Source organism: Pseudophryne corroboree, chromosome 11 (genome assembly GCF_028390025.1).
Source record: "Pseudophryne corroboree isolate aPseCor3 chromosome 11, aPseCor3.hap2, whole genome shotgun sequence".
NCBI lineage: Eukaryota > Metazoa > Chordata > Amphibia > Anura > Myobatrachidae > Pseudophryne > Pseudophryne corroboree.
In genome coordinates, this window is record NC_086454.1 from 251,441,948 (window position 1) to 251,514,036 (window position 72,089).

The following is a 72,089-nucleotide window of genomic DNA, read 5'->3' on the forward strand; positions in this document are numbered from 1 at the left end:
CAGTGCGGTAGTTCACGGCTGTGGCTACCTCTGTGTCGGCACTCGGCAGGCAGTCCGTCCAACCATAATTGTATTATATACCACCTAACCGTGGTTTTTTTTTCATTCTTTATACCGTCGTCATACTAGTTGTTACGAGTATACTACTATCTCTTTATCAACCAGTGTACAGTGCGGTAGTTCACGGCTGTGGCTACCTCTGTGTCGGCACTCGGCAGGCAGTCCGTCCAACCATAATTGTATTATATACCACCTAACCGTGGTTTTTTTTTCATTCTTTATACCGTCGTCATACTAGTTGTTACGAGTATACTACTATCTCTTTATCAACCAGTGTACAGTGCGGTAGTTCACGGCTGTGGCTACCTCTGTGTCGGCACTCGGCAGCCCGTCCATAATTGTATATACCAGTGACCTAACCGTGGTTTTTTTTTCTTTCTTTATACATACATACTAGTTACGAGTATACTATCTCTTTATCAACCAGTCTATATATTAGCAGCAGACACAGTACAGTGCGGTAGTTCACGGCTGTGGCTACCTCTGTGTCGGCACTCGGCAGCCCGTCCATAATTGTATATACCACCTAACCGTGGTTTTTTTTTCTTTCTTTATACATACATACTAGTTACGAGTATACTATCTCTTTATCAACCAGTCTATATATTAGCAGCAGACACAGTACAGTGCGGTAGTTCACGGCTGTGGCTACCTCTGTGTCGGCACTCCGCAGCCCGTCCATAATTGTATATACCAGTGACCTAACCGTGGTTTTTTTTTCTTTCTTTATACATACATACTAGTTACGAGTATACTATCTCTTTATCAACCAGTCTATATATTAGCAGCAGACACAGTACAGTGCGGTAGTTCACGGCTGTGGCTACCTCTGTGTCGGCACTCGGCAGCCCGTCCATAATTGTATATACCAGTGACCTAACCGTGGTTTTTTTTTCTTTCTTTATACATACATACTAGTTACGAGTATACTATCTCTTTATCAACCAGTCTATATATTAGCAGCAGACACAGTACAGTGCGGTAGTTCACGGCTGTGGCTACCTCTGTGTCGGCACTCGGCAGCCCGTCCATAATTGTATATACCAGTGACCTAACCGTGGTTTTTTTTTCTTTCTTTATACATACATACTAGTTACGAGTATACTATCTCTTTATCAACCAGTCTATATATTAGCAGCAGACACAGTACAGTGCGGTAGTTCACGGCTGTGGCTACCTCTGTGTCGGCACTCGGCAGCCCGTCCATAATTGTATACTAGTATCCAATCCATCCATCTGCATTGTTTACCTGAGGTGCCTTTTAGTTGTGCCTATTAAAATATGGAGAACAAAAATGTTGAGGTTCCAAAATTAGGGAAAGATCAAGATCCACTTCCACCTCGTGCTGAAGCTGCTGCCACTAGTCATGGCCGAGACGATGAAATGCCAGCAACGTCGTCTGCCAAGGCCGATGCCCAATGGCATAGTACAGAGCATGTCAAAACCAAAACACCAAATATCAGTAAAAAAAGGACTCCAAAACCTAAAATAAAATTGTCGGAGGAGAAGCGTAAACTTGCCAATATGCCATTTACCACACGGAGTGGCAAGGAACGGCTGAGGCCCTGGCCTATGTTCATGGCTAGTGGTTCAGCTTCACATGAGGATAGAAGCACTCAGCCTCTCGCTAGAAAACTGAAAAGACTCAAGCTGGCAAAAGCACCGCAAAGAACTGTGCGTTCTTTGAAATCCCAAATCCACAAGGAGAGTCCAATTGTGTCGGTTGCGATGCCTGACCTTCCCAACACTGGACGTGAAGAGCATGCGCCTTCCACCATTTGCACGCCCCCTGCAAGTGCTGGAAGGAGCACCCGCAGTCCAGTTCCTGATAGTCAGATTGAAGATGTCAGTGTTGAAGTACACCAGGATGAGGAGGATATGGGTGTTGCTGGCGCTGGGGAGGAAATTGACCAGGAGGATTCTGATGGTGAGGTGGTTTGTTTAAGTCAGGCACCCGGGGAGACACCTGTTGTCCGTGGGAGGAATATGGCCGTTGACATGCCAGGTGAAAATACCCAAAAAATCAGCTCTTCGGTGTGGAGGTATTTCACCAGAAATGCGGACAACAGGTGTCAAGCCGTGTGTTCCCTTTGTCAAGCTGTAATAAGTAGGGGTAAGGACGTTAACCACCTCGGAACATCCTCCCTTATACGTCACCTGCAGCGCATTCATAATAAGTCAGTGACAAGTTCAAAAACTTTGGGTGACAGCGGAAGCAGTCCACTGACCAGTAAATCCCTTCCTCTTGTAACCAAGCTCACGCAAACCACCCCACCAACTCCCTCAGTGTCAATTTCCTCCTTCCCCAGGAATGCCAATAGTCCTGCAGGCCATGTCACTGGCAAGTCTGACGAGTCCTCTCCTGCCTGGGATTCCTCCGATGCATCCTTGCGTGTAACGCCTACTGCTGCTGGCGCTGCTGTTGTTGCCGCTGGGAGTCGATGGTCATCCCAGAGGGGAAGTCGTAAGCCCACTTGTACTACTTCCAGTAAGCAATTGACTGTTCAACAGTCCTTTGCGAGGAAGATGAAATATCACAGCAGTCATCCTACTGCAAAGCGGATAACTGAGTCCTTGACAACTATGTTGGTGTTAGACGTGCGTCCGGTATCCGCCGTTAGTTCACAGGGAACTAGACAATTTATTGAGGCAGTGTGCCCCCGTTACCAAATACCATCTAGGTTCCACTTCTCTAGGCAGGCGATACCGAGAATGTACACGGACGTCAGAAAAAGACTCACCAGTCTCCTAAAAAATGCAGTTGTACCCAATGTCCACTTAACCACGGACATGTGGACAAGTGGAGCAGGGCAGGGTCAGGACTATATGACTGTGACAGCCCACTGGGTAGATGTATGGACTCCCGCCGCAAGAACAGCAGCGGCGGCACCAGTAGCAGCATCTCGCAAACGCCAACTCTTTCCTAGGCAGGCTACGCTTTGTATCACCGCTTTCCAGAATACGCACACAGCTGAAAACCTCTTACGGCAACTGAGGAAGATCATCGCGGAATGGCTTACCCCAATTGGACTCTCCTGTGGATTTGTGGCATCGGACAACGCCAGCAATATTGTGTGTGCATTAAATATGGGCAAATTCCAGCACGTCCCATGTTTTGCACATACCTTGAATTTGGTGGTGCAGAATTTTTTAAAAAACGACAGGGGCGTGCAAGAGATGCTGTCGGTGGCCAGATAAATTGCGGGACACTTTCGGCGTACAGGCACCACGTACAGAAGACTGGAGCACCACCAAAAACTACTGAACCTGCCCTGCCATCATCTGAAGCAAGAAGTGGTAACGAGGTGGAATTCAACCCTCTATATGCTTCAGAGGTTGGAGGAGCAGCAAAAGGCCATTCAAGCCTATACAATTGAGCACGATATAGGAGATGGAATGCACCTGTCTCAAGTGCAGTGGAGAATGATTTCAACGTTGTGCAAGGTTCTGATGCCCTTTGAACTTGCCACACGTGAAGTCAGTTCAGACACTGCCAGCCTGAGTCAGGTCATTCCCCTCATCAGGCTTTTGCAGAAGAAGCTGGAGGCATTGAAGAAGGAGCTAAAAGGGAGCGATTCCGCTAGGCATGTGGGACTTGTGGATGCAGCCCTTAATTCGCTTAACAAGGATTCACGGGTGGTCAATCTGTTGAAATCAGAGCACTACATTTTGGCCACCGTGCTCGATCCTAGATTTAAAGCCTACCTTGGATCTCTCTTTCCGGCAGACACAGGTCTGCTGGGGTTGAAAGACCTGCTGGTGACAAAATTGTCAAGTCAAGCGGAACGCGACCTGTCAACATCTCCTCCTTCACATTCTCCCGCAACTGGGGGTGCGAGGAAAAGGCTCAGAATTCCGAGCCCACCCGCTGGCGGTGATGCAGGGCAGTCTGGAGCGACTGCTGATGCTGACATCTGGTCCGGACTGAAGGACCTGACAACGATTACGGACATGTCGTCTACTGTCACTGCATATGATTCTCTCAACATTGATAGAATGGTGGAGGATTATATGAGTGACCGCATCCAAGTAGGCACGTCACACAGTCCGTACTTATACTGGCAGGAAAAAGAGGCAATTTGGAGGCCCTTGCACAAACTGGCTTTATTCTACCTAAGTTGCCCTCCCACAAGTGTGTACTCCGAAAGAGTGTTTAGTGCCGCCGCTCACCTTGTCAGCAATCGGCGTACGAGGTTACATCCAGAAAATGTGGAGAAGATGATGTTCATTAAAATGAATTATAATCAATTCCTCCGCGGAGACATTGACCAGCAGCAATTGCCTCCACAAAGTACACAGGGAGCTGAGATGGTGGATTCCAGTGGGGACGAATTGATAATCTGTGAGGAGGGGGATGTACACGGTGATATATCGGAGGGTGAAGATGAGGTGGACATCTTGCCTCTGTAGAGCCAGTTTGTGCAAGGAGAGATTAATTGCTTCTTTTTTGGGGGGGGTCCAAACCAACCCGTCATATCAGTCACAGTCGTGTGGCAGACCCTGTCACTGAAATGATGGGTTGGTTAAAGTGTGCATGTCCTGTTTTGTTTATACAACATAAGGGTGGGTGGGAGGGCCCAAGGATAATTCCATCTTGCACCTCTTTTTTCTTTTCTTTTTCTTTGCATCATGTGCTGATTGGGGAGGGTTTTTTGGAAGGGACATCCTGCGTGACACTGCAGTGCCACTCCTAAATGGGCCCGGTGTTTGTGTCGGCCACTAGGGTCGCTAATCTTACTCACACAGTCAGCTACCTCATTGCGCCTCTTTTTTTCTTTGCGTCATGTGCTGTTTGGGGAGGGTTTTTTGGAAGGGACATCCTGCGTGACACTGCAGTGCCACTCCTAGATGGGCCCGGTGTTTGTGTCGGCCACTAGGGTCGCTAATCTTACTCACACAGCTACCTCATTGCGCCTCTTTTTTTCTTTGCGTCATGTGCTGTTTGGGGAGGGTTTTTTGGAAGGGCCATCCTGCGTGACACTGCAGTGCCACTCCTAGATGGGCCCGGTGTTTGTGTCGGCCACTAGGGTCGCTAATCTTACTCACACAGTCAGCTACCTCATTGCGCCTCTTTTTTTCTTTGCGTCATGTGCTGTTTGGGGAGGGTTTTTTGGAAGGGCCATCCTGCGTGACACTGCAGTGCCACTCCTAGATGGGCCCGGTGTTTGTGTCGGCCACTAGGGTCGCTAATCTTACTCACACAGCTACCTCATTGCGCCTCTTTTTTTCTTTGCGTCATGTGCTGTTTGGGGAGGGTTTTTTGGAAGGGACATCCTGCGTGACACTGCAGTGCCACTCCTAGATGGGCCCGGTGTTTGTGTCGGCCACTAGGGTCGCTTATCTTACTCACACAGCGACCTCGGTGCAAATTTTAGGACTAAAAATAATATTGTGAGGTGTGAGGTATTCAGAATAGACTGAAAATGAGTGTAAATTATGGTTTTTGAGGTTAATAATACTTTGGGATCAAAATGACCCCCAAATTCTATGATTTAAGCTGTTTTTTAGTGTTTTTGGAAAAAAACACCCGAATCCAAAACACACCCGAATCCGACAAAAATAATTCGGTGAGGTTTTGCCAAAACGCGTTCGAACCCAAAACACGGCCGCGGAACCGAACCCAAAACCAAAACACAAAACCCGAAAAATTTCAGGCGCTCATCTCTATTGGCAATGGCAGCCCCATTCATTTCACTGAGGAAGGCTGATGAGAACATGCCCTGTGTATCTCCTGCTACCCTAACTCCACAAGAAGATTATGAAGGATTATTCCATTTTAACGATTTGGAGAATGAGGAGCTGCGATGTGAATACTGGTACGTACCCTGTGATTCAACAGTGACATTGGTAGCAGAGACTGTTAACATAATATCAGAGCAGGAACCAGAAAAGGATGTGTTGCACCACCGTAATACCTGTGAAAGTGTGGACTGTAACTATGTGCTGAGGGATGTGCCTGCCATAAGCCAGATCCAAGCAACTACAGATCAAGTGGAGGTTGGGAGATGCCGCTTGTTACCTTGTCCCCTTTACCTGGGTGAAGGCACAGTGCAACCCGCTCCCCTTCCATCTGCAGAGCAAGAGAAAGTTGTGGAGATAATTGTGGAAGCTTCAGTTGTTAAAACCCTGACTGGTAACCCACCAGCTACCAAGCGCACAGGACTGGCGGGGGAGGAGGTTATCCAGGAGGAGGAGTGCGCAGAAGGCGTTGCAGGTGAGATACTGGCTTTTGAGGGGGGAGCGCAGGCACAGGACCAGCCTGTGCTGGTGACTCCCCTGCAGCCACCAGCTGAATTGTTTCTGATGAAGGGTCCATCATCAGCACTGGGTATTGAGACCACGTGCTGTACGGAGATTTGCCCGCCCCCTAGTTGGGGTTTGAGGAAGGAAGGACTGGACAGAGTTGCGGAAGTGCTGGGGGCAGAACCCCAACATTGGCCTGCCTTTAGGCAGCTGTTCCTTGTGCAAGGGGGGGAGGTGGAAGGTACTCCCTGCCCCGTTGTGCCAGAGGCACAGGTATTAGTACACCCAATAGGTGGGCCGGGTGTAAAAGTTTGCAATGTTGCGGAGTGGGGATACCCAACATCTGAATTGCTAAATCCCCTGCTGGTAAAAATGAATGTGTCATATTGTAATATTGTCCTTGCTGGTTGTTTAACACTACTGCCTCTTACCACATGGGTCTGGTGTGACATCACCCTGTGGGACTCAGGTGGTACACACATGCATGATGTTCTCTCCCCTGCACCCACCGCTCCTGGGTGGTAATGCTTCCTCAACACTTAAGAACAGAAATAAAAAGTAGAGGAAGGAATGTAAAGATATAGGGGGCTAATACTGTATTTGTGGTGTTTCAATCTGTACAGCGTTTAATGTACTTTTATTCCTTCTGTTCCCATGTCTCTCTGGCTTGTGTCACTATTACCCCATGTGTGTGTTCATCCATTACCTTATATATTCTGTACTATAATCTTACCCAGGTAAATACAGGTGTGCTGTGACCTGGCACCTGGCACCTAGTGCTGTCATGTTATGTTCTTGTAGGAGAATGCCAGTCTGGTATGAGGTTACTACAGGTTATCATTGCTAGGCCTATTGAGTCCATCTATGATCCTTATATGGTCACACAGGAAATACATTTGAGGACCAGGTAATGTCTCTTTGAAGCTTCTCCTCCACAGGGGACAATTTCCCTGTCATTATTCCTTCTGTTTACTGTCCCCTGTTCCATCCTGGTCTCTCACAGACAACTCGGAGCCTGACCCAGCATGTGGTCAGCAGGAGAAGGCCAGCTGTGGGAGTGAGTAGGGAAATACCTGAGGTGGGATACCACCAATCAGGAACCTGCGTCTCCTCCCCAGGTGAGCGCGGCATGATGGGCATTTGGAAGGTTTTAAAAGAGGTTGCGCAGGTCAGCTCCTCATGTTAGTCGCAGGACTCTGGCTAAGGGGTGATTCTCTGCCAGGGTACCTTGTGGAACGCATCAACAGTGCTGTGTGGAGTTATATGTACTTACTACTGCATGGACTAATCTGCTATCACTGCTGTGTGGACTCAGTGATAGTTCTGCTGTATGGACTTGTTTATCTGGAACTTCTGCACGGAATTGCTGTGGACCTAAATCCTCTACTGGGACTTACTATCTGGACTGCTACCTGTATACTGTTTCTGGGCTATATTTACTTCTGCTTCCTGTGAATTATCTACTACTGTGTGCGGTGAGAAATAAACCATCACTTTGGTTTCATCGGCTCTGTGTCTGAGTGATTAGAAGAACCCCGTATCTTCACAGATACCCTGGCTGAGGAGGACCTTGTGTTTGCTCATTCGGTGCTGCAGAGTCATCCGCACTCTCCCGCCCGTTTGGGAGCTTTGGTTTAATCCCCATGGTCCTTACGGAGTCCCCAGCATCCACTAGGACTTTAGAGATAATAAGATTTTACTCACCGGTAAATCTATTTCTCGTAGTCCGTAGTGGATGCTGGGCGCCCGTCCCAAGTGCGGACTTCTTCTGCAATACTTGTATGTTATGGTTGCATCAGGTTTGTCTGATGCTCTGTTGTTGTTCATACTGTTGACTGGGTATGTTATCACAAGTTATACGTGTGATTGGTGTGGCTGGTATGAGTCTTACCCTGGATTCCAAAATCCTTTCCTTGTAATGTCAGCTCTTCCGGGCACAGTTTCCTTAACTGAGGTCTGGAGGAGGGGCATAGAGGGAGGAGCCAGTGCACACCAGTAGTACTAAATCTTTCTTAGAGTGCCCAATCTCCTGCGGAGCCCGTCTATTCCGCATGGTCCTTACGGAGTCCCCAGCATCCACTACGGACTACGAAAAATAGATTTACCGGTGAGTAAAATCTTATTTTCTCTAGCTATACATTTTCCTATCTATGTATTTCTCTATCTCAAAGCCTATGCATTACTCTAGCTCTACATTTCTCTAACTCTCTACCTACACATTTTTCTTTATTTCTGTACATTTCTATCTAAATCTATTTGTCTATCGATCTATCTGTACATTTTGCTATCTATACATTCCCCTATCTCTCTAACTATACATTTCTCTATCTCTCTGCCTATACATTACTCTATCTCTACATTTCTCTTGCCCTACCTATATATTTTTCTTTATATCTGTACATTTCTATCTAAACACATTTGTCTCTCTTTCTATCTAAACATTTCTCTATTTTCCTATCTATGCATTTCTCTATCTCTCTGCCTATACATCACCTTAGCTCTATATTTCTGTAACTCTCTACCTATACATTTTTCTATCTATACATTTCTGTGTCTCTCTGCCTTTACATTACTCTATCTCTACATTTCTCTAACTTTAACTATACATTTTTCTATCTATACATTCTCTATTCATTTTCCAACCTATACATTTATCTAGACATTTCTCTAACTATGCATTTCTCTTTCATCCACTAGGGGACACTGGAGTCATATACAGTAGGGGTGTGAAGCTTGCAACCGGAGGTGTGGCACAATCTAAAAATTAGCATTGTCTGCCCAGCCGGCTCCTCCCCCTTCACATCCCTCATCCCTCAGTTTGAAAAATTGTGCCAAGGAGGTAACAGGCACAGAAGGAGCTCCTGCTCCATTTCAATATGATGCTGAGTTAACCTAATGTAAAGGGGGACAAAGTCTTAAGAATAGAGAGACAATGATCCCTATTAAAGGGGATCTGCATCTCTCCTCAGAAAATCCGGAGCACAGAGTCAGCAGTGAGTACTGGTTGTAAAAGGGCCCTAGTTATAGTTAAACCTTAGATACAGGGCATACAGTAAACTGGCGCTGTGACACACTCCCTGTCCAGCTTTACAAGGGATCAGTGTTTAAATACCGCTTCATGTCCGCCCCTCCTGCCACTACAAACGGAGGGCTGAGGGAGACACACTGCGGCTGTCAACGGCACCGTATAACGCCGCCGCTTAAACACAGGGGGGAACAGCGGGCTCTTACAAAAGCGCGTCCCCTCCCACCTCCCGCTGAAATCTCTAGCGGCTAGCAGCCGCAGCTTCCTCTGCACCGCCGGGACTGGGGCTGTATCCCCCACACGCCTCCCGCCGCCGGCGCTAGTACGAGGGCGCGGGGGGCTGGTAAAGCTGACGGGGGAAAAGAGCAGCAGCGGCTTCTTATATGCTGCTGCCTTATAACTTAATCCCTGGTAGGCTAGCAGCAAGCTCCTCCACCGCTCCCCTTGTATAGACCTCCCGCTGCCAGCGCAGCACTGGGGGACAGCAAAGGGGGGAATGTATAGTAAGTCTCCTCTTGGCAGTAACAACGGGCTGGGACAGCCGTAAAGGGGGGCATAGTGACCACTTTAGTGATTAGGAATATATATATATTAAATATATAGTGGTGGCCATTTTAAAACTGTTAAAGGCACCTAAAAGTTTCTATTAGAAGGTATACGCCCCCTTTAGAATAGTCAGGCTTCCAGACCAGTCATAGCAGAGGAACGAGTTGTTTTATGATAGAACACTGCTCCCTCTACTGGATATTTTATATATTAGGACTCTGCTGCAATGGATTTTCAATGTACTCTAACAAAGAGTTGGATATATATATATTTTCAAGGGACTTCTAAACAAAAGATCCCAATGAAATAAAGGGAACGACTGGATCGCAAACCCGACCCCAGAACTGAAATACAGTTGGGTGTGCGAGGGTGACAACGGCTGGTGATCTTTTTATTATTATTATTATTATTATTATTATTATTTTTATTATTGTTATTATTATTATTATTACTTAATTTTTTTAGATATACGGATGGGTCCACATTTATCTTGACTTTTAATAGGATTAACTGAGACTGGCTAGTCGGACTTAATTCCCTGCGGTAATGACATAATCCCCTGCTGTATTGTTCGAGAACAATAGCCGAAGGGTTTTATGCTAATAAATCATGTTGGGCCTATGCGCAACTAGTCGAGATAACCGGGGACCCATCTGTAGTATGTAAAGTAAAACAAAACGGGAAAAAAAAATCCAGCTAGTTGAATCCGGTGTACCTTTAATATCCATCACCCGTTACGGTCTTTCTGTTCCTATTATAAAGGTGGAAAGCACTGAGGAGCGCTCTCTGGGGTGCGACTTCAAATGTTAAAAGCACTTACCAAGAGCTTATTATGTGTGCACAACAGCGCTAGTTTGGGTGACTCCCGGGTATGCGTTTCCTGTTTATTTAAAGGCGCTCAACATGGGAGCAAGGTTCCGCCACGGTCAAGCTCTGACAAAGCTTTCAAAAACAATGTCAAAATCCCGCAAACAGCAGTCAAAGGGGCTGAGGGATTATCAAAGACCATGGAGGTATTCTGATTTAACTTAATCCCTCCTGCGCAAGCATTATGCAATGTGAGCAAGGCCTTTCGGAGAACCCTCCCCATCTTACACGAAGGAGGATGAGGGTCTTATTATAGATGAAAGGGCGAGATAATTGAGTCTGCCTTAGATCAGGAGCTTAGATTCCCTTATAAAAGCGGTTATGTAGATCCTACGCTTCCTGACGCAAGGAGTTCAGGAACCAGAGAGTTTTCGATTTTTTTCGTATCCCTCTCCTCATTGACAAATGTCACCTATGCCTAAAGTGACCGCCTTAAGGGATATGTCATGTCGCAGGGTGTACACTGCATTAAAATCACATTTTATAACCGCACATTTGTCGCATGGGCTGGGCGTAAGAAAGTAGCCTAGAGGAAATTTCTCAGTTAGCGGAGCATATTCGAAAATCAGCGACTTATATGTGCCAGACTTCAAGGGTCGGTAGTAGAATAGCGTCCCGCATCTCGATTTCGGCCATTTCCAGTAGAGGAATTTTATGGCTCAGAGAATGGCTAGTGGTCTACGATTCCCGGAGTAGAAGCTATTCCATTTTGGGGGTTAGATGTTATTTTATGAGTTCGACAAGTGGATTTTGCAGGCAACTACAGTGAAATCTACCGTTCTACCTATTTCTTACTCAAGCACCACTTCACACGTTAGAGGAGGTTGCTCGGGACCAGTGTTTAAGTTCATTCGATCGCTGTCGTACCTAGCCAGAAGACAGTTGACACCAGAAAAGCATGACGGTCTCCCTGCTCACCTGGGGTCCATCTTGGGGACATCTGGGCCAAGACATCACCAGACGTCTGGGTCAGCAAGATATTTTCCAGGGTTACAGGATAGAGTTAGAGGAGTGTACGCTCAGGCTGTTTATTAGCAGTGTGAGGGCTTAAGGTGCCCGGTGCGAGCAGGAGCGTTACAGAAGGCAAATTCAAAGACTCCTACATACAAAGGCTTAAATCGCCAGTCCCTGACCCTCAATGAGGAACGGGATTTTATTCAAAACTCTTGGTAATGCAAAATACCTTCATATTTCAATTTGGACTCCTCACCACGCTTACTTAAGAATTACGCCAGTGTGGGATTACTACCGAATCAGGGCCCTGCCATTTGGTCTACCATCAGCCCCAAGAATCTTTATAAAGATCATAACAATAGTGGTAACAGGATTGAGACAGTTGAGGGTCACGATCATACCTTCTCAAGATGATCTACTGATATAGACCTCATCTCAGAAACAGCTGATAAAAGATGCTCAGCATCTCATCAAAGTAATCCTACCTCATGCTAACTCAACGAATTCAATTCCTCTGTCTCATCTTGGACACTATACAATTGAGAGTATTCCTACCAGAGCACTAGATCCAGGACCCACAAAGGTTAGTGGCTCAGGTACTAAGGATACAGACGGTTTCTCTACACCTCTGTGTGCTACTCCTCGAGAAGAGGGTGGCGTCATTCACAGCTCTTCGGTACGGCAGACTTCATTCCCGACCATTCCAGATGAAACTCATTGCTCAGGGAGCAGATTCGCACTGGCTTCTACATCGAAGAATCCAACTTCCACCACACATAAGAACCTACTGATTTGGTGGTCGTTGCAAAAGAATCTCGCAGCATGCAAGAGATTCGGCATTTGGGATTGGAGGATCCTGACAACGGACGCCAGTCTCAGAGGTTGGGATGCCGTGCTAGTGGTACAAAGTCCTAACGGTTTGCAGATTCAGGATGGCATAAATCCAGTCAGTTATTGCCGCCTTAGAACATGAAGGGCAGCCTGCCCAAATACATTCTCGAACTGAGAGCAGTTTACAATGCGCTTCTCTTAGCCGCAGACCTAGTCATGGGTCAACACTTAAAGATACAGTCGGACAATGTCACGACGACTGTTTGCATAAACCATCAAGGGGGAACAAAGGGCAGGATGGCATTAATGGAAGCCACAAAGATCTTGTTGTGGGCAGAAAGCCGAAACATCATCCTCTTGGCAGTGTTCATTCCAGGTGTGGAAAACTGGGAAGCAGATAATCTCAGCTGCCAGGACATGCATCCGGGAAAGTGGTGCCTACATCCACAGATTTTCGACAGGGTGGTGAGGAGATGGGGTCTACCTCTAGTCGATCTAATGGCGTCTCGGCGAAACCATCAGCTGCCCAGATCTGTGTCCAGGACAAGATATCCAGCAGCAGACGGAGTGGACGCAGTAACACTTCCTTGGTGTTACAGGAGGGTTTTTTATTTCTCCACCTTTCCCACTCATACCCAGGGTTCTGTAACGGTTCAACCGAGAATGAGTACGGGAATTCTAATTGCACCAGATTCGCCCCACAAGAGTTGGTACTCAGTCCTGCGAGGGTTACTGGTGGAAGATCGTTGGAGATTACCTCAAAGGGAGGACCTGCTATCTCAGGAACTGTTCCAACACCAGACCTACATAGGCTGCATTTAACGGCGTGGCTATTGTAACCTGGATCTTAACACACAGAGGGATACCAAGAACGACCGTTCCTACGATAATTACCGCTAGGAAGCCGGTCACAGCCATGCACTACTACAGAATTTGGAAGATTTACATGGACTGGTGTCAAGAACGTGGGTGGAATTCGACGAACTTCCACTTATCCAGACTTCTGCTATTCCTTCAGACCGGTCTAGATATAGGACTAAGGCTGGGCTCTCTGAACGTTCAAATTTCGTCTCTCTCCATCCTATGTCAACAAGCGGTTAGCATTCTTGCCAGAGGTTCAAGCCTTTTTACAGGGGGTTCTGAGGATGCAACCCCCTTTTCGCCCTACAAATGCGCCATGGGACTGTAATTTGGGTTGGAATTTTTTAGATCTCCAACGTTTGAGTCGTTAGCACAAACAGAGCTGAACTATATCTTTTGGAAGGTCATGTTATTGCTTGCCTTGGTTTCGGCCAGGCGGGTTTCTAAGTTGGGAGCCCTATCGTGTAAGAGTCCTTTGAATGTCGCATGGGGTTAGAGCAGAACTCCGTACAAGAACAGGTTTCCTTCCTAAGGTGGTTTCGGGGTGTCACGTAAACCAGCCAATTGTGGTCCCATCTTTTCAGAGTCTCACAGATGGGGAAGTGTCTTTGGATGTTGTCCATGCTTTACGGGTATACGTACAAGTTACGTCGGCCTTCAAAATGTTGGCCAGAATCTACGCTGCTTTTGCCTAGATGGATTCAACTTGCCATTTGGCTAGCTTATGGTTCCTGTGGCAAACAGGTCCCGCCGTCCCCCTTGCAGAGCCAGAAGACAGAAGAGAAGGAGATGAAATCGGCGGCAGAAGACTCCGGTCTTCATTAAGGTAGCGCACAGCACTGCAGCTGTGCGCCATTGCTCCCACTGCACACCACACACTCCGGTCACTGTAGGGTGCAGGGTGCTGGGGGGGGGGGCGGCGCCCTGGGCAGCAATAAGATTACCTTTTGGCACAGTATGCACATAATACAGTCTGGAAAACTGTATATGTGCAAAAAACCCCGCCATTGGGATATACAAAACGCGGGAGAAGCCCGCCGCTGAGGGGGCGGGGCCTTCTTCCTCAGCACACCAGCGCGATTTTCTCTTCACAGCTACGCTGGAAGGACGCTCCCCAGGCTCTCCCCTGCAGTATCCTGTACACGAAGGGTAAAAAAGAGAGGGGGGGCACATAAATTTAGGCGCAAATAAGATAATAAGCAGCTATTGGGGAAAATCACTCAGTATAGTGTAAATCCCTGTGTTATATAGCGCTGTGGTGTGTGCTGGCATACTCTCTCTCTGTCTCCCCAATGGACTTTGTGGGGTCCTGTCCTCAGTCAGAGCATTCCCTGTGTGTGTGCGGTGTGTCGGTACGGCTGTGTCGACATGTTTGATGAGGAAGGTTACGTGGAGGCGGAGCAAGGGCAGATAAGTGTGGTGTCGCCCCCGACACCAGATTTGATGGATATGTGGAAGGTCTTAACAGACAATGTCAACTCCTTACATAAAAGGGTCGATGACGCAGCAGCCTTTGGACAGCCGGGATCTCAGCCCACACCTGGGATCTCAGAGGCCATCAGGGGCTCATAAACGCCCGCTAGCTCAGATGGTAGACACAGATGTCGACACGGAGTCTGACTCCAGTGTAGATGAGGATGAGACAAATGCACAGTCTACAAAAGCCAAGAAGGGTATTATGTTTAGGGAGAAAAAGCAGCCAGTGACTTTTCCCCCATCTGATGAATTAAATGAATTGTGTGAGGAAGCGTGGAGTTCCCCCGATAAGAAACTAGTGATTTCTAAGAGGTTACTGATGGCGTACCCTTTCCCGCCAACGGACAGGTAACGTTGGGAAACATCCCATAGGGTGGACAAGGCGCTCACACGCTTATCAAAAAAGGTGGCACTGCCGTCTCAGGATACGGCCGCCTTAAAGGAGCCTGCGGAGCCTTAAAGGAGCCTGCGGATAGAAAGCAGGAAGCTATCCTGAAGTCTGTGTATACACACTCAGGTACTATACTGAGACCTGCTATTGCTTCAGCATTGATGTGTAGTGCTGCAGCCGCATGGTCTGATTCCCTGTCAGACAACATTGATTCCCTCGACAGGGATACTATTTTGCTAACCATAGAACATATAAAAGACGTCGTCTTATATATGCGGGATGCACAGAGGGACATTTGCCTGCTGGCATCTAGAATTAATGCAATGTCCATTTCTGCCAGGAGAGTATTATGGACTCGGCAGTGGACAGGTGATGCTGATTCTAAAAGACACATGGAGGTTTTGCCTTATAAGGGTGAGGAATTGTTTGGGGACGGTCTCTCGGACCTCGTATCCACGGCAACAGCCGGGAAGTCAATTTTTTTACCTCAGGTTCCCTCACAGCCTAAGAAAGCACTGTATTATCATGTACAGTCCTTTCGGCCTCAGAAAGGCAAGCGGATCAGAGGCGCATCCTTTCTGCCCAGAGGCAGGGGTAGAGGAAAGAAGCTGCACCAGGCAGCCAGTTCCCAGGAACAAAAATCCTCCCCCGCTTCCTCTAAGTCCACCGCATGACGCTGGGGCTCCACAGGCGGAGCCGGGTGCGGTGGCGGCGCGTCTCCGAAACTTCAGCAACCAGTGGGTTCGCTCACAAGTGGATCTCTGGGCGTTACAAATTGTATCTCAGGGATACAAGCTGGAGTTCGAGGCGACTCCCCCTCGCCGTTACCTCAAATCAGCCTTGCCAGCTGCTCCCAGGGAAAGGGAGGTAGTACTGGCGGCAATTCACAAGCTGTACCTCCAACAGGTGATAATCAAGGTTCCCCTCCTTCAACAGGGACGGGGTTACTATTCCACAATGTTTGTGGTACCGAAACCAGACGGTTCGGTGAGACCCATTCTGAATTTAAAATCCTTGAACACTTATATAAGGAAGTTCAAGTTCAAAATGGAATCGCTCAGGACGGTTATTGCAAGCCTGGAAGAGGGGGATTTTATGGTGTCGCTGGACATCAAGGATGCTTACTTGCATGTCCCCGTTTACCCACCTCACCAGAAGTACCTCAGGTTTGTGGTACAGGATTGTGAGCAATTTTCTCTGCTGAAGGAGGAGATAGCAAAACTGCATGCTGAGATTTGTAGGATGTCTGTGTCTTTGAAGCCTCCACTGCCTCAGAGAGCCACCAGAAGACATTCTGCCTGGACTACTGTGGGCTCTCAAGGGCAGAGATTTCCAGAGGGACACAGACACCTCCCGCAAGCGGTGACACTGCAAAACTCGTATGCTACTCTTGCAGGGCTGGAAGATACAACTAATAGAGGCACTACAGAACAGGAGGATATGGGGACATCTACCAACTATAGGAACAGGAAATGGAACAGGTAAATTGAATCTCCAAAAAGGACTGCACTTCTCTTGGGAGATTCCATTATTAGAGGAATACATCTGGGAAATGCAAATGAAGTAGAGAAACAAGTAAGGTGCTTACCTGGAGCCACAGCTCCAAGGGATAAAGAGCGCATGCTAAGAATTGTGAAGGCAGCAAGAAAAGATGGGGAGGTGGATGTCATTGTCCACCTAGGGACAAATGACCTGGCAAATGCTGAACTCATGGCTGTAAAAGATGAATTTAGGAAGTTAGGGACTGCTCTGAAGCAGGTGGCAACCACTGTATCTTTTTCAGAAGTATTGCCAGTACACAGAGGGGAAGACAGAACTCATTGCATCAGAAACTTCAATGTTTGGCTAAGGACATGGTGCAATGAGGAGAGATTTGGATTTATAGGCCATAGTCACACCATCTGGCAAGATAGGAGCTTATACAAAAGTGACGGCCTGCACCCATCTTCAAGGGGAACGAGAATACTAACTGAACAGTTTGGATGCTTCATCAAGAACTATTTAAACTAACAAAGGGGGGCAGTGAACCAAATAGGAATAAAGAAATCTGCTCCCCCAACACAGAGGTATTGTTTCTGCAGGCAAAGGGAATAGGAAGCATATCCACAGCAACAGAAGATAATTCAGATCAAAACCAAATAAAAATAGGCAGAGAGAAGAACATAGCTAGGAACAGAAAAAGCAAAAACAAAACTCTAAAAGCTATGTGTGCAAATGCTAGGAGTTTAGGAAATAAAATCCCAGAACTAACTGCAATAATGACAAGGGATGATCTAGACATTGTGGCAATTACAGAGTCATGGTACAATGAAAATCATGACTGGGACATAGCTATACCGGGATATACTTTATTTAGGAAGGACAGAATTGGAAAAATCGGAGGAGGGGTAGCAATGTATGTAAAAAATGCCATAAATACTACATTAATACAAAGTATTGAAGAAAAAACTGAGGCCCTTTGGGTGACCATAGAAACAGGGGAAAAGTTGATTATTCGTATTGGCGTGATATACAGGCCACCAGGTCAGGAAGAGGAACTTGACAAGAACCTATTGCAGGACATAACTAAAATGGCATTAAAAGGAGAGGTAATAATCATGGGAGACTTTAATCTTCCTGATGTAAACTGGGAGGTGTCTGTTGCTAGTTCCACTAGAAGTAGGAACATTTTAAATTCCCTTCAGGGAGCATCCCTCCACCAATTGGTGAGGGAGCCCACTCGGAAAGACGCAATATTAGACTTAATACTTACAAATGGAGACAGATTATCGGACTTAAAAGTGGGTGAAAACCTGGGATCCAGTGATCATCAAGCAGTATGGTTCAGCATTAAGACAGAGACTGACTTGTCCCATACAAAAACAAAGGTGTTGGATTTTAGGAAGGCTGATTTTGTAGGGATGGGAAAATGTGTAAGTGATTCTTTGGCAGAGTGGAGGAACTTGGAAACAGTGCAGGAGAGGTGGGAAACATTCAAATGTGCAATATTGAAGGCAACAGACCTTTGTATCAAAACTGTTAGGAAAAACACAAGGAAAAGGAAGCCAGTGTGGTTTGCAAAAGAAGTAGCAAATATTGTGAGAGCAAAAAAGATGGCTTTTAGGAAATATAAGCAGACACAAAATAATGAAGACAAAAAGATATATCTTGTTAGACAGAAGGAGACAAAGAAGGTAATCAGATATGCAAAGGCACAAGCTGAGGAGAAAATGGCCCAGTCAGTGGGTAAAGGAGGCAAAACTTTTTTTAGGTATATAAGCGAAAAGAGAAAAACAAAAGGCGGAATTATAAAACTAAAGACGGACACTGGGAGTCTTGTTGAAGGAGACAATTTAATAGCAGATCATCTTAATGATTATTTTTGCTCAGTATTTACTACTGAAAGAGAGGGGAAGGGGCCACAGTTAAGTTGCAGGGATATTCAGGAAAATGAAACAAGTACATTTACAGAGGAGAAGGTCCTAACAGAACTCTCAAAGCTGAAAGTGGACAAATCTATGGGGCCAGATGGGATACATCCAAGGATACTAAAAGAACTTAAAGAGGTGCTGGTAGCACCATTGACAGAATTATTCAACCAGTCATTAGCTACAGGAGAAATTCCAGGGGACTGGAAAAGAGCAAACGTAGTCCCACTGCACAAAAGTGGAAGCAAGGAAGAGGCAAACAACTACAGACCAGTGAGTCTTACATCAGTAGTAGGGAAATTGATGGAAACACTCTTAAAAGAAAGAGTTGTAGATTATCTCAAATCCGGCAATTTACTGGATCCCAAACAGCATGGATTCACTGGGGGGAGATCATGTCAAACAAATCTTATTGACTTTTTTTTATTGTGTGACTAAAGTGATGGATAAAGGTGGAGCCATGGATATAGCTTATCTAGACTTTAGTAAGGCTTTTGACACAGTTCCACATCGCAGACTGCTAAATAAACTTGAAAGTTTGGGATTGGATATTAGGATTATTGAATGGATAAGATCTTGTTTGAAGGATAGAAAACAGAGAGTTGTGGTAAATGGAGTGCATTCACAGGAGGGAAATGTTACCAGTGGAGTACCCCAGGGATCTGTACTTGGACCAGTGCTTTTTAATATCTTTATTGGTGACATTGCAAATGGCATTAAAGGGAAAGTATGCCTTTTTGCAGATGACACAAAGGTATGCAACAGGGTAGACACACCAGGTGGGGTAAAACAAATGATTGAGGATCTAGGTAGACTAGAGGAATGGTCAAGAGTCTGGCAATTACAGTTTAATGCCAAAAAATGCAAAATCATGCACTTGGGTCTCAAAAATCCTAAAGCTAAATACAGTATTAATGGCACTATACTGGAAACTACTGAGGAGGAAAGGGATCTAGGAGTCACTATTTCAGATGACTTAAAAGCAGGTAAGCAATGTAACAAGGCAATGAGGAAGGCTAGTCAGATGCTTGGCTGCATTGGGAGAGGAATCAGCAGCAGAAAGAAAGAAGTAATAATGCCACTGTATAGGTCATTGGTGCGGCCTCATCTAGAATACTGTATTCAGTTCTGGAGGCCATATCTTCAAAAGGATATTAATACATTAGAAACTGTACAAAGGAGGGCAACTAAAATGGTGCATGGCCTACATCACAAAACATACCCAGAAAGACTAAGAAATCTCAATATGTATAGTTTGGAGCAGAGAAGGGAAAGGGGGGACATGATAGAAACTTTCAAATATATGAAGGGTTTTAACAAAGTCCAGGAGGGAAACATTCTCCAAATGAAGAGAAGCAATAGGACACGAGGACATGCACTGAGACTGGAGGGGGGGAGGTTCAGGGGAAATTTGCGGAAAAATTATTTCACAGAAAGGGTAGTGGACAAGTGGAATAGCCTCCCATCAGAGGTGGTAGAGGCTAAGACAGTAGAGCAATTTAAACATGCATGGGATAGACATAAGGATATCCTTACAAAGAAATAAGGATCAAATAAGGTTAGTGATAAAAAATAATATAAAAAAAAAAAAAGGGGCAGACTAGATGGGCCAAGTGGTTCTTATCTGCCGACAAATTCTATGTCATTACCAATTCCAGATGTTGCCGTTTGGTCTGTCCACGGCACCGAGAGTATTTACCAAGGTAATGGCCGAAATGATGATGCTCCTTCGAAAAAAGGGAGTTATAATTATCCCGTAATTGGACGATCTCCTTATAAAGGCGAGGTCCAGATAGCAGTTGTTAGTCAGCGTAGCACTCTCTCAGGAAGTGTTGCAACAGCACGGCTGGATTCTGAATATCCCAAAGTCGCAGCTGATTCCTGCGACGCGTCTGCTCTTCCTGGGCATGATTCTGGACACAGAACAGAAGAAGGTGTTTCTCCCGGTGGAGAAGGCCCAGGAATTGTCATCTCTGGTCAGGGACCTCCTGAAACCAAAACAGGTGTCGGTGCATCACTGCATGCGAGTCCTGGGAAAGATGGTGGCTTCTTATGAAGCAATTCCCTTCGGCAGGTTCCATGCAAGGGTCTTTCAGTGGGATCTGTTAGACAAATGGTCCGGATCGCATCTTCAGATGCATCGGTTGATCACCCTGTCCCCAAGGGCCAGGGTGTCTCTGCTGTGGTGGCTGCAGAGTGCTCATCTTCTCGAGGGCCACAGATTCGGCATACAGGACTGGGTCCTGGTGACCACGGACGCAAGCCTCCGAGGATGGGGGGCAGTCCCACAGGGAAGGAACTTCCAAGGACAGTGGTCAAGTCAGGAGACTTCACTACACATAAATATACTGGAACTAAGGGCCATTTACAACGCCCTGAGTCTAGCAGAGCCCCTGCTTCAAAACCAACCAGTGCTGATTCAATCAGACAACATCACGGCGGTCGCGCATGTAAACCGCCAGGGCGGCACAAGAAGCAGGATGGCGATGGCAGAAGCCACAAGGATTCTCCGATGGGCGGAAAATCACGTGCTAGCACTGTCAGCAGTGTTCATTCTGGGAGTGGACAACTGGGAAGCAGACTTCCTCAGCAGGTACGACCTCCACCCGGGAGAGTGGGGACTTCATCCAGAAGTCTTCACGCAGATTGTAAACCATTGGGAACGGCCACGGGTGGACATGATGGCGTCCCGCCTCAACAAAAAGCTAAAAAAATATTGTGCCAGGTCAAGGGACCCTCAGGCGATAGCTGTGGATGCACTAGTGACACCGTGGGTGTACCAGTCGGTTTATGTGTTCCCTCCTCTTCCTCTCATACCCAAGGTACTGAGGATAGTAAGAAAGAGAGGAGTAAGAACTATACTCATCGTTCCGGATTGGCCAAGAAGAACTTGATACCCAGAACTACAAGAAATGATCTCAGAGGACCCATGGCCTCTGCCTCTCAGACAGGACCTGTTACAGCAGGGGCCCTGTCTGTTCCAAGACTTACCGCGGCTGCGTTTGACGGCATGGCGGTTGAACGCCGGATCCTAACGGAAAAGGGCATTCCGGATGAAGTGATTCCTACGCTGATAAAGGCTAGGAAAGACGTGACAGCACAACATTATCACCGTATATGGCGAAAATATGTTGCTTGGTGTGAGGCCAGGAAGGCCCCTACAGAGGAATTCCAGCTGGGTCGATTCCTGCACTTCCTACTGTCAGGAGTGACTATGGGCCTAAAATTAGGATCCATAAAGGTCCAGATTTCGGCCCTATCTATTTTCTTTAAAAAAGAACTGGCTTCACTGCCTGAAGTTCAGACGTTTGTTAAGGGAGTGCTGCATATTCAGCCCCCTTTTGTGCCTCCAGTGGCACCTTGGGATCTTAACGTTGTGTTGGATTTCCTGAAATCCCACTGGTTTGAGCCACTTAAGACCGTGGAGCTAAAATATCTCACGTGGAAAGTGGTCATGCTATTGGCCTTAGCTTCGGCTAGGCGTGTGTCAGAATTGGCGGCTTTGTCATGTAAAAGCCCTTATCTGATCTTCCATATGGACAGGGCAGAATTGAGGACTCGTCCCCAATTTCTCCCTAAGGTGGTATCAGCGTTTCATTTGAACCAACCTATTGTGGTGCCTGTGGCTACTCGGGACTTGGAGGACTCCAAGTTACTAGATGTAGTCAGGGCTTTGAAAATCTATGTAGCCAGGACGGCTGGAGTCGGGAAAACTGACTCGCTGTTTATCCTGCATGCACCCAACAAGCTTGGGTGTTCCTGCTTCAAAGCAAACTATTGCGCTCTGGATCTGTAATACGATTCAGCAAGCTCATTCTGCGGCAGGATTGCCGCATCCTAAATCAGTAAAAGCCCATTCCACAAGGAAGGTGGGCTCTTCTTGGGTGGCTGCCCGAGGGGTCTCGGCTTTACAGCTTTGCCGAGCTGCTACTTGGTCGGGTTCAAACACATTTGCTAAGTTCTACAAGTTTGATACCCTGGCTGAGGAGGACCTTGCCTTTGCTCATTCGGTGCTGCAGAGTCATCCGCACTCTCCCGCCCGTTTGGGAGCTTTGGTATAATCCCCATGGTCCTTACGGAGTTCCCAGCATCCACTAGGACGTCAGAGAAAATAAGAATTTACTCACCGGTAATTCTATTTCTCGTAGTCCGTAGTGGATGCTGGGCGCCCGTCCCAAGTGCGCACTCTCTGCAATACATGTATATAGTTATTGCTTAACTAAAGGGTTATTGTTCTGAGCCATCTGTTACTGAGGCTCAGTTGTTGTTCATACTGTTAACTGGGTATGGTTATCACGAGTTGTACGGTGTGATTGGTGTGGCTGGTATGAGTCTTACCCTGGATTCCAAATCCTTTCCTTGTTGTGTCAGCTCTTCCAGGCACAGTTTCCTTAACTGAGGTCTGGAGGAGGGGCATAGAGGGAGGAGCCAGTGCACACCAGATAGCACCTAATCTTTCTTTTAGAGTGCCCAGTCTCCTGCGGAGCCCGTCTCTTCCCCATGGTCCTTACGGAGTTCCCAGCATCCACTACGGACTACGAGAAATAGAATTACCGGTGGGTAAATTCTTATTTTTCCTACCTATACATTTATCTAGACATTTCGCTAACTATACATTTTCCTATATATGCATTTCTTTATCACTCTGCCTATACATTTCTCTAGCTCTACTTTTCTGTACTCTCTACCTATACATGTTTTTATCTATACATTTCCCTTTCTATCTGTTTATCTATCTAATTATCTATCTATGTATTCATTTTTCTACCTATACATTTATATATACATTTCTCTATCTATACATATTCCTTTATATGCATTTCTCTATATCTCCTCCGTATACGTTTCTCTTTCTCTTCATTTCTCTAACTCACTACCTATACATATTTCTGTCTATACATTTCTCTATCTGCCTGTACAGTACTCTATCTCTACATTTCTCTAACTCTATACATTTTTCTGGCTAGACATTCTCTATCTATTTATCCATTTTCCTACCTACAGTATACATTGGTCTAGACAAGTCACTAACTATACATTTTCCTAACTATGCAATCTCGATCTGTCTATACATTACTCTAGCTCTACATTTCTCTAACTCTTTACATATATATTTCCTGATCTAAGAACCTATCTTTCTATTTATACATTTTTCTACCTAAACATTTATCTATACATGTATCTATCTCTACATTTCTCTAACTCTCTAACTATACATTTTTCTATTTATGCATTTCTCTATCTCTCTGCCTATACATTACTTTAGCTCTACATTTCTCTAACTCTAACTATACATGTTTGCATCTATACATTCTCTGTCTATTAATTTTCCTACCTATACAGTACATTTATCTAGACATTTCATTAACTATACATTTTCCTATCTATGCATTTCTCTATCTCTCTGCCTATACATTATTCTATCTCTACATTTCTCTAGCTCTCTACCTATACATTTTCCTATCTATCTATCTATCTATCTATCTATCTATCTATCTATCTATCTATCTATCTTCTTTCTGTCTGTCTATCTATTCATTTTTCCACCTATGCATTTATCTATACATTTCTCTAGCTATACATTTTCCTATCTATGTATTTTTCTATCTCAAAGCCTATACATTACTCTAGCTCTACATTTCTCTAACTCTCTGCCTACACATTTTTCTTTATTTCTTTACATATCTATCTAAATCCATTTGTCTATCGATCTATCTGTACATTTCGCTATCTATGCATTCCCCTGTATCTCTAACTATACATTTCTCTATCTCTCTGCCTATACATTACTCTATCTTTACATTTCTCTTGCCCTACCTATACATTTTTCTTTATATCTGTACATTTCTATCTAAACACATTTGTCTATCTTTCTATCTATACATTTCTCTATCTATTTTCCAATCTATGCATTTCTCTATCTCTCTGCCTATACATCACTTTAGCTCTATATTTCTGTAACTCTCTATTTATACAGTTTTCTATCTATACATTTCTGTATCTCTCTGCCTTTACATTACTCTATCTCTACATTTCTCTAACTTTAACTATACATTTTTCTATCTATACAGTCTTTATTCATTTTCTAACATAAACATTTATCTAGACATTTCTCTAACTATGCATTTCCCTTTCTATATATTTCTCTATCTCTTTGCCTGTACATTACTCTAGCTCTACATTTCTCTAACTCTCTACATACACTTTTCTCTATCTATACATTTTTCCTATCTATGCATTTCTTTATCTCTCTGCCTATACATTTCTCTAGCTCTATATTTCTGTAACTCTCTACCTATACATGTTTCTATCCATACAATTCCCTATTTGTTTATCTAATTATCTATGTATTCATTTTTATACCTAAACATTTATATATACATTTCTCTATCTATACATATTCCTTTATATGCATTTCTCTATCTCTCCTCCGTATACGTTTCTCTTTCTCTACATTTCTCTAACTCTCTACCTATACATATATCTGTCTATAAATTTCTCTATCTGCCTGTACATTACTCTATCTCTACATTTCTCTAACTTTAACTATACATTTTTCTATCTATACATTCTCTATTCATTTTCCAACCTATACATTTATCTAGACATTTTTCTAACTATGCATTTCCCTTTCTATATATTTCTCTATCTCTTTGTCTGTACATTACTCTAGCTCTACATTTCTCTAACTCTCTACATACACTTTTCTCTATCTATACATTTACCTATCTATGCATTTCTCATTGGTTGCTTATATTAATTGTTGAAAGCAATACCACCCATGCATGTGTATTATCTCTCTTTTTTGCATGTTTGACATCTGGATATCATGGGAAAATTGAGAGATTGAATATCCAAAAGGACACCATATTATGTGACGTATATCAAAAGTATTTATTTGTTATCGCCTTTGATCTATCCTCTCATCTGTTTTTCATTTCTCTAACTATGCATTTCCCTTTCTATATATTTCTCTATCTCTTTGTCTGTACATTACTCTAGCTCTACATTTCTCTAACTCTCTACATACACTTTTCTTTATCTATACATTTACCTATCTATGCATTTCTCTATCTGTCTACCTATACACTACTCCAGCTCTACATTTCTCTAACTCTCTACCTTTACATTTTTCTATCTATACATACTCTATCTATTCCTTTTCATATCTATACATTTATCTAGACATTTCTCTAACTATACATTTTCCTATCTATGCATTTCCTTATCTATCTGCTTATACATTTCTCTAGCTCTATATTTATGTAACTCTCTTCCTATACATGTTTCTATCTATACAATTCCCTGTTTTTCTATCTAATTATCTATGTATTCATTTTTCTACCTATACATTTATGTATACATTTCTCTATCTATACATTTTCCTATCTCTCTAGCTATACATTTCTCTATCTCTCTGCCTATACATTACTCCTATCTCTACATTTCTCTTACTCTCTAACTATACATTTTTCTTTCTATCTGTACATTATCTTTCTAAACACATTTGTCTATCTTTCTAGCAATAAATATCTCTATATATATAGTTTCCTATCAATGCATTTCTCTATCTCTCTGCCTATTTAATAATTTAGCTCTACATTTCTCTAATTTTCTACCTATACATTTTCCTATCTATACATTCTCTATCTTTCTATTCCTTTTCATACCTATACATTTATCTAGACATTTCTCTAACTATGCATTTCCCTTTCTATATATTTCTCTATCTCTTTGTCTGTACATTACTCTAGCTCTACATTTCTCTAACTCTCTACATACACTTTTCTCTATCTATACATTTACCTATCTATGCATTTCTCTATCTGTCTACCTATACACTACTCCAGCTCTACATTTCTCTAACTCTCTACCTTTACATTTTTTTTATCTATACATACTCTATCTATTCCTTTTCCTATCTATACATTTATCTAGACATTTCTCTAACTATACATTTTCCTATCTATGCATTTCCTTATCTCTCTGCTTATACATTTCTCTAGCTCTATATTTCTATAACTCTCTACCTATACATGTTTCTATCTATACAATTCCCTATCTGTTTATCTATCTAATTATCTATGTATTCATTTTTCTACCTATACATTTATATATACATTTCTCTATCTATACATATTCCTTTATATGCATTTCTCTATCTCTCCTCCGTATACGTTTCTCTTTCTCTACATTTCTCTAACTCTCTACCTATACATATATCTGTCTATAAATTTCTCTATCTGCCTGTACACTACTCCAGCTCTACATTTCTCTAACTCTCTACCTTTAAATTTTTCTATCTATGCATACTCTATCTATTCCTTTTCCTATCTATACATGTATCTAGACATTTCTCTAACTATACATTTTCCTATCTATGCACTTCTTTATCTCTCTGCCTGTACATTTCTCTAGCTCTACATTTCTCTAACTCTACCTATACATTTTTCTATCTATACATTTTCCTGTCTATTTATCTAGCTATCTATTAGTTTATTTATCTATTCATTTTTCTACCTATACATTTATATAAACATTTGTTTATCTATACATTTTCCTTTATATGCATTTCTCTATCTCTCTGCCTATAAATGTCTCTAGCTCTACATTTCTCTAACTCTCTACCTATACATTTCTCTATCTCTCTGCCTATCCATTACTTTAGCTCTTCATTTCTCTAACTCTTTACATATATATTTTTCTATCTATACATACTCTATCTATTCATTTTCCTACCTATACATTCATCTAGACATTTCGCTAACTATACATTTTCCTATATATGCATTTCTTTATCACTCTGCCTATACATTTCTCTAGCTCTACATTTCTGAACTCTCTATCTATACATGTTTCTTTCTATACATTTCCCTTTCTATCTGTTTATCTATCTAATTATCTATCTATGTATTCATTTTTCTACCTATACATTTATATATACATTTCTCTATCTATACATATTCCTTTATATGCATTTCTCTATCTCTCCTCTGTATATGTTTCTCTTTCTCTACATTTCTCTAGCTCTCTACCTATACATTTTTCTGTCTATACATTTCTCTATCTGCCTGTACATTACTCTATCTCTACATTTCTCTAACTCTATACATTTTTCTGGCTATACATTCTCTATCTATTTATTCATTTTCCTACCTACAGTATACATTGATCTAGACATGTCTCTAACTATACATTTTCCTAACTATGCAATCTCTTTCTGTCTATACATTACTCTAGCTCTACATTTTCTAACTCTTTACATATATATTTCCTGATCTAAGAACCCATCTTTCTATTATACATTTTCTACTTAAACATTTATCTATCTCTACATTTCTCTAACGCTCTAACTATAAATGTTTTTGTTTAGGCATTTCTCTATCTCCTTGCCTATACATTACTTTAGCTCTTCATTTCTCTAACTCTAACTATACGCTTTTCCATCTATATATTGTCTGTATTAATTTTCCTACCTATACAGTACATTTATCTAGACATTTCACTAACTATACATTTTCCTATCTAAGCATTTCTCTATCTCTCTGCCTACACATTATTCTATCTCTACATTTCTCTAACTCTCTACCTATACATTTTCCTATCTATCTTCTTTCTGTCTAACTATCTATTCATTTTTCCACCTATGCATTTATATATACATTTCTCTAGCTATACATTTTCCTATCTAAGCATTTCTGTATCTCTCTGCCTATACATTATTCTATCTCTACATTTCTCTTGCCTACACATTTTTCTTTATTTCTGTACATTTCTATCTAAAGCCATTTGTCTATCGATCTATCTGTACATTTCGCTATCTATACATTCCCCTATCTCTCTGCCTATACATTACTCTATCTCTACATTTCTCTTGCCCTACCTATATATTTTTCTTTATATCTGTACATTTCTATCTAAACACATTTGTCTATCTTTCTATCTATACATTTCTCAATCTATTTTCCTATCTATGCATTTCTCTATCTCTCTGCCTATACATCACTTTAGCTCTACATTTCTCTAACTTTAACTATACATTTTTCTATCTATACATTCTCTATTAATTTTCCAACCTATACATTTATCTAGACATTTCTATAACTATGCATTTCTCTTTCATCCACTAGGGGACACTGGAGTCATATACAGTAGGGGTGTGAAGCTTGCAACCGGAGGTGTGGCACAATCTAAAAATTAGCATTGTCTGCACAGCCGGCTCCTCCCCCTTCACATCCCTCATCCCTCAGTTTGAAAAATTGTGCCAAGGAGGTAACAGGCACAGAAGGAGCTCCTGCTCCATTTCAATATGAGACTGAGTTAACCTAATGTAAAGGGGGACAAAGTCTTAAGAATAGAGAGACAATGATCCCTACTAAAGGGGATCTGCATCTCTCCTCAGAAAATCCAGAGCACAGAGTCAGCAGTGAGTACTGGTTGTAAAAGGGCCCTAGTTATAGTTAAACCTTAGATACAGGGCATACAGTAAACTGGTGCTGTGACACACTCCCTGTCCAGCTTTACAAGGGATCAGTGTTTAAATACCGCTTCATGTCCGCTCCCCCGTCCGCCCCTCCTGCCACTACAAACGGAGGGCTGAGGGAGACACACTGCGGCTGTCAACGGCACCGTATAACTCCGCCGCTTAAACACAGGGGGGAACAGCGGGCTGTTACAAAAGCGCGTCCCCTCCCGCCTCCCGCTGAAATCTCTAGCGGCTAGCAGCCACAGCTTCCCCTGCACTGCTGGGACTGGGGCTGTATCCCCCACACGACTCCCGCCGTCGGCGCTAATACGAGGGCGCGGGGGGCTGGTAAAGCTGACGGGGGAAAAGAGCAGCAGCGGCTTCTTATACGCTGCTGCCTTATAACTTAATCCCTGGTAGGCTAGCAGCAAGCTCCTCCACCGCTCCCCTTGTATAGACCTCCCGCTGCCAGCGCAGCACTGGGGGACAGCAAAGGGGGGGAATGTATAGTAAGTCTCCTCTTGGCAGTAACAACGGGCTGGGACAGCCGTAAAAGGGGGCAGAGTGACCACTTTAGTGATTAGGAATATATATATTAAATATATAGTGGCGGCCATTTTAAAACTATTAAAGGCGCCTAAAAGTTTCTATTAGAAGGTATACGCCCCCTTTAGAATAGTCAGGCTTCCAGACCAGTCATAGCAGAGGAACGAGTTGTTTTATGATAGAACACTGCTCCCTCTACTGGATATTTTATATATTAGGACTCTGCTGCAATGGATTTTCAATGTACTCTAACAAAGAGTTGGATATATATATATATATTTTCAAGGGACTTCTAAACAAAAGATCCAGACGAAATAAAGGGAACGACTGGATCACAAACCCGACCCCAGAGCTGAAATACAGTTGGGTGTGCGTGGGTGACAACGGCTGGTGATATTTTTATTATTATTATTATTATTATTTTTATTATTGTTATTATTATTATTATTACTTATTTTTTTTAGATATACGGATGGGTCCACATTTATCTTGACCATTAATAGGATTAACTGAGACTGGCCAGTTGGACTTAATTCCCTGCGGTAATGACATAATCCCCTGCTATATTGTTCGAGAACAATAGCCGAAGGGTTTTATGCTAATAAATCATGTTGGGCCTATGCGCAACTAGTCAAGATAACCGGGGACCCATCTGTAGTATGTAAAGTAAAACAAAACGGAAAAAAAATCCAGCTAGATGAATCCGGTGTACCTTTAATATCCATCACCCGTTACAGTCTTTCTGTTCCTATTATAAAGGTGGAAAGCACTGAGGAGCGCTCTCTGGGGTGCGGCTTCAAATGTTAAAAGCACTTACCAAGAGCTTATTATGTGTGCACAACAGCGCTAGTTTGGGGGACTCCCGGGTATGCGTTTCCTGTTTATTTAAAGGCGCTCAACATGGGAGCAAGGTTCCGCCACGGTCAAGCTCTGACAAAGCTTTCAAAAGCAATGTCAAAATCCCGCAAACAGCAGTCAAAGGGGCTGAGGGATTATCAAAGACCATGGAGGTATTCTGATTTAACTTAATCCCTCCTGCGCAAGCATTATGCAATGTGAGCAAGGCCTTTCGGAGAACCCTCCCCATCTTACTCGAAGGAGGATGAGGGTCTTATTATAGATGAAAGGACGAGATAATTGAGTCTGCCTTAGATCAGGAGCTTAGATTCCCTTATAAAAGTGGTTATGCAGATCCTACGCTTACTGACGTAAGGAGTTCAGGAACCAGAGAGTTTTCAATTTTTTTCGTATCCCTCTCCTCGTTGACAAATGTCACCTATGCCTAAAGTGACCGCCTTAAGGGATATGTCATGTCGCAGGGTGCACACTGCATTAAAATCACATTTTATAACAGCACATTTGTCGCATGGGCTGGGCGTAAGAAAGTAGCCTAGAGGAAATTTCTCAGTTAGCGGAGCATATTCGAAAATCAGCGACTTATATGTGCCAGACTTCAAGGGTCGGTAGTAGAATAGCGTCCCGCATCTCGATTTCGGCCATTTCCACTAGAGGAATTTTATGGCTCAGAGAATGGCTAGTGGTCTACGATTCCCGGAGTAGAAGCTATTCCATTTTGGGGGTTAGATGTTATTTTATGAGTTCGACAAGTGGATTTTGCAGGCAACTACAGTGAAATCTACCGTTCTACCTATTTCTTACTCAAGCACCACTTCACACGTTAGAGGAGGTTGCTCTGGACCAGTGTTTAAGTTCATTCGATCGCTGTCGTACCTAGCCAGAAGACAGTCGACACCAGAAAAGCATGACGGTCTCCCTGCTCACCTGGGGTCCACCTTGGGGACGTCTGGGCCAAGACATCACCAGACGTCTGGGTCAGCAAGATATTTCCCAGGGTTACAGGATAGAGATACAGGAGTGTACGCTCAGGCTGTTTATTAGCAGTGCGAGGGCTTAAGGTGCCCGTTGCGAGCAGGAGCGTTACAGAAGGAAAATTCAAAGACTCCTACATACAAAGGCTTAAGTCGCCAGTCCCTGACCCTCAATGAGGAACGAGATTTTATTCAAAACTCTTGGTAATGCAAAATACCTTCATATTCCGATTTGGACTCCTCACCCTTACTTAAGAATTGCGCCAGTGTGGGATTGCTACTGAATCAGGGCCCTGCCATTTGGTCTACCATCAGCCCCAAGAATCTTTATAAAGATCATAACAATAGTGGTAACAGGATTGAGACAGTTGAGGGTCACGATCATACCTTCTCAAGACGATCTACTGATATAGAACTCATCTCAGGAACAGCTGATAAAGGATGCTCAGCATCTCATCAAAGTAATCCTACCTCATGCTAACTCAACGAATTCAATTCCTCTGTCTCATCTTGGACACTATACAATTGAGAGTATTCCTACCAGAGCACTAGATCCAAGACCCACAAAGGTTAGTGGCTCAGGTACTTAGGATACAGACGGTTTCTCTACACCTCTGTGTGCTACTTCTCGAGAAGAGGGTGGCGTCATTCACAGCTCTCTGGTACGGCAGACTTCATTCCCGACCATTCCAGATGAAACTCATTGCTCAGGGAGCAGACTCGCACTGGCTTCTACATCGAAGAATCCAACTTCCACCACACATACGAACCTACTGATTTGGTGGTCATTGCAAAAGAATCTCGCAGCATGCAAGAGATTCGGCATTTGGGATTGGAGGATCCTGACAACGGACGCCAGTCTCAGAGGTTGGGATGCCGTGCTAGTGGTACAAAGTCCTAACGGTTTGCAGATTCAGGATGGCATAAATCCAGTCAATTATTGCGGCCTTAGAACATGAAGGGCAGCCTGCCCAAATACATTCTCGAACTGAGAGCAGTTTACAATGCGCTTCTCTTAGCCGCAGACCTAGTCATGGGTCAACACTTAAAGATACAGTCGGACAATGTCACGACGACTGTTTGCATAAACCATCAAGGGGGAACAAAGGGCAGGATGGCATTAATGGAAGCCACAAAGATCTTGTTGTGGGCAGAAAGCCGAAACATCATCCTCTTGGCAGTGTTCATTCCAGGTGTGGAAAACTGGGAAGCAGATAATCTCAGCTGCCAGGACATGCATCCGGGAAAGTGGTGCCTACATCCACAGATTTTCGACAGGGTGGTGAGGAGATGGGGTCTACCTCTAGTCGATCTAATGGCATCAGCTGCCCAGATCTGTGTCCAGGACAAGATGTCCAGCAGCAGACGGAGTGGACGCAGTAATACTTCCTTGGTGTTACAGGAGGGTTTTTTATTTCTCCACCTTTCCCACTCATACCCAGGGTTCTGTAACGGTTCAACCGAGAATGAGTACGGGAAATTCTAATTGCACCAGATTGGCCCCACAAGAGTTGGTACTCAGTCCTGCGAGGGTTACTGGTGGAAGATCGTTGGAGATTACCTCAAAGGGAGGACCTGCTATCTCAGGAACTGTTCCAACACCAGACCTACATAGGCTGCATTTAACAGCGTGGCTATTGTAACCTGGATCTTAACACACAGAGGGATATACACAAACTTGGTATCTGCACACTCTTATAGTATTAGAATATCATGGGTATATGTAGTTCATCGACATATGCCCACTTGATGGAAACCCCTCTTCCCAATAGTTAATAATATTATTGTGTAAGGGGGTGCTGTCAACTACAGTGTATATGAACATGAGTTTGAGAGGAAAAACAAGAGGAAATCTGTACTGTTGACGCACTGAACAGATGAATTAATCATAAAATGTAACCTTTATTAAGTATGTATTAAAATTGGATATGTATTAGTGTTATTATCCCAAACTGCAGTGAAACATAAAGGTTAAAATCACAAAACTGACATACATGTGAATAAAGAAAATAAAGAAATGTAAAGAAGAATTTAAAAAGCGTGTCCACGTGTAGTTATTTTTGAAGACACAACCCTCACAGGGTTGTTTGTATACATATATATGTTGCTAGTAATCACTTATTAAACAATATTATTAGATAGCTGTTTATGTCTGTATCGTCTGGTACCACTGGGTCTAGTCCTATACACTCCCTTCACTCAATAGGGGTTACCTCCCGGGAAGCCATCCCCATTGGCGAGATTATGGGGGTGAGTAGGTATAACAGATAAACTGACCTCCAATTATGGGATATTTTGGTGATTAGGAATCACTGTTTCTCTATATCTCCTAAGGCCATATTTCTGAATCCAATGCCACTAGAGGATAATTTTCATATATCAGATAAGGAGTCACTTAATGAGTGAATCTCCAGACATCATGGAAAATAGATATATGAACACGATAATATACATTTCTATCAGACAAATTAAATTTCTTATTGTGGAATCTGGACCACTAAGGGTTATTATATATGCAGTAAATGGGATTGCCACATCTCCTTATATGACAATTTAATTACACTGTAACATAATAAGGATTTGTCCTTTAACAGTGTAAATAGAGATCAATAAGTCTCCGACACATGGAATATACTATTTCTCTGATGAATTGGATATGAAGTAGCAATAACTAAACTATCAGGACAGATACTTTGCTTTCCAGTAAGAATTGAGGTGGCTATACCTCTAAGGAAAGCAATATTGCTTAGATCAGGATCAGATTAAATAAGATCTGGTTACTTATATGAAGGAAGGTTGTTATTTATATGAGCATTGGAATTGCTATATTCCTTAAGGCAACCCTTCCTATCAGTATATCTTGCCAATTAATTATATCTAAACGGCTAAATTAAAACAATTCATTTTTCCCTCCTGGATATTAATAAATATGACTTTTCCATGATGTCTGGAGATTCACTCATTAAGTGACTCCTTATCTGATATATGAAAATTATCCTCTAGTGGCATTGGATTCAGAAATATGGCCTTAGGAGATATAGAGAAACAGTGATTCCTAATCACCAAAATATCCCATAATTGGAGGTCAGTTTATCTGTTATACCTACTCACCCCCATAATCTCGCCAATGGGGATGGCTTCCCGGGAGGTAACCCCTATTGAGAGAAGGGAGTGTATAGGACTAGACCCAGTGGTACCAGACGATACAGACATAAACAGCTATCTAATAATATTGTTTAATAAGTGATTACTAGCAACATATATATGTATACAAACAACCCTGTGAGGGTTGTGTCTTCAAAAATAACTACACGTGGACACGCTTTTTAAATTCTTCTTCACATTTCTTTATTTTCTTTATTCACATGTATGTCAGTTTTGTGATTTTAACCTTTATGTTTCACTGCAGTTTGGGATAATAACACTAATACATATCCAATTTTAATACATACTTAATAAAGGTTACATTTTATGATTAATTCATCTGTTCAGTGCGTCAACAGTACAGATTTCCTCTTGTTTTTCCTCTCAAACTCCTGCACACAGAGGGATACCAAGAACGACCGTTCCTACGATAATTACCGCTAGGAAGCCGGTCACAGCCATGCACTACTACAGAATTTGGAAGATTTACATGGACTGGTGTCAAGAACGTGGGTGGAATTCGACGAACTTCCACTTATCCAGACTTCTGCTATTCCTTCAGACCGGTCTAGATATAGGACTAAGGCTGGGCTCTCTGAACGTTCAAATTTCGTCTCTCTCCATCCTATGTCAACAAGCGGTTAGCATTCTTGCCAGAGGTTCAAGCCTTTTTACAGGGGGTTCTGAGGATGCAACCCCCTTTTCGCCCTACAAATGCGCCATGGGACTGTAATTTGGGTTGGAATTTTTCAGATCTCCAACGTTTGAGTCGTTAGCACAAACAGAGCTGAACTATATCTTTTGGAAGGTCATGTTATTGCTTGCCTTGGTTTCGGCCAGGCGGGTTTCTAAGTTGGGAGCCCTATCGTGTAAGAGTCCTTTGAATGTCGCATGGGGTTAGAGCAGAACTCCGTACAAGAACAGGTTTCCTTCTTAAGGTGGTTTTGGGGTGTCACGTAAACCAGCCAATTGTGGTCCCATCTTTTCAGAGTCTCACAGATGGGGAAGTGTCTTTGGATGTTGTCCAAGCTTTACGGGTATACGTACAAGTTACGTCGGCCTTCATACTGTCGGACCATTGTTTGTTCTTTATGATGGGCCAAAGAGGGGTTGGCCAGAATCTACGCTGCTTTTGCCTAGATGGATTCGACTTGCCATTTGGCAAGCTTATGGTTCCTGTGGCAAACAGGTACCGGCTCAGACGGGTGCTCCTACCAGATCAATGGGTGCCTCGTGGAGGGCCGTCAGAGGTGTTTTCACTACTCAACTTTGCAGAGCGGCGACGTGGTCCTCAACCCACACGTTTGCGAAATTTTACAAGTTTGATGCCTTTGCGTCCGGAAACTCTAAGTTCGGACGTTTAGTTTTGCAGACCACTGACAGCACGCCCTCCCTGGGGGATAACTTTGGGATGTCCCCTACTGTATATGACTCCAGTGTCCCCTAGTGGATGAAAGAGAAAATAAGAATTTACTTACCGATAATTCTATTTCTCGGAGTCCGTAGTGGATGCTGGGGTTCCTGAAAGGACCATGGGGAATAGCGGCTCCGCAGGAGACAGGGCACAAAAGTAAAGCTTTTCCGATCAGGTGGTGTGCACTGGCTCCTCCCCCCATGACCCTCCTCCAGACTCCAGTTAGGTACTGTGCCCGGACGAGCGTAGACAATAAGGGAGGAATTTTGAATCCCGGGTAAGACTCATACCAGCCACACCAATCACACCGTACAACTTGTGATCTAAACCCAGTTAACAGTATGATAACAAAAGGAGCCTCTGAAAGACGGCTTCCTACAACAATAACCCGATTTTTGTAACAATAACTATGTACAAGTATTGCAGAATAATCCGCACTTGGGATGGGCGCCCAGCATCCACTACGGACTCCGAGAAATAGAATTATCGGTAAGTAAATTCTTATTTTCTCTATCGTCCTAGTGGATGCTGGGGTTCCTGAAAGGACCATGGGGATTATACCAAAGCTCCCAAACGGGCGGGAGAGTGCGGATGACTCTGCAGCACCGAATGAGAGAACTCCAGGTCCTCTTTTTGCCAGGGTATCAAATTTGTAGAATTTTACAAACGTGTTCTCCCCCGACCACGTAGCTGCTCGGCAGAGTTGTAATGCCGAGACCCCTCGGGCAGCCGCCCAAGATGAGCCCACCTTCCTTGTGGAATGGGCATTTACATATTTTTTGCTGTGGCAAGCCTGCCACAGAATGTGCAAGCTGAATTGTACTACAAATCCAACGAGCAATAGTCTGCTTAGAAGCAGGAGCACCCAGCTTGTTGGGTGCATACAGGATAAACAGCAAGTCAGATTTCCTGACTCCAGCCGACCTGGAAACTATATTTTCAGGTCCCTGACAACATCCAGCAACTTGGAGTCCTCCAAGTCCCTAGTAGCCGCAGGTACCACAATAAGCTGGTTCAGGTGAAACGCTGACACCACCTTAGGGAGAAACTGGGGACGAGTCCACAGCTTTGCTCTGTCCGAATGGACAATCAGATATGGCTTTGTGAGATAAAACCGCCAATTCTGACACTCGCCTGGCCGAGTCCAGGACCAACAGCATGGTCGCTTTCCATGTGAGATATATCAAATCCACAGATTTGAGTTGTTTAAACCAATGTGATTTTAGGAATCCCAAACTACGTTGAGATCGCCCAGTGCCACTGGAGACATCAAAAGGGGGTTGTATATGCAGTACTCCCTTAACAACTTCTGGACTTCAGGAACTGAAGCCAATTTCTTTCTGGAAGAAAATCGACCGGTCGAAATTTGAACCTTAATGGACCCCAATTTGAGACCCATATACACTCCTGTTTGCAGGAAATGTAGGAATTAACCTAGTTGAAATTCTTCCGTGGAGCCTTCCTGGCCTCACACCATGGAACACATTTTCACCTAAGCAGTGATAATGTTGTGCGGTCACCTCCTTCCTGGCTCTGACCAGGGTAGGGATGACCTCTTCCGGAATGCCTTTTTCCCTTAGGATCCGGCGTTCACCCGTCAACGTGGCTGCGGTAAGTCATGGAACAGACATGATTCTTGCTGAATCAAGATCCTTTCTAGTATCTCTTGAAGTTCCGGGTACCAAGTTCTTCTTGGCCAAACCGGAGCCACGAGTATAGTTCTTACTCCTCTCCTTCCTATCATTCTCCATACACTGGGTATGAAAGGCAGAGGAGGGAACACATACCCCGACTGGTACACCCACGGTGTTACCAGAGCGTCCCAGCTATTGCCTGAGGGTCTCTAGACCTGGCGCTTCATGTGGGACGCCATCATAACCACCTTTGGTCTTTCCCAACGGTTTACAAACATGTGGAAACTTCCAGATGAAGTTCCCACTTTTCCGGGTGGAATTCATTCATGCTGAGGAAATCTTCCTAGTTGTCCACTCCCGGAATGAACACTGCTGACAGTGTTATCACATGATTTTTCGCCCAGCGAAGAATCCTTGCTGTCATTGCCCTCCTGCTTCTTGTGCCGCCCCGTCTGTTTACGTGGGCGACTGCCATGATGATGTCCTACTGGATCAGCACCGGTTGACTTTGAAGCAGAGGTCTTCCTAGGCTCAGAGCATCGTAAATTGCCCTTAGCTCCAGTATATTCATGTGGAGAGAAATCTCCAGACTTGACCACACTTCCTTGGAAATTTCTTCCCCAGCCTCTCAGACTGGCATCCGTGGTCACCAGAACACAGTCCTGAATGCTGAATGTCCTGCCCTCTAGAAGATGAGCACTCTGCAGCCCCCACAGAAGAGACACCCTTGTCCTTGGAGACAGGGTTATCCGCTGATGCATCTGAAGATGCGATCCGGACCATTCGTCCCGCAAATCCCCCTGAAAAGTTTTTGCGTGAGATCTGCCGAATGGAATCGCTTCGTAAGAAGCCACCATTTTTCCCAGGACTCCTGTGCATTGATGCACTGATACTTGGCCTGGTTTTAGGAGGTTTCTGACTAGGTCGGATAACTCCCTGGCGTTCCCCTCCAGGAGAAATACCTCTTTCTGGACTATGCCCAGAATCATTCCTAGGAACAGCAGACGTATCATCGGAAAACAGCTGCGATTTTTGGAATATTTAGAATCCACTCGTGCTGTCGTAGAACTACTTTAGATAGTTCTTTTCCGACCTCCAACTGTTCTCTGGAAACTTGCCCCTTTCAGGATATCGTCCAAGTAAGGGATAATTATGCCTTTCTTCTTTTAAGAATCATCTTTTCGGCCATTACCTTGGTAAAGGCCCGGGGTGCCGTGGATAATTCAACGGCAGCGTCTGAAACTGATATTGACAGTTCAGTATCACGAACCAGAGGTACCCTTGTTGAGAAGGGCAAATTTGGACATGGAGGTAATCCTTGATGTCCAGGGACACCATATAGTCCCCTTTTTTTTTCCGGTTCTCTATCACTGCTCTGAGTGACTCCATCTTGATTTGAACCTTTTTATGTAAGTGTTCAAAGATTTCAGATTTAGACTATGTCTCACCAAGCCGTCTGGCTTCAGTACCACAATATAGTGTGGAAGACTAATACCCTTTTCCTTGTTGTAGGAGGGGTACTTTGATTATCACCTGCTGGAAATACAGCTTGTGAATTTTTTCCCAATACTGCCTCCCTGTCGGAGGGAGCCGTTGGTAAAGCAGGCTTCAGGAACCTGCGAGGAAAAAATGTCTCGACTCTCCAATCTGTACCCCTGGGATAATACTTGTACGATCTAGGGGTCAACTTGCGAGTGATCCCACTGCGCGCTGAGACTCTTGAGACTACCCCCCCACCTCACCTGAGTCCGCTTGCACGGCCCCAGCGTCACGCTGAGGACTTGGCAGACGCGGTGGAGGGCTTCTTTTCCTGGGAAGGGGCTGCCTGCTGCAGTCTACTTCCCTTTCCTCTATGTCTGGGCAGATATGACTGGCCTTTTGCCCGCTTGCCCACATGGGAAACGGAAGGATTGAGGCTGAAAAGACAGTGTCTTTTTCTGCTGAGATGTAACTTGGGGTAAAAAGGTTGGATTTCCCAGCTGTAGCCGTGGCCCCCAGGTCCGATGGACCGACCCCAAATAACTCCTTCCCTTTATACGGCAATACTTCCATGTGCCGTATGGGATCTGTATCACCTGACCACTGTCGTGTCCATGACATCTTCTGGGAGATATGGACAACGCACTTATCTTGATGCCAGAGTGCAAATATCCCTCTGTGCATCTCGCATACATATATATAGAATGCATCCTATGAAATGCTCTATATCAATAAAATATTTTTAGTCAGGGAATTCGACCAAGCCAACCCAGCACTGCATCTCCAGGCTGATGGCGATCGCTGGTCGCAGTATAACCACCGTATGTGTGTATATACTTTTTAGGATATTTTTCCAGCTGCCTATCAGCTGGCTCCTTGAGGGCGGCCGTATCTGGAGACGGTAACGCCACTTGATAAGCGTGTGAGCGCCTTATCCACCCTAAGGGGTGTTTCCCAACGCGCCCTAACTTCTGGCGGGAAAGGGTATAACGCCAATATTTGCTATCGGGGTAAACCCACGCATCATCACACACTTCATTTTATTTTATCTGATTCAGGAAAAACTACAGGTAGTTTTTTCACTCCCACATAATACCCTTTTTTTTGTGGTACTTGTAGTATCAGAAATATGTAACACCTCCTTCATTGCCCTTAACGTGTGGCCCTAATGAGGAATACGTTTGTTTATTCACCGTCGACACTGGATTCAGTGTCCGTGTCTGTGTCTGTGTCGACCGACTGAGGTAAATGGGCGTTTTTTTAAAAACCCCTGACGGTGTTTCTGAGATGCCTGGACCGGTACTAATTGTTTGTCGGCCGTCTCATGTCGTCAACCGACCTTGCAGCGTGTTGACATTTTCACGTAATTCCCTAAATAAGCCATCCATTCCGGTGTCGACTCCCTAGAGAGTGACATCACCATTACAGGCAATTTCTCCGCCTCCTCCAACATCGTCCTCATACATGTCGACACACACGTACCGACACACAGCACACACACCTGGAATGCTCTGACAGAGGACAGGACCCCACTAGCCCTTTGGAGAGACAGAGGGAGAGTTTGCCAGCACACACCAAAAAACGCTATAATTACATAGGGACAACCTTATAGTGTTTCTCCCTAATAGCATCTTTATATATATATTTATATCGCCAATTAGTGCCCCCCTCTCTGTTTAAACCCTGTTTCTGTAGTGCAGTGCAGGGGAGAGCCTGGGAGCCTTCTCTCCAGCCTTTCTGTGAGAGAAAAAATGGCGCTGTGTGCTGAGGAGATAGGCCCCGCCCCTTTTCCGGCGGGCTCGTCTCCCGCTCTTTAGTGAAGTTTGGCAGGGGTTAAATATCTCCATATAGCCTCTGGGGGCTATATGTGAGGTATTTTTAGCCAGTATATAGGTTTACATTTGCCTCCCAGGGCGCCCCCCCCCAGCGCCCTGCACCCTCAGTGACAGCGTGTGAAGTGTGCTGAGAGGAAAATGGCGCACAGCTGCAGTGCTGTGCGCTACCTTTAGAAGACTGTCAGAGTCTTCAGCCGCCGATTCTGGACCTCTTCTAACTTCAGCATCTGCAAGGGGCCCGGCGGCGCGGCTCCGGTGACCATCCAGGCTGTACCTGTGATCGTCCCTCTGGAGCTGATGTCCAGTAGCCAAGAAGCCAATCCATCCTGCACGCAGGTGAGTTCACTTCTTCTCCCCTCAGTCCCTCGTTGCAGTGATCCTGTTGCCAGCAGGACTCACTGTAAAATAAAAAACCTAAGCTAAACTTTCTCTAAGCAGCTCTTTAGGAGAGCCACCTAGAATTGCACCCTTCTCGGCCGGGCACAAAAATCTAACTGGAGTCTGGAGGAGGGTCATGGGGGGAGGAGCCAGTGCACACCACCTGATCGGAAAAGCTTTACTTTTGTGCCCTGTCTCCTGCGGAGCCGCTATTCCCCATGGTCCTTTCAGGAACCCCAGCATCCACTAGGACGATAGAGAAAAGAGGATTTTGGTACTTACCGATAAATCCATTTCTCTGAATCCTCTAGGGGACACTGGACGCCCGCCTCAGTGCTGTCAACCTGCTGTGTTCAAGGTTCTTGTTCAAACAGTTCGTGCAAACAGCGTTGGTTTTTCTGTTAAGAGTTTCTTGGAAGCTGTTTGATATGTTGTACGGTTCGGTTCCTCGCCATGTGCTCTAGTTTCATGTCCTGCTCTCTCGGTCAAATTTTCCAAACTGAGGGATGAGGGATGTGAAGGGGGAGGAGCCGGCTGTGCAGACAATGCAAATTTTTAGATTGTGCCACACCTCCGGTTGCAAGCTTCACACCCCTACTGTATATGACTCCAGTGTCCCCTAGAGGATTCAGAGAAATTGATTTATCGGTAAGTACCAAAATCCTCTTTTCCCTTTCTATATATTTCTCTATCTCTTTGCCTGTACATTACTCTAGCTCTACATTTCTCTAACGCTCTACATACACTTTTCTCTATCTATACATTTACCTATATGCATTTCTCTATCTGTCTGCCTATACACTACTCCAGCTCTACATTTCTCTAACTCTCTACCTTTACATTTTTCTATCTATACATACTCTATTCCTTTTCCTATGTATACATTTATCTAGACAATTCTCTAACTATACATTTTCCTATCTATGCATTTCTTTATCTCTCTGCCTATACATTTCTCTAGCTCTATATTTCTGTAACTCTACCTATACATGTTTCTATCTATACAATTCCCTATCTGTTTATCTATCTAATTATCTATGTAATCATTTTTCTACCTATACATTTATATATATATTTCTCTATCTATACATTTTCCTATCTCTCTAGGTATACATTTCTCTATCTCTCTGCCTATACATTACTCCTATCTCTACATTTCTCTAACTCTCTACCTATACATTTTTCTTTCTATCTGTACATTATCTTTCTAAACACATTTGTCTATCTTTCTAGCAATACATTTCTCTATCTATATAGTTTCCTATCAATGCATTTCTCTATCTCTCTGCCTACTCAATAATTTAGCTCTACATTTCTCTAATTTTCTACCTATACATTTTCCTATCTATACATTCTCTATCTTTCTGTTCCTTTTCCTACCTATACATTTATCTAGACATTTCTCTAACTAAACATTTTCCTATCTATGCACTTCTTTATCTCTCTGCCTGTACATTTCTCTAGCTCTACATTTCTCTAACTCTACCTATACATTTTTCTATCTATACATTTCCCTGTCTATCTATCTAGCTATCTATTAATTTATCTATCTATCTATCTATCTATCTATCTATCTATCTATCTATCTATCTATCTATCTATCTATCTATCTATCCATCTATCTATCTATCTATTCATTTTTCTACCTATACATTTAAAGAAACATTTGTCTATCTATACATTTTACTTTATATGCATTTCTCTATCTCTCCTCCGTATACGTTTCTCTTTCTCTACATTTCTCTAACTCTCTACCTATACATATATCTGTCTATACATATCTCTATCTGTCTATACATTACTCTATCTCTACATTTCTCTAACTCTTTACATATATATTTCCTGATCTAAGAACCCATCTTTCTATTTATACATTTTTCTACCTAAACATTTATCTATACATGTATCTATCTCTACATTTCTCTAACGCTCTAACTATACATTTTTCTATTTATGCACTTCTCTATCTCTCTGCCTATACATTACTTTAGCTCTACATTTCTCTAACTATACGTTTTTCCATCTATACATTCTCTGTCTATTAATTTTCCTACCTATACAGTACATTTATCTAGACATTTCACTAACTATACATTTTCCTATCTATGCATTTCTCTATCTCTCTGCCTATACATTATTCTATCTCTGCATTTCTCTAACTCTCTACCTATACATTTTCCTATCCATCTATCTATCTTCTTTCTGTCTAACTATCTATTCATTTTTCCACCTATGCATTTATCTATACATTTCTCTAGCTATACATTTTCCTATCTATGTATTTCTCTATCTCAAAGCCTATACATTACTGTAGCTCTACATTTCTCTAACTCTCTGCCTACACATTTTTCTTTATTTCTTTACATATCTATCTAAATCCATTTGTCTATCGATCTATCTGTACATTTCGCTATCTATACATTCCCCTATATCTCTAACTATACATTTCTCTATCTCTCTGCCTATACATTATTCTATCTCACATTATTCTATCTCTACATTTCTCTTGCCCTACCTATACATTTTTCTTTATATCTGTACATTTCTATCTAAACACATTTGTCTATCTTTCTATCTATACATTTCTCTATTTTCCTATCTATGCATTTCTCTATCTCTCTGCCTATACATCACTTTAGCGCTATATTTCTGTAACTCTCTACCTATACAGTTTTCTATCTATATATTTCTGTATCTTTCTGCCTTTACATTACTCTATCTCTACATTTCTCTAACTTTAACTATACATTTTTCTATCTATACATTCCTTATTCATTTTCCAACCTATACATTTAATAATAATAATAATAATAATTTTATTTATATAGCGCTCTTTCTCCAACAGGACTCATTTATCTAGACATTTCTCTAACTATGCATTTCCCTTTCTATATATTTCTCTATCTCTTTGCCTATACATTAATCTAGCTCTACATTTCTGTAACTCTCTTCCTATACATGTTTCTATCTATACAATTCCCTGTTTATCTATCTAATTATCTATGTATTCATTTTTCTCCTATACATTTATATATACATTTCTCTATCTATACATTTTCCTATCTCTCTAGCTATACATTTCTCTATCTCTCTGCCTATACATTACTCCTATCTCTACATTTCTCTAACTCTCTACCTTTACATTTTTCTATCTATACATACTCTATCTATTCCTTTTCCTATCTATACATTTATCTAGACATTTCTCTAACTATACATTTTCCTATCTATGCATTTCTTTATCTCTCTGCCTATAAATTTCTCTAGCTCTATATTTCTGTAACTCTCTACCTATACATGTTTCTATCTATACAATTCCCTGTTTATCTATCTAATTATCTATGTATTCATTTTTCTACCTATACATTTATATATACATTTCTCTATCTATACATTTTCCTATCTCTCTAGCTATACATTTCTCTATCTCTCTGCCTATACATTACTCCTATCTCTACATTTCTCTTACTCTCTACCTATACATTTTTCTTTCTATCTGTACATTATCTTTCTAAACACATTTGTCTATCTTTCTAGCAATACATTTCTCTATATAGTTTCCTATCAATGCATTTCTCTATCTCTTTGCCTATTCAATAATTTAGCTCTACATTTCTCTAATTTTCTACCTATACATTTTCCTATTTATACATTCTCTATCTTTCTGTTCCTTTTCCTACCTATACATTTATCTAGACATTTCTCTAACTAAACATTTTCCTATCTATGCACTTCTTTATTTCTCTGCCTGTACATTTCTCTAGCTCTACATTTCTCTAACTCTACCTATACATTTTTCTATCTATACATTTCCCTGTCTATCTATCTATCTAGCTATCTATTAATTTATTTATCTATCTATCTATCTATCTATCTATCTATCTATCTATCTATCTATTCATTTTTCTACCTATACATTTATAGAAACATTTGTCTATCTACACATTTTCCTTTATATGCATTTCTCTATCTCTCCTCCGTATACGTTTCTCTTTCTCTACATTTATCTAACTCTCTACCTATACATATATCTGTCTATACATATCTCTATCTGTCTATACATTACTCTGTCTCTACATTTCTCTAACTCTTTACATATATATTTCCTGATCTTAGAACCCATCTTTCTATTTATACATTTTTCGACCTAAACATTTATCTATACATGTATCTATCTCTACATTTCTCTAACGCTCTAACTATACATTTTGCTATTTATGCATTTCTCTATCTCTCTGCCTATACATTACTTTAGCTCTACATTTCTCTAACTCTAACTATACGTTTTTCCATCTATACATTCTCTGTCTATTAATTTTCCTACCTATACAGTACATTTATCTAGACATTTCACTAACTATACATTTTCCTATCTATGCATTTCTCTATCTCTCTGCCTATACATTATTCTATCTCTGCATTTCGCTAACTCTCTACCTATACATTTTCCTATCTATCTATCTATCTATCTATCTATCTATCTATCTATCTTCTTTCTGTCTAACTATCTATTCATTTTTCCACCTATGCATTTATCTATACATTTCTCTAGCTATACATTTTCCTATCTATGTATTTCTCTATCTCAAAGCCTATACATTACTGTAGCTCTACATTTCTCTAACTCTCTGCCTACACATTTTTCTTTATTTCTTTACATATCTATCTAAATCCATTTGTCTATCGATCTATCTGTACATTTCGCTATCTATACATTTCCCTATATCTCTAACTATACATTTCTCTATCTCTCTGCCAATACATTATTCTATCTCACATTATTCTATCTCTACATTTCTCTTGCCCTACCTATACATTTTTCTTTGTATCTGTACATTTCTATCTAAACACATTTGTCTATCTTTCTATCTATACATTTCTCTATTTTCCTATCTATGCATTTCTCTATCTCTCTGCCTATACATCACTTTAGCGCTATATTTCTGTAACTCTCTACCTATACAGTTTTATATCTATATATTTCTGTATCTTTCTGCCTTTACATTACTCTATCTCTACATTTCTCTAACTTTAACTATACATTTTTCTATCTATACATTCCTTATTCATTTTCCAACCTATACATTTAATAATAATAATAATAATAATAATAATAATAATTTGATTTATATAGCGCTCTTTCTCCAACAGGACTCATTTATCTAGACATTTCTCTAACTATGCATTTCCCTTTCTATATATTTCTCTATCTCTTTGCCTGTACATTACTCTAGCTCTACATTTCTCTAACTCTCTACATACACTTTTCTCTATCTATACATTTACCTATCTATGCATTTCTCTATCTGTCTGCCTATACACTACTCCAGCTCTACATTTCTCTAACTCTCTACCTTTACATTTTTCTATCTATACATACTCTATCTATTCCTTTTCCTATCTATACATTTCTCTAGACATTTCTCTAACTATACATTTTCCTATCTATGCATTTCTTTATCTCTCTGCCTATACATTAATCTAGCTCTACATTTCTGTAACTCTCTTCCTATACATGTTTCTATCTATACAATTCCCTGTTTATCTATCTAATTATCTATGTATTCATTTTTCTCCTATACATTTAAATATACATTTCTCTATCTATACATTTTCCTATCTCTCTAGCTATACATTTCTCTATCTCTCTGCCTATACATTACTCCTATCTCTACATTTCTCTTACTCTCTACCTATACATTTTTCTTTCTATCTGTACATTATCTTTCTAAACACATTTGTCTATCTTTCTAGCAATACATTTCTCTATCTATATAGTTTCCTATCAATGCATTTCTCTATCTCTCTTCCTATTCAATAATTTAGCTCTACATTTCTCTAATTTTCTACCTATACATTTTCCTATCTATACATTCTCTAGCTTTCTGTTCCTTTTCCTACCTATACATTTATCTAGACATTTCTCTAACTAAACATTTTCCTATCTATACACTTCTTTATCTCTCTGCCTGTACATTTCTCTAGCTCTACATTTCTCTAACTCTACCTATACATTTTTCTATCTATACATTTCCCTGTCTATCTATCTATCTATCTATCTATCTATCTATCTATCTATCTATCTATCTATCTATCTATCTATCTATCTATCTATCTATTAATCTATCTATCTTTCTGTCTGTCTGTCTGTCTGTCTGTCTATCTATCTATCCATCCATCTATCTATCTATTCATTTTTCTAACTATACATTTATAGAAACATTTGTCTATCTATACATTTTCCTTTATATGCATTTCTCTATCTCTCCTCCGTATACGTTTCTCTTTCTCTACATTTCTCTAACTCTCTACCTATACATATATCTGTCTATACATATCTCTATCTGTCTATACATTACTCTATCTCTACATTTCTCTAACTCTTTACATATATATTTCCTGATCTAAGAACCCATCTTTCTATTTATACATATTTCTACCTAAACATTTATCTATACATGTATCTATCTCTACATTTCTCTAACGCTCTAACTATACATTTTGCTATTTATGCATTTCTCTATCTCTCTGCCTATACATTACTTTAGCTCTACATTTCTCTAACTCTAACTATACGTTTTTCCATCTATACATTCTCTGTCTATTAATTTTCCTACCTATACAGTACATTTATCTAGACATTTCACTAACTATACATTTTGCTATTTATGCATTTCTCTATCTCTCTGCCTATACATTACTCCTATCTCTGCATTTCTCTTACTCTCTACCTATACATTTTTCTTTCTATCTGTACATTATCTTTCTAAACACATTTGTCTATCTTTCTAGCAATACATTTCTCTATCTATATAGTTTCCTATCAATGCATTTCTCTATCTCTCTGCCTATTCAATAATTTAGCTCTACAGTTCTCTAATTTTCTACCTATACATTTTCCTATCTATACATTCTCTATCTTTCTGTTCCTTTTCCTACCTATACATTTATCTAGACATTTCTCTAACTAAACATTTTCCTATCTATGCACTTCTTTATCTCTCTGCCTGTACATTTCTCTAGCTCTACATTTCTCTAACTCTACCTATCATTTTTCTTTCTATACATTTCCCTATCTATCTATCTATCTATCTATCTATCTATCTATCTATCTATCTATCTATCTATCTATCTAGCTATCTATCTAGCTATCTATTAATTTATTTATCTATCTATCTATTCATTTTTCTACCTATACATTTATATAAACATTTGTCTATCTATACATTTTCCTTTATATGCATTTCTCTATCTCTCTGCCTATACATTTCTCTAGCTCTACATTTCTCTAACTCTCTACCTATACATTTCTCTTTCTCTCTGCCTATCCATTACTTTAGCTCTACATTTCTCTAACTCTCTACCTACACATTTTTCTATCTATACATACTCTATCTATTCATTTTCCTACCTATACATTTATCTAGACATTTCGCTAACTATACATTTTCCTATATATGCATTTCTTTATCACTCTGCCTATGCATTTCTCCAGCTCTACATTTCTGAACTCTACCTATACATGTTTCTATCTATACATTTCCCTTTCTATCTTTTTATCTATCTAATTATCTATCTATGTATTCATTTTTCTACCTATACATTTATATATACATTTCTCTATCTATACATATTCCTTTATATGCATTTCTCTATCTCTCCTCCGTATACGTTTCTCTTTCTCTACATTTCTCTAACTCTCTACCTATACATATATCTGTCTATACATATCTCTATCTGTCTATACATTACTCTATCTCTACATTTCTCTAACTCTTTACATATATATTTCCTGATCTAAGAACCCATCTTTCTATTTATACATTTTTCTACCTAAACATTTATCTATACATGTATCTATCTCTACATTTCTCTAACGCTCTAACTATACATTTTGCTATTTATGCATTTCTCTATCTCTCTGCCTATACATTACTTTAGCTCTACATTTCTCTAACTCTAACTATACGTTTTTCCATCTATACATTCTCTGTCTATTGATTTTCCTACCTATACAGTACATTTATCTAAACATTTCACTAACTACACATTTCTCTAATGTCCTAGTGGATGCTGGGGACTCCGTAAGGACCATGGGGAATAGACGGGCTCCGCAGGAGACTGGGCACTCCAAGAAAGATTTAGTACTACTGGTGTGCACTTACTCCTCCCTCCATGCCCCTCCTCCAGACCTCAGTTAGAATCTGTGCCCGGACAGAGCTGGGTGCATTTTAGTGAGCTCTCCTGAGCTTGCTAGTAAGAAAGTATTTTAGTTAGGTTTTTTATTTTCAGAGAGCTTCTGCTGGCAACAGACTCTCTGCTACGTGGGACTGAGGGGAGAGAAGCAAACCTACTAACTGCGGCTAGGTTGCGCTTCTTAGGCTACTGGACACCATTAGCTCCAGAGGGATCTAACACAAGAACCTAACCTTGGTCGTCCGTTCCCAGAGCCGCGCCGCCGTCCCCCTCACAGAGCCAGAAGACAGATGCCGGCAGGTTGAAGCAAGAAGACGTCAAAATCGGCGGCAGAAGACTCCTGTCTTCATATGAGGTAGCGCACAGCACTGCAGCTGTGCGACATTGCGCCCACACTAACCCACACACTCCGGTCACTGTAGGGTGCAGGGCGCAGGGGGGGGGGGCGCCCTGGGCAGCAATTGATTACCTCCTGGCAAGAAAGCAGCATATATACAGCTGGGCACTGTAATATGCATGAGCCCCCGCCATTCATTTTACACAAAATCGCAGGACAGAAGCCCGCCGCTGAAGGGGCAGGGCCTTCTTCCTCAGCACTCAACAGCGCCATTTTCTGTCCACAGCTCCACTGAGAGGAAGCTCCCCGGGCTCTCCCCTGCAGACTCACGGTAGAAAGAGGGTAAAAAGAGAGGGGGGGGGGCACATAAATTTAGCGCATTAATCATATATACAGCAGCTACTGGGTAAACACTAAGTTACTGTGTGATTCCTGGGTCATATAGCACTGGGGTGTGTGCTGGCATACTCTCTCTGTCTCTCCAAAAGGCCTTGTGGGGGTCCTGTCCTCATATAGAGCATCCCCTGTGTGTGTGGTGTGTCGATACGCGTGTGTCGACATGTTTGACGAGGAGGGCTATGTGGAGGCAGAGCAGGTGCAGATGAATGACGTGTCTCCGCCGACGGCGCCGACACCTGATTGGATGGATATGTGGAAGGTGTTAAATCATAATGTAAACTCCTTGCATAAAAGGTTGGATAAAGCTGATGCCTTGGGACAGTCAGGGTCTCAGCCCATGCCTGATCCTACAGCGCAGAGGCTGTCAGGGTCTCAGAAGCACCCACTATCCAAAATTGTTGACACAGATATCGACACGGATTCTGACTCCAGTGTCGATGACGATGATACAAAATTGCAGCCTAAAATGGCTAAAGCCATCCGCTACATGATTATAGCAATGAAGGATGTATTGCACATATCAGAGGTAAACCCTGTCCCTGACAAGAGGGTTTATATGTATGGGGAGAAAAAGCAAGAGGTGACTTTTCCCCCTTCACATGAGTTAAATGAGTTATGTGAAAAAGCGCGGGATTCCCCCGATAGGAAAGTGCTGATTTCCAAAAGGTTACTTATGGCGTACCCTTTCCCGCCAACGGACAGGATGCGCTGGGAATTTTCCCCTAGGGTAGATAAAGCTCTGACACGCTTATCTAAGAAGGTGGCCCTGCCGTCACAGGATACGTCCTCCCTAAAGGATCCTGCCGATAGGAAGCAGGAAAGTATCCTGAAGTCTATTTATACACATTCAGGTACTCTACTGAGGCCGGCAATTGCGTTGTCCTGGATGTGTAGTGCTGTAGCAGCATGGACAGATAATCTGTCTGAGGAACTGGACACCTTAGACAAGGATACCATTTTACTGACCCTGGGGCATATAAAAGACGCTGTCCTATATATGAGGGATGCCCAGAGGGACATTTGCCTACTGGGCTCTAGAATAAATGCAATGTCAATTTCTGCCAGAAGGGTCCTGTGGACTCGGCAATGGACAGGTGATGCCGACTCCAAAAAGCACATGGAGGTTTTACCTTACAAGGGTGAGGAATTGTTTGGGGACGGTCTCTCGGACCTAGTTTCCAAAGCTACGGCTGGGAAGTCAATTTTTTTACCATATATTCCCTCACAACCTAAGAAAGCACCGTATTACCAAATGCAGTCCTTTTCGATCACAAAGAAGCAAGAAGGTCAGAGGTGCATCCTTTCTTGCCAGAGGCAGGGGTAAGGAAAGAAGCTGCACCATACAGCTAGTTCCCAGGAACAGAAGTCCTCCCCGGCTTCCACTAAATCCACCGCATGACGCTGGGGCTCCACAGGTGGAGCCAGGAGCGGTAGGGGCGCGTCTCCGAAATTTCAGCCACCAGTGGGTTCGCTCACAGGTGGATCCCTGGGCTATACAGATTGTGTCTCAGGGATACAAGCTGGAATTCGAAGTGATGCCCCCTCACCGTTACCTCAAATCGGCCCTGCCAGCTTCCCCCATGGAAAGGGAAGTAGTGTTAGCGGCAATTTACAAGTTATATCTCCAGCAGGTGGTGGTAAAGGTTCCCCCCCTTCAACAGGGAAGGGGATACTATTCCACAATGTTTGTGGTACCGAAACCATACGGTTCGGTCAGACCCATATTGAATTTAAAGTCCCTGAACATTTATCTGAAAAGATTCAAGTTCAAAATGGAATCGCTCAGAGCGGTCATTGCAAGCCTTGAAGAGGGGGATTTTATGGTGTCTCTGGACATCAAGGATGCTTTCTTGCATGTCCCCATTTATCCACCTCATCAGGAGTACCTCAGATTTGTGGTACAGGACTGTCATTACCAATTCCAGACGTTGCCGTTTGGTCTGTCCACGGCACCGAGAATATTTACCAAGGTAATGGCGGAAATGATGGTGATCCTGAGAAAGCAAGGAGTCACAGTTATCCCATACTTGGACGATCTCCTCATAAAGGCGAGGTCCAGAGAGCAGTTGCTGATCAGCGTAGCATACTCTCAGGAAGTGTTGCAGCAGCATGGCTGGATTCTGAATATCCCAAAGTCGCAGCTGATTCCTACGACGCGTCTGCCCTTTCTGGGCATGATTCTGGACACAGACCAGAAGAAGGTGTTTCTCCCGGCGGAGAAGGCTCAGGAGCTCGTGACTCTAGTCAGAGACCTCTTAAAACCGAAACAGGTGTCGGTGCATCACTGCACGCAAGTCCTGGGAAAGATGGTGGCATCGTACGAAGCCATTCCCTTCGGCAGGTTCCATGCGAGGATCTTTCAGTGGGATCTGCTGGACAAGTGGTCCGGATCGCATCTTAAGATGCATCGGCTGATCACCCTGTCCCCAAGGGCCAGGGTGTCTCTTCTGTGGTGGCTGCAGAGTGCTCACCTTCTCGAGGGCCGCAAGTTAGGCATACAGGACTGGGTCCTGGTGACCACGGATGCGAGCCTCCGAGGATGGGGGGCAGTCACTCAGGGAAGAAACTTCCAAGGGTTGTGGTCAAGTCAGGAGGCTTGTCTGCACATAAATATCCTGGAACTAAGGGCCATATACAACGCCCTGAGTCAAGCGGAGCCTCTGCTTCGCAACCAACCGGTGCTGATTCAGTCAGACAACATCACCGCAGTGGCTCATGTAAACCGCCAGGGCGGCACAAGAAGCAGAGTGGCAATGGCGGAAGCCACCAGGATTCTTCGTTGGGCGGAGAATCACGTGCAAGCACTGTCAGCAGTGTTCATTCCGGGAGTGGATAACTGGGAAGCAGACTTCCTCAGCAGGCACAACCTCCACCCGGGAGAGTGGGGACTTCATCACGAAATCTTCACTCAGATTACAAATCGATGGGAACAGCCACAGGTGGACATGATGGCATCCCGTCTCAACAAAAAGCTACAAAGATATTGCGCCAGGTCAAGAGACCCTCAGGCGATAGCTGTGGACGCACTAGTAACACCGTGGGTGTTCCAGTCGGTCTATGTGTTTCCTCCTCTTCCTCTCATACCCAAGGTGCTGAGAATCGTAAGAAAAAGAAGAGTGAGAACAATACTCATTATTCCGGATTGGCCAAGAAGGGCTTGGTACCCGGAACTGCAAGAAATGCTCACAGAGGACCCATGGCCTCTGCCTCTCAGACAGGACCTGTTGCAACAGGGGCCCTGTCTGTTCCAAGACTTACCGCGGCTGCGTTTGACGGCATGGCGGTTGAACGCAGGATCCTAGCGGAAAAAGGCATTCCGGATGAAGTTATTCCTACGCTGATAAAGGCTAGGAAGGACGTGACAGCAAAACACTATCACCGTATATGGCGAAAATATGTTGCTTGGTGTGAGGCCAGGAAGGCCCCTACAGAGGAATTCCAGCTGGGCCGGTTCCTGCAATTCCTACAGTCTGGAGTGACTATGGGCTTGAAGTTGGGGTCCATAAAGGTCCAGATTTCGGCCCTATCCATTTTCTTTCAAAAGGAACTGGCTTCTCTTCCTGAAGTTCAGACGTTTGTTAAGGGAGTGCTGCATATTCAGCCCCCTTTTGTGCCACCAGTGGCACCTTGGGATCTCAACGTGGTGTTGGGTTTCCTGAAATCCCACTGGTTTGAGCCACTTAAGACTGTGGAGCTAAAGTATCTCACATGGAAGATGGTCATGCTATTGGCCTTAGCTTCGGCTAGGCGTGTGTCAGAATTGGCGGCTTTGTCATGTAAAAGCCCCTATCTGGTTTACCATATGGACAGGGCAGAATTATGGACTCGTCCGCAATTTCTGCAAAAGGTGGTGTCATCTTTTCATTTGAACCAACCTATTGTGGTGCCTGCGGCTACTCGTGACTTGGAGGATTCCAAGTTGCTTGATGTAGTCAGGGCTTTGAAGATCTATGTAGCCAGGATGGCTGGAGTCAGGAAGACTGACTCGCTGTTTATCCTGTATGCATCCAACAAGCTGGGTGCTCCTGCTTCAAAGCAAACTATTGCTCGCTGGATCTGTAACACGATTCAGCGGGCTCATTCTGCGGCTGGATTGCCGCATCCAAAATCAGTGAAAGCCCATTCCACAAGGAAAGTGGGCTCTTCTTGGGCGGCTGCCCGAGGGGTCTCGGCATTACAGCTTTGCCGAGCAGCTACTTGGTCGGGTTCAAACACATTTGCTAAGTTCTACAAGTTTGATTCCCTGTCTGAGGAGGACCTTGTGTTTGCCCATTCGGTGCTGCAGAGTCATCCGCACTCTCCCGCCCGTTTGGGAGCTTTGGTATAATCCCCATGGTCCTTACGGAGTCCCCAGCATCCACTAGGACGTTAGAGAAAATAAGATTTTACTCACCGGTAAATCTATTTCTCGTAGTCCGTAGTGGATGCTGGGCGCCCGTCCCAAGTGCGGACTTTCTGCAATACGTGTATATAGTTATTGCTTAATAAAGGGTTATGTTATGTTGGCATCCATTGTTTGATGCTCTGTTGTTGTTCATACTGTTGACTGGGTAAGTTTATCACAAGTTATAGGGTGTGATTGGGGTGGCTGGTATGAGTCTTACCCTGGATTCCAAAATCCTTTCCTTGTAATGTCAGCTCTTCCGGGCAGTTTCCTTAACTGAGGTCTGGAGGAGGGGCATGGGGGGAGGAGCCAGTGCACACCAGTAGTACTAAATCTGTCTTGGAGTGCCTGTCTCCTGCGGAGCCCGTCTATTCCCCATGGTCCTTACGGAGTCCCCAGCATCCACTACGGACTACGAGAAATAGATTTACCGGTGAGTAAAATCTTATTTTTCCTATCTATGCATTTCTCTATCTCTCTGCCTATACATTATTCTATCTCTGCATTTCTCTAACTCTCTACCTATACATTTTCCTATCCATCTATCTATCTATCTTCTTTCTGTCTAACTATCTATTCATTTTTCCACCTATGCATTTATCTATACATTTCTCTAGCTATACATTTTCCTATCTATGTATTTCTCTATCTCAAAGCCTATACATTACTGTAGCTCTACATTTCTCTAACTCTCTACCTACACATTTTTCTTTATTTCTTTACATATCTATCTAAATCCATTTGTCTATCGATCTATCTGTACATTTCGCTATCTATACATTCCCCTATCTCTCTAACTATACATTTCTCTATCTCTCTGCCTATACATTACTCTATCTCTACATTTCTCTTGCCCTACCTAGACATTTTTCTTTATATCTGTACATTTCTATCTAAACACATTTGTCTATCTTTCTATCTATACATTTCTCTATTTTCCTATCTATGCATTTCTCTATCTCTCTGCCTATACATCACTTTAGCGCTATATTTCTGTAACTCTCTACCTATACAGTTTTCTATCTATATATTTCTGTATCTTTCTGCCTTTACATTACTCTATCTCTACATTTCTTTAACTTTAACTATACATTTTTCTATCTATACATTCCTTATTCATTTTCCAACCTATACATTTAATAATAATAATTTTATTTATATAGCGCTCTTTCTCCAACAGGACTCATTTATCTAGACATTTCTCTAACTATTTCCCTTTCTATATATTTCTCTATCTCTTTGCCTGTACATTACTCTAGCTCTACATTTCTCTAACTCTCTACATACACTTTTCTCTATCTATACATTTACCTATCTATGCATTTCTCTATCTGTCTGTCTATACACTACTCCAGCTCTACATTTCTCTAACTTTCTACCTTTACATTTTTCTATCTATACATACTCTGTCTATTCCTTTTCCTATCTATACATTTATCTAGACATTTCTCTAACGATACATTTTCCTATCTATGCTTTTCTTTATCTCTCTGCCTATACATTTCTCTAGCTCTATATTTCTATAACTCTACCTATACATGTTTCTATCTATAGCATTCCCTATCTGTTTATCTATCTAATGATCTATGTAATCATTTTTCTACCTATACATTTATATATACATTTCTCTATCTATACATTTTCCTATCTCTCTAGCTATACATTTCTCTATCTCTCTGCCTATAAATTACTCCTATCGCTACATTTCTCTTACTCTCTACCTATACATTTTTCTTTCTATCTGTACATTCCTTATTCATTTTCCAACCTATACATTTAATAATAATAATAATAATTTTATTTATATAGCGCTCTTTCTCCAACAGGACTCATTTATCTAGACATTTCTCTAACTATGCATTTCCCTTTCTATATATTTCTCTATCTCTTTGCCTGTACATTACTCTAGCTCTACATTTCTCTAACTCTCTACATACACTTTTCTCTATCTATACATTTACCTATCTATGCATTTCTCTATCTGTCTGCCTATACACTACTCCAGCTCTACATTTCTCTAACTCTCTACCTTTACATTTTTCTATCTATACATACTCTGTCTATTCCTTTTCCTATCTATACATTTATCTAGACATTTCTCTAACTATACATTTTCCTATCTATGCATTTCTTTATCTCTCTGCCTATACATTAATCTAGCTCTACATTTCTGTAACTCTCTTCCTATACATGTTTCTATCTATACAATTCCCTGTTTATCTATCTAATTATCTATGTATTCATTTTCTCCTATACATTTAAATATACATTTCTCTATCTATACATTTTCCTATCTCTCTAGCTATACATTTCTGTATCTCTCTGCCTATACATTACTCCTATCTCTACATTTCTCTTACTCTCTACCTATACATTTTTCTTTCTATCTGTACATTATCTTTCTAAACACATTTGTCTATCTTTCTAGCAATACATTTCTCTATCTATATAGTTTCCTATCAATGCATTTCTCTATCTCTCTGCCTATTCAATAATTTAGCTCTACATTTCTCTAATTTTCTACCTATACATTTTCCTATCTATACATTCTCTATCTTTCTATTCCTTTTCCTACCTATACATTTATCTAGACATTTCTCTAACTAAACATTTTCCTATCTATACACTTCTTTATCTCTCTGCCTGTACATTTCTCTAGCTCTACATTTCTCTAACTCTACCTATCATTTTTCTTTCTATACATTTCCATATCTATCTATCTATCTATCTATCTATCTATCTATCTATCTATCTATCTATCTATCTATCTATCTAGCTATCTAGCTATCTATTAATTTATTTATCTATCTATCTATTCATTTTTCTACCTATACATTTATATAAACATTTGTCTATCTATACATTTTCCTTTATATGCATTTCTCTATCTCTCTGCCTATACATTTCTCTAGCTCTACATTTCTCTAACTCTCTACCTATACATTTCTCTATCTCTCTGCCTATCCATTACTTTAGCTCTACATTTCTCTAACTCTCTACCTACACATTTTTCTATCTATACATACTCTATCTATTCATTTTCCTACCTATACATTTATCTAGACATTTCGCTAACTATACATTTTCCTATATATGCATTTCTTTATCACTCTGCCTATACATTTCTCCAGCTCTACATTTCTGAACTCTACCTATACATGTTTCTATCTATACATTTCCCTTTCTATCTTTTTATCTATCTAATTATCTATCTATGTATTCATTTTTCTACCTATACATTTATATATACATTTCTCTATCTATACATATTCCTTTATATGCATTTCTCTATCTCTCCTCCGTATACGTTTCTCTTTCTCTACATTTCTCTAACTCTCTACCTATACATATATCTGTCTATACATATCTCTATCTGTCTATACATTACTCTATCTCTACATTTCTCTAACTCTTTACATATATATTTCCTGATCTAAGAACCCATCTTTCTATTTATACATTTTTCTACCTAAACATTTATCTATACATGTATCTATCTCTACATTTCTCTAACGCTCTAACTATACATTTTGCTATTTATGCATTTCTCTATCTCTCTGCCTATACATTACTTTAGCTCTACATTTCTCTAACTCTAACTATACGTTTTTCCATCTATACATTCTCTGTCTATTAATTTTCCTACCTATACAGTACATTTATCTAGACATTTCACTAACTACACATTTCTCTAACGTCCTAGTGGATGCTGGGGACTCCGTAAGGACCATAGGGAATAGACGGGCTCCGCAGGAGACTGGGCACTCCAAGAAAGATTTAGTACTACTGGTGTGCACTGGCTCCTCCCTCCATGCCCCTCCTCCAGACCTCAGTTAGAATCTGTGCCCGGACAGAGCTGGGTGCATTTTAGTGAGCTCTCCTGAGCTTGCTAGTAAGAAAGTATTTTAGTTAGGTTTTTTATTTTCAGAGAGCTTCTGCTGGCAACAGACTCTCTGCTACGTGGGACTGAGGGGAGAGAAGCAAACCTACTAACTGCGGCTAGGTTGCGCTTCTTAGGCTACTGGACACCATTAGCTCCAGAGGGATCTAACACAGGAACCTAACCTTGGTCGTCCGTTCCCAGAGCCGCGCCGCCGTCCCCCTCGCAGAGCCAGAAGACAGAGGCCGGCAGGTTGAAGCAAGAAGACGTCAAAATCGGCGGCAGAAGACTCCTGTCTTCATATGAGGTAGCGCAAAGCACTGCAGCTGTGCGCCATTGCGCCCACACTAACCCACACACTCCGGTCACTGTAGGGTGCAGGGGGGGGCGCCCTGGGCAGCAATTGATTACCTCCTGGCAAGAAAGCAGCATATATACAGCTGGGCACTGTAATATGCATGAGCCCCCGCCATTAATTTTACACAAAATCGCGGGACAGAAGCCCGCCGCTGAGGGGGCAGGGCCTTCTTCCTCAGCACTCACCAGCGCCATTTTCTGTCCACAGCTCCGCTGAGAGGAAGCTCCCCGGGCTCTCCCCTGCAGACTCACGGAAGAAAGAGGGTAAAAAGAGAGGGGGGGGGCACATAAATTTAGCGCATTAATCATATATACAGCAGCTACTGGGTAAACACTAAGTTACTGTGTGATTCCTGGGTCATATAGCACTGGGGTGTGTGCTGGCATACTCTCTCTGTCTCTCCAAAAGGCCTTGTGGGGGTCCTGTCCTCATATAGAGCATCCCCTGTGTGTGTGGTGTGTCGGTACGCGTGTGTCGACATGTTTGACGAGGAGGGCTATGTGGAGGCAGAGCAGGTGCAGATGAATGACGTGTCTCCGCCGACGGCGCCGACACCTGATTGGATGGATATGTGGAAGGTGTTAAATGATAATGTAAACTCCTTGCATAAAAGGTTGGATAAAGCTGATGCCTTGGGACAGTCGGGGTCTCAGCCCATGCCTGATCCTACAACGCAGAGGCCGTCAGGGTCTCAGAAGCGCCCACTATCCAAAATTGTTGACACAGATATCGACACGGATTCTGACTCCAGTGACGATGACGATGATGCAAAATTGCAGCCTAAAATGGCTAAAGCCATCCGCTACATGATTATAGCAATGAAGGATGTATTGCACATATCAGAGGTAAACCCTGTCCCTGACAAGAGGGTTTATATGTATGGGGAGAAAAAGCAAGAGGTGACTTTTCCCCCTTCACATGAGTTAAATGAGTTATGTGAAAAAGCGTGGGATTCCCCCGATAGGAAAGTGCTGATTTCCAAAAGGTTACTTATGGCGTACCCTTTCCCGCCAACGGACAGGATGCGCTGGGAATCCTCCCCTAGGGTAGATAAAGCTCTGACACGCTTATCTAAGAAGGTGGCCCTGCCGTCACAGGATACGGCCTCCCTAAAGGATCCTGCCGATAGGAAGCAGGAAAGTATCCTGAAGTCTATTTATACACATTCAGGTACTCTACTGAGGCCGGCAATTGCGTCGGCCTGGATGTGTAGTGCTGTAGCAGCATGGACAGATAATCTGTCTGAGGAACTGGACACCTTAGACAAGGATACCATTTTACTGACCCTGGGGCATATAAAAGACGCTGTCCTATATATGAGGGATGCCCAGAGGAACATTTGCCTACTGGGCTCTAGAATAAATGCAATGTCAATTTCTGCCAGAAGGGTCCTGTGGACTCGGCAATGGACAGGTGATGCCGACTCCAAAAAGCACATGGAGGTTTTACCTTACAAGGGTGAGGAATTGTTTGGGGACGGTCTCTCGGACCTAGTTTCCAAAGCTACGGCTGGGAAGTCAAATTTTTTACCATATATTCCCTCACAACCTAAGAAAGCACCGTATTACCAAATGCAGTCCTTTCGATCACAAAGAAGCAAGAAGGTCAGAGGTGCATCCTTTCTTGCCAGAGGCAGGGGTAAGGAAAGAAGCTGCACCATACAGCTTGTTCCCAGGAACAGAAGTCCTCCCCGGCTTCCACTAAATCCACCGCATGACGCTGGGGCTCCACAGGTGGAGCCAGGAGCGGTAGGGGCGCGTCTCCGAAATTTCAGCCACCAGTGGGTTCGCTCACAGGTGGATCCCTGGGCTATACAGATTGTGTCTCAGGGATACAAGCTGGAATTCGAAGTGATGCCCCCTCACCGTTACCTCAAATCGGCCCTGCCAGCTTCCCCCATGGAAAGGGAAGTAGTGTTAGCGGCAATTCACAAGTTATATCTCCAGCAGGTGGTGGTAAAGGTTCCCCCCCTTCAACAGGGAAGGGGATACTATTCCACAATGTTTGTGGTACCGAAACCAGACGGTTCGGTCAGACCCATATTGAATTTAAAGTCCCTGAACATTTATCTGAAAAGATTCAAGTTCAAAATGGAATCGCTCAGAGCGGTCATTGCAAGCCTGGAAGAGGGGGATTTTATGGTGTCTCTGGACATCAAGGATGCTTTCTTGCATGTCCCCATTTATCCACCTCATCAGGAGTACCTCAGATTTGTGGTACAGGACTGTCATTACCAATTCCAGACGTTGCCGTTTGGGCTCTCCAAGGCACCGAGAATATTTACCAAGGTAATGGCGGAAATGATGGTGATCCTGAGAAAGCAAGGAGTCACAGTTATCCCATACTTGGACGATCTCCTCATAAAGGCGAGGTCCAGAGAGCAGTTGCTGATCAGCGTAGCATACTCTCAGGAAGTGTTGCAGCAGCATGGCTGGATTCTGAATATCCCAAAGTCGCAGCTGATTCCTACGACGCGTCTGCCCTTTCTGGGCATGATTCTGGACACAGACCAGAAGAAGGTGTTTCTCCCGGCGGAGAAGGCTCAGGAGCTCGTGACTCTAGTCAGAGACCTCTTAAAACCGAAACAGGTGTCGGTGCATCACTGCACGCAAGTCCTGGGAAAGATGGTGGCATCGTACGAAGCCATTCCCTTCGGCAGGTTCCATGCGAGGAACTTTCAGTGGGATCTGCTGGACAAGTGGTCCGGATCGCATCTTAAGATGCATCGGCTGATCACCCTGTCCCCAAGGGCCAGGGTGTCTCTTCTGTGGTGGCTGCAGAGTGCTCACCTTCTCGAGGGCCGCAGGTTCGGCATACAGGACTGGGTCCTGGTGACCACGGATGCGAGCCTCCGAGGATGGGGGGCAGTCACTCAGGGAAGAAACTTCCAAGGGTTGTGGTCAAGTCAAAAGGCTTGTCTGCACATAAATATCCTGGAACTAAGGGCCATATACAACGCCCTGAGTCAAGCGGAGCCTCTGCTTCGCAACCAACCGGTGCTGATTCAGTCAGACAACATCACCGCAGTGGCTCATGTAAACCGCCAGGGCGGCACAAGAAGCAGAGTGGCAATGGCGGAAGCCACCAGGTTTTTTCGTTGGGCGGAGAATCACGTGCAAGCACTGTCAGCAGTGTTCATTCCGGGAGTGGATAACTGGGAAGCAGACTTCCTCAGCAGGCACAACCTCCACCCGGGAGAGTGGGGACTTCATCACGAAATCTTCACTCAGATTACAAATCGATGGGAACTGCCACAGGTGGACATGATGGCATCCCGTCTCAACAAAAAGCTACAAAGATATTGCGCCAGGTCAAGAGACCCTCAGGCGATAGCTGTGGACGCACTAGTAACACCGTGGGTGTTCCAGTCGGTCTATGTGTTTCCTCCTCTTCCTCTCATACCCAAGGTGCTGAGAATCGTAAGAAAAAGAAGAGTGAGAACAATACTCATTATTCCGGATTGGCCAAGAAGGACTTGGTACCCGGAACTGCAAGAAATGCTCACAGAGGACCCATGGCCTCTGCCTCTCAGACAGGACCTGTTGCAACAGGGGCCCTGTCTGTTCCAAGACTTACCGCGGCTGCGTTTGACGGCATGGCGGTTGAACGCAGGATCCTAGCGGAAAAAGGCATTCCGGATGAAGTTATTCCTACGCTGATAAAGGCTAGGAAGGACGTGACAGCAAAACACTATCACCGTATATGCGAAAATATGTTGCCTGGTGTGAGGCCAGGAAGGCCCCTACAGAGGAATTCCAGCTGGGCCGGTTCCTGCAATTCCTACAGTCTGGAGTGACTATGGGCTTGAAGTTGGGGTCCATAAAGGTCCAGATTTCGGCCCTATCCATTTTCTTTCAAAAGGAACTGGCTTCTCTTCCTGAAGTTCAGACGTTTGTTAAGGGAGTGCAGCATATTCAGCCCCCTTTTGTGCCACCAGTGGCACCTTGGGATCTCAACGTGGTGTTGGGTTTCTTGAAATCCCACTGGTTTGAGCCACTTAAGACTGTGGAGCTAAAGTATCTCACATGGAAGGTGGTCATGCTATTGGCCTTAGCTTCGGCTAGGCGTGTGTCAGAATTGGCGGCTTTGTCATGTAAAAGCCCCTATCTGGTTTTCCATATGGACAGGGCAGAATTATGGACTCGTCCGCAATTTCTGCCAAAGGTGGTGTCATCTTTTCATCTCGGCATTACAGCTTTGCCGAGCAGCTACTTGGTTGGGTTCAAACACATTTGCTAAGTTCTACAAGTTTGATACCCTGGCTGAGGTGGACCTTGTGTTTGCCCATTCGGTGCTGCAGAGTCATCCGCACTCTCCCGCCCGTTTGGGAGCTTTGGTATAATCCCCATGGTCCTTACGGAGTCCCCAGCATCCACTAGGACGTTAGAGAAAATAAGATTTTACTCACCGGTAAATCTATTTCTCGTAGTCCTTAGTGGATGCTGGGCGCCCGTCCCAAGTGCGGACTTTCTGCAATACGTGTATATAGTTATTGCTTAATTAAGGGTTATGTTATGTTGGCATCCATTGTTTGATGCTCTGTTGTTGTTCATACTGTTGACTGGGTAAGTTTATCACAAGTTATACGGTGTGATTGGTGTGGCTGGTATGAGTCTTACCCTGGATTCCAAAATCCTTTCCTTGTAATGTCAGCTCTTCCGGGCACAGTTTCCTTAACTGAGGTCTGGAGGAGGGGCATGGAGGGAGGAGCCAGTGCACACCAGTAGTACTAAATCTTTCTTGGAGTGCCAGTCTCCTGCGGAGCCCGTCTATTCCCCATGGTCCTTACGGAGTCCCCAGCATCCACTACGGACTACGAGAAATAGATTTACCGGTGAGTAAAATCTTATTTTTCCTATCTATGCATTTCTCTATCTCTCTGCCTATACATTATTCTATCTCTGCATTTCTCTAACTCTCTACCTATACATTTTCCTATCCATCTATCTATCTATCTATCTTTCTGTCTAACTAACTATCTATTCATTTTTCCACCTATGCATTTATCTATACATTTCTCTAGCTATACATTTTCCTATCTATGTATTTCTCTATCTCAAAGCCTATACATTACTGTAGCTCTACATTTCTCTAACTCTCTACCTACACATTTTTCTTTATTTCTTTACATATCTATCTAAATCCATTTGTCTATCGATCTATCTGTACATTTCGCTATCTATACATTCCCCTATCTCTCTAACTATACATTTCTCTATCTCTCTGCCTATACATTATTCTATCTCTACATTTCTCTTGCCCTACCTAGACATTTTTCTTTATATCTGTACATTTCTATCTAAACACATTTGTCTATCTTTCTGTCTATACATTTCTCTATCTATTTTCCTATCTATGCATTTATCTATCTCTCTGCCTATACATCACTTTAGCTCTATATTTCTGTAACTCTCTACCTATACAGTTTTTTATCTATATATTTCTGTATCTTTCTGCCTTTACATTACTCTATCTCTACATTTCTCTAACTTTAACTATACATTTTTCTATCTATACATTCCTTATTCATTTTCCAACCTATACATTTAATAATAATAATTTTATTTATATAGCGCTCTTTCTCCAACAGGACTCATTTATCTAGACATTTCTCTAACTATTTCCCTTTCTATATATTTCTCTATCTCTTTGCCTGTACATTACTCTAGCTCTACATTTCTCTAACTCTCTACATACACTTTTCTCTATCTATACATTTACCTATCTATGCATTTCTCTATCTGTCTGCCTATACACTACTCCAGCTCTACATTTCTCTAACTCTCTACCTTTACATTTTTCTATCTATACATACTCTATCTATTCCTTTTCCTATCTATAAATTTATCTAGACATTTCTCTAACTATACATTTTCCTATCTATGCATTTCTTTATCTCTCTGCCTATACATTTCTCTAGCTCTATATTTCTATAACTCAACCTATACATGTTTCTATCTATACAATTCCCTATCTGTTTATCTATCTAATGATCTATGTAATCATTTTTCTACCTATACATTTATATATACATTTCTCTATCTATACATTTTCCTATCTCTCTAGCTATACATTTCTCTATCTCTCTGCCTATAAATTACTCCTATCGCTACATTTCTCTTACTCTCTACCTATACATTTTTCTTTCTATCTGTACATTATCTTTCTAAACACATTTGTCTATCTTTCTAGCAATAAATTTCTCTATCTACATAGTTTCCTATCAATGCATTTCTCTATCTCTCTGCCTATTCAATAATTTAGCTCTACATTTCTCTAATTTTCTACCTATACATTTTTCTATCTATACATTCTCTATCTTTCTATTCCTTTTCCTACCTATACATTTATCTAGACATTTCTCTAACTAAACATTTTCCTATCTATGCACTTCTTTATCTCTCTTCCTGTACATTTCTCTATCTCTACATTTCTCTAATTCTATACATTTTTCTGGCTATACATTCTCTATCTATTTATTCATTTTCCTACCTACAGTATACATTGATCTAGACATGTCACTAACTATACATTTTCCTAACTATGCAATCTCTATCTGTCTATACATTACTCTAGCTCTACATTTCTCTAACTCTTTACATCTACATTTCTCTAACTCTTTACATACATATTTCCTGATCTAAGAACCCATCTTTCTATTAATACATTTTTCTACCTAAACATGTATCTATACATGTTTCTATCTCTACATTTCTCTAACTCTCCAACTATACATTTTTCTATTTATGCATTTCTCTATCTCTCTGCCTATACATTACTTTAGCTCTACATTTCTCTAACTCTAACTGTACATTTTTCCATCTATACATTCTCTGTCTATTAATTTTCCTACCTATACAGTACATTTATCTAGACATTTCACTAACTCTACATTTTCCTATCTATGCATTTCTCTATCTCTCTGCCTATACATTAATCTAGCTCTACATTTCTCTAACTATACATTTTTCTATCTATACATTCTCTAGCTATTAATTTTCCTGCCTATACTGTACATTTAGCTAGACATTTCACTAACTCTACATTTTCCTATCTATGCATTTCTCTATCTCTCTGCCTATACATTAATATAGCTCTACATTTCTCTAACTCTCTACATATACATTTTTCTATCTATACATTTCCTGATGTATGAACCCACCTTTCTAACTATTGATTTTTCTACCTGTACATTTATCTCTACATTTCTCTATCTCTATATTTCTCTATCTCTCTGCCTATACATTAATCTAGCTCTACATTTCTCTAACTCTCTACATATACATTTTTCTATCTATACATTTCCCGATGTATGAACCCACCTTTCTAACTATTGATTTTTCTACCTGTACATTTATCTCTACATTTCTCTATCTCTCTGACTATAAATTATTCTATCTCTACATTTCTCTAACTCTCTACCTATACATTTTCCTATCCATCTATCTATCTATCTATCTATCTATCTATCTTCTTTCTGTCTATCTATTCATTTTTCCACCTATGCATTTATCTATACATTTCTCTAGCTATACATTTTCCTATCTATGTTTTTCTCTATCTCAAAGCCTATACATTACTCTAGCTCTACATTTCTCTAACTCTCTACATACACATTTTTCTTTATTTCTGTACATTTCTATCTAAATCTATTTGTCTATCGATCTAACTGTACATTTCGCTATCTATACATTCCCCTTTCTCTCTATACATTTCTCTATCTCTCTGCCTATACATTACTCTATCTCTACATTTCTCTTGCCCTACCTATACATTTTTCTTTATATCTGTACATTTCTATGTAAACACATTTGTCTATCTTTCTGTCTATACATTTCTCTATCTATTTTCCTATCTATGCATTTATCTATCTCTCTGCCTATACATCACTTTAGCTCTATATTTCTGTAACTCTCTACCTATACAGTTTTCTATCTATACATTTCTGTATCTCTCTGCCTTTACATTACTCTATCTCTACATTTCTCTAACTTTAACTATACATTTTTCTATCTATACATTCTCTATTCATTTTCCAACCTATACATTTATCTAGACATTTCTCTAACTATGCATTTCCCTTTCTATATATTTCTCTATCTCTTTGCCTGTTCATTACTCTAGCTCTACATTTCTCTAACTCTCTACATACACTTTTCTCTATACATTTACCTATCTATGCATTTCTCTATCTGTCTGCCTGTACACTTCTCCAGCTCTACATTTCTCTAACTCTCTACCTTTACATTTTTCTATCTATACATACTCTATTCCTTTTCCTATCTATACATTTATCTAGACATTTCTCTAACTATACATTTTCCTATCTATGCATTTCTTTATCTCTCTGCCTATACATTTCTCTAGCTCTATATTTCTCTGACGTCCTAGTGGATGCTGGGGACTCCGTAAGGACCATGGGGAATAGCGGCTCCGCAGGAGACTGGGCACAGCTAAGAAAGATTTAGGAGTACCTGGTGTGCACTGGCTCCTCCCACTATAACCCTCCTCCAGACTTCAGTTAGAATCCTGTTAGGCCCCCTTACAGAGCCAGAAGCAAGAAGAATCCGGAAAATCGGCGGCAGAAGACATCAGTCTTCACCAAGGTAGTGCACAGCACTGCAGCTGTGCGCCATTGCTCCTCATACACTCTTCACACTCCGGTCACTGAGGGTGCAGGGCGCTGGGGGGGGGGGGGGGGGGGGGGGGCCTGAGAAGCAATAAATACACCTTGGCTGGCAAATATATCACAATATATAGCTCCAGAGGCTATATATGTGATAAATACCCCTGCCAGAATTCAGAAAAAAGCGGGAGAAAAGTCAGCCGAAAAAGGGGCGGAGCTATCTCCCTCAGCACACTGGCGCCATTTCTCCCTCACAGCTCCGCTGGAAGGAAGCTCCCTGGCTCTCCCCTGCAGTCTACACTACAGAAAAGGGGAAAAAAGAGAGGGGGGGCACTAAATTTAGGCGCAATATACATATAGCAGCTATAAGGGGATATCATTTAGTTAATCCCTGATTTATATAGCGCTCTGGTGTGTGCTGGCATACTCTCTCTCTGTCTCCCCAAAGGGCTTTGTGGGGTCCTATCTTCTGTCAGAGCATTCCCTGTGTGTGTGCGGTGTGTCGGTACGGCTGTGTCGACATGTTTGATGAGGAGACTTATGTGGAGGAGGAGCAGGTGCCTATAAATGTGTTGTCACCCCCTGCGGGGCAGACACCGGAGTGGATGGACTTGTGGAAGGAATTACGCGAAAGTGTCGACTCCTTAAAAAATAAAAAGAAAAAATAAAAAATAAAAAATTTGACGACATGCCAAATGCGGGGCAGCCGGCTTCTCAGCCCGTGCCTGCCCAGACGTCTCAAAAGTCATCAGGGGCTCTAAAACGCCCGCTACCTCAGATGGCAGACACAGATGTCGACACGGATACTGATACCAGTGTCGACGACGAAGAGACTAATGTAATGTCCAATAGGGCCACTCGTTATATGAATGAGGCAATGAAAAATGTTTCTCTGACGTCCTAGTGGATGCTGGGGACTCCGTCAGGACCATGGGGATATAGCGGCTCCGCAGGAGACAGGGCACAATAATAAAAGCTTTAGGATCAGGTGGTGTGCACTGGCTCCTCCCCCTATGACCCTCCTCCAAGCCTCAGTTAGATTTTTGTGCCCGACGAGAAGGGTGCAATCTAGGTGGCTCTCCTGAGCTGCTTAGAATAAAAGTTTAAGTTAGGTTTTTTATTTTCAGTGAGTCCTGCTGGCAACAGGCTCACTGCTACGAGGGACTTAGGGGAGAGAAGAAAACTCACCTGCGTGCAGGATGGATTTGCTTCTTAGGCTACTGGACACCATTAGCTCCAGAGGGAGTCGGAACACAGGTCTCACCCTGGGGTTCGTCCCGGAGCCGTGCCGCCGACCCCCCTTACAGATGCCGAAGTTGAAGAGGTCCAGAAACAGGCGGCAGAAGACTTTCAGTCTTCATAAGGTAGCGCACAGCACTGCAGCTGTGCGCCATTGTTGTCAGCACACTTCACCAACAGTCACCAACTGTCACTGAGGGTGCAGGGCGCTGGGGGGGGCGCCCTGGGCAGCAATGTATAATACCTTTTTATGGCTAAAATACATCACATATAGCCCTTGAGGCTATATGGAGGTATTTAACCCCTGCCAGATCTCACAAACTCCGGGAGAAGAGCCCGCCGAAAAGGGGGCGGGGCCTATTCTCCTCAGCACACGGCGCCATTTTCCTGCTCAGCTCTGCTGTGAGGAAGGCTCCCAGGCTCTCCCCTGCACTGCACTACAGAAACAGGGTTAAAACAGAGAGGGGGGGCACTTATTTGGCGATATGATTACATATATAAAAATGCTATAAGGGAAAACACTTGTATAAGGGGTTGTCCCTGTATAATTATAGCGTTTTTGGTGTGTGCTGGCAAACTCTCCCTCTGTCTCCCCAAAGGGCTAGTGGGGTCCTGTCCTCTGTCAGAGCATTCCCTGTGTGTGTGCTGTGTGTCGGTACGTGTGTGTCGACATGTAGGAGGACGATGTTGGTGAGGAGGCGGAGCAAATTGCCTGTATTGGTGATGTCACTCTCTAGGGAGTCGACACTGGAATGGATGGCTTATTTAGGAATTACGTGATAATGTCAACACGCTGCAAGGTCGGTTGACGACATGAGACGGCCGGCAAACAAATTAGTACCTGTCCAGGCGTCTCAGACACCGTCAGGGGCTTGTAAAAACGCCCATTTACCTCAGTCGGTCGACACAGACACAGACACGGACACTGACTCCAGTGTCGACGGTGAAGAAACAAACGTATTTTCCTTTAGGGCCACACGTTTCATGTTAAGGGCAATGAAGGAGGTGTTACATATTTCTGATACTACAAGTACCACAAATAAGGGTATTATGTAGGGTGTGAATAAACTACTTGTAGTTTTTCCTGAATCAGATAAATTAAATGAAGTGTGTGATGATACGTGGGTTTCCTCCGATAGAAAATTATTGGCGGTATACCCTTTCCCGCCAGAAGTTAGGGCGAGTTGGGAAACACACCTTAGGGTGAATAAGGCGCTCACACGCTTATAAAAACAAGTGGCGTTACCGTCTCCAGATACGGCAGCCCTCAAGGAGCCAGCTGATAGGAAGCTGAAAAATATCCTAAAAGTATATACACATATACTGGTGTTATACTACGACCAGCAATCGCCTCAGCCTGGATGTGCAGCGCTGAGGGGGCTTGGTCGGATTTCCTGACTGAAAATATTAATACCCTTGACAGGGACAAGATTTTATTGACTATAGAGCATTTTAAGGATGCATTTCTATATATGCGAGATGCGCAGAGGGATATTTGCATTCTGGCATCAAGAGTAAATGTGATGTCCATATCTGCCAGACGACAGTGGTCAGGTGATGCAGATTCCAGACGGCACATGGAAGTATTGCCGTATAAAGGGGCGGTCCATCGGACCTGGTGGCCATGGCAACAGCTGAAAAATCCACCTTTTGTTACCCCAAGTCACATCTCAGCAGAAAAGGACACAGTCTTTTCAGTCTCAGTCCTTTCGTCCCCATAAGGGCAGGCGGGCAAAAGGGCCAGTCATATCTGCCCAGGGGTAGAGGAAAGGGAAGAAGACTGCAGCAGGCAGCCCATCACCAGGAACAGAAGCCCTCCACAGCTTCTGCCAAGTCCGCAGCATGACGCTGGGGCCGTACAAGCGGACTCAGGTGCGGTAGGGGGTCATCTCAAGAGTTTCAGCACGCAGTGGGCTCACTCACAAGTGGACTCCTGGATCCTACACGTAGTATCCCAGGTGTACATTGGAAATTCGAGACGTCTCCCCCTCACAAGTTCCTGAAGTCTGCTTTACCAACGTCTCCCTCCGACAGGGAGGCAGTATTGGGAACAATTCACAGGCTGTATTCCCAGCAGGTGATAATCAAAGTACCCCTTCTACAACAAGGGAAGGGGTATTATTCCACACTATATTGTGGTACTGAAGCCAGACGGCTAGGTGAGATCTGAAATATTTGAACACTTACATACAAGCGTTCAAATCAAGATGGAGTCACTCAGAGCAGTGATAGCGAACCAGGAAGAAGGGGACGATATGGTGTCACTGGATATCAGGGACGCTTACCTACATGTCCAAATTTGCCCTTCTCACCAAGGGTACCTCAGGTTCGTGGTACAGAACTGTCACTATCAGTTCAGACGCTGCCGTTTGGATTGTCCACGGCACCCCGGGTCTTTACCAAGGTAATGGCCGAAATGATGATTCTTCTTAAAAGAAATATGGACGCTTTCCTGATAAGGGCAAGGTCCAGAGAACAGTTGGAGGTCGGAGTAGCACTATCTTAAGTAGTTCTACGACAGCACGAGTGGATTCTAAATATTCCAAAATCGCATTTTTTTCCGACGACACGTCTACTGTTCCTAGGGATGATTCTGGTCACAGTCCAGAAAAGGATGTTTTCTCCCGGAGAAGAAAGCCAGGGAGTTATCCGAGCTAGTCAGGAACCTCCTAAAACCAGGAAAAGTATCAGTGCATCATTGCACAAGGATCCTGTGAAAAATGGTGGTTTCTTACAAAGCGATCCCATTCGGTAGATTTCACGCAAGAACCTTTACGTGGGATCTGCTGGAAAAATGGTCCGGATTGCATCTTCAGATGCATCAGCGGATAACCCTGTCTCCAAGGACAAGGGTGTTTCTTCTGCGGTGGCTGCAGAGTGCTCATCTATGAAAGGGCCGCAGATTCGGCATTCAGGACTGGGTCCTGGTGACCACGGATGCCAGCCTGAGTGGCTGGGGAGCAGTCACACAAGGAAAAAATTTCCAGAGAGTGTGATCGAGTCTGGAGACTTCTCTCCACATAAATATACTGGAGCTAAGGGCAATTTACAATGCTCTAAGCTTAGCAAGACCTCTGCTTCAAGGTCAGCCGGTATTGATCCAGTGGGACAACATCACGGCAGTCGCCCACGTAAACAGACAGGGCGGCACAAGAAGCAGGAGGGAAATGGCAGAAACTGCAAGGATTCTTCGCTGGGCGAAAAATCATGTGATAACACTCTCAGCAGTGTTCATTCCGGGAGTGGAAAACTGGGAAGCAGACTTCCTCAGCAGGCATGACCTCC